The sequence below is a fragment of the Hordeum vulgare genome, chromosome 5H, assembly GCF_904849725.1.
Source record: "Hordeum vulgare subsp. vulgare chromosome 5H, MorexV3_pseudomolecules_assembly, whole genome shotgun sequence".
NCBI classification, from domain to species: domain Eukaryota; kingdom Viridiplantae; phylum Streptophyta; class Magnoliopsida; order Poales; family Poaceae; genus Hordeum; species Hordeum vulgare.
In genome coordinates, this window is record NC_058522.1 from 530,883,957 (window position 1) to 530,955,812 (window position 71,856).

The 71,856-nt window shown below is 49.5% G+C and overlaps 2 protein-coding genes and 1 pseudogene across 2 annotated transcripts; 1 reads left to right on the forward strand and 2 right to left on the reverse strand.

The window, feature by feature from the left end:
- Nucleotides 1-5,789: 5,789 nt before the first annotated feature.
- Nucleotides 5,790-8,426, reverse strand: LOC123452343 (cytochrome P450 81Q32-like). Its single transcript, XM_045128982.1, has 2 exons — nt 7,174-8,426; nt 5,790-6,669 (listed from the first exon to the last, which is right to left on the reverse strand). The coding sequence occupies exons 1-2, from the start codon at nt 8,191-8,193 to the stop codon at nt 6,055-6,057; spliced, it is 1,635 nt and encodes a 544-aa protein (XP_044984917.1). The 5' UTR covers nt 8,194-8,426; the 3' UTR covers nt 5,790-6,054.
- Nucleotides 8,427-8,708: 282 nt separating this feature from the next.
- LOC123397164 lies at nt 8,709-14,413 on the reverse strand (annotated as a pseudogene).
- Nucleotides 14,414-31,684: 17,271 nt separating this feature from the next.
- LOC123452344 (cytochrome P450 81Q32-like) lies at nt 31,685-35,371 on the forward strand. The gene is made up of 2 exons (XM_045128983.1): nt 31,685-32,805; nt 34,543-35,371. Exons 1-2 carry the CDS (start codon nt 31,813-31,815, stop codon nt 35,155-35,157), a joined length of 1,608 nt encoding a protein of 535 aa, XP_044984918.1. The 5' UTR covers nt 31,685-31,812; the 3' UTR covers nt 35,158-35,371.
- Nucleotides 35,372-71,856: the final 36,485 nt, after the last annotated feature.

The window sequence follows — 71,856 nt, forward strand, 5'->3', positions numbered from 1 at the left end:
CAGCACCAGGGGCCATGGACGAGTTGCGGTGTCGCAGCACCAGGGGCCATGGATGAGTTGCGGTGTCACAGCACCATCGCTCGTGGAAAGATTTGTTGCATTGCAGCAGCGACCAGAGTCGACGGGCGTTGTAGCGCATCGCCGACATCACCTACGAGCGGTTGCCTCCCCGTGCATGTTGTGTGGCAGGAGTGCGCCTCTGTCACGCCCGCGGGGTTGCAGCAGCACATCGATGCGCGACCTGATGCAGCAGGTCATGGGCACCCTCGCTCTTGTTGGGTCATGGTAGGGTGGGCTAGCAGTCTGCGTTCCCATGGGAACATCCCTTCTCTCGAGCATGGCGAGCAGATATAGAGCAGCAAGGAAGATGTGTGGAGGAGAAAGGATTGTGCCGAATAGATAAGGATACAAAGGATAATCCTCCAAAAATCTTATGAAATCCCTTTGAATCAAAGAAGCCCTTACAGTTTCTTGTTACCAAATTCATGTGCTTTTTATTCCCGCGGTCGAGAAAAAGGTTAGGGAGTGGGCATTGTATACGAGTGCATTCTTTCCTGTATTTGCAAAATTAAAAATTCTCAACTGTTGTATTTGCAATTGACCATGCAAATAAGAGGAAAATCGACATAAGAGCAACTCCAACACGCTAACCCAAGCGGAAACGTCATATGTTCGCTTTTTTATTCATTTGGATCGTTTCGTCCGCCATCTTCTGCATTTTTGTCGGCCTCGCGCCCAACGCGCGGACCTGAATATCGCTCGCACATAATAATAAAAAGATCTGCGGTCATAGATTATGCGAACGGTCATGCCATCGCCCTGAGTTCATATATGCTGGCACACAAAAATATCATCACACAGTTCATGTGGCGCACTTGTGAGCGGCCGACATACTTGTAGGACCGAAAGTATGTGTAGAGGGGGTGATTATACCCCTCATTTGGTGAGTTAAATAGGTCGTAGGAGTTTGAGGAAACAAGTGCAATGTGAACAACACCTTCATCTTGACTATAGTCGGAGTTGGAGTGATAGTTTCTCTCGGAGTGGTGATCAGACTAGGAGCCAGAAACCCATTCACCAACATGAGCTTGATGTCTTCTTCTAGAGCTGCTCTTGGTGTATCTGTCCTTCTTCTCCAATTCCTTGCCTCTCCATGAGTGTCTTTGTTCATAACAATCTTCTCTACTCCTTCTCTCTCTGCAAGGTGACTCATCTCTTGAGCTTCGTCTTCGAGGTGACTCTTCTCTTCGTTTGTAGGCAGCTCAGCACTCATTGGAGTAGTGTCCAGGCTTCCCACAATTGTATCAGTTTCGGTCACAACTGGACGAACGTTTATCATCTTGCATTGAGCTTGAGCTCCTCTCTTTGTTTCTACTCTTGTAGAACTTGTTGAATTTTCTGACCATGAGGCTTATCTCTTCATCAATGGCAAGATTGTCCTTTGAAGTAGCGGGATCATCACATGAAGCTTTGTAAGCACCGCGTGACTTGTTTTGCAGCTCATCATTGTCCTTGAATGACATATCATGAGTGACAATCCTACCAATGACTTCAGTTGGCTTGAGATCTTTGTAGTTTGGCATCATTTGAATCAATGTGCACACCGTGTCATACTTTCCATCAAGAGCTCTAAGTATCTTCTTGATGATGGATTTGTCGGTCATCTCTTGACTTCCTAAGCTAGCAATCTCATTGGTGATGAGAGCTATCCTAGAGTACATTTCAGCGACACCTTCACCATCCTTCATCTTGAACTTGTCAAGCTGACTTTGAAGCACATCCACGTTCTCTGACAGAATCCGTACCTTCGTGCATATCGACCAAAGTATCCCAAATCTCTTTTGCATTCTCAAGGCGGTTGATTTTGTTGAATTCTTCGAGGCAGAGACAGTTCAAGATGATGTCGCACGCTTGTGCATTAAGTTGTAACATCTTCAGTTCATCAGCTGTCGCGTCACGATCTGGTTCACGCCCTTCTCACAAGAAATCACCTTGCATACCAACACGAATAACAGCCCACACATGAGGATTAAAGCTAAGCATATGCATTTTCATCTTATGCTTCCAACTAGCAAAATTAGTGACATCGCCTCTACGATGATAATTTCCTTCGCTAGATGCCATACTCTCCAAGGTTGTGAAATCAATGCAATGGAGACCAAAGCTCTGCTACCACTTGTAAGATCGAAAGTATGTCTAGAGGGGGTGATTAGACTGCATGACAAGACCGTAGGGTTGTTCATCAATAGGAATTCGCTCCATGTTTCACCACAAGTGCTACAACAGCGCATTGGCAAGTGCCTTGCAACTCCACCACGAGGTCCTGGGTTCGAATCCAATGCCTCCCCCCCCCCCCCCCCCCCCCGCATTTATATTTGTTTTGGTTGTCTCTGTTTTTACCAGCTTGCACGTATGGTTTTTATAGGACCAAATCCATCCTGTTTCGCATGTCTACTTTAGTGCAGTTGGTTGTCCCAATGAGCCATCATCCTCGAGGTCCAGGGATCAGATCCCCACAGCCTCTATTTTGTTTTCACCCATTCTATTTTTTGGCACACATGATGCATTCATGGCATAATATCTGTGTTGCTCGTATCTTTTAGACCGTAACTTCGTTGGAGATGAGCTATATACGTAAACCGACTAGAATGACGTGTAGTTTGTGCTTAACCTCGTGTCATGTTTAAACAACATTTAATATTGTCGTGTACTAAACGGGAGTGAACTAAATAATTCGTATGTGGAGTTTCGTCAATATGCAACTTGTTGCATATTTGGTTGTTGTGAATTGCCATGCCATGCCTTGCATAATTGAAATGGGCATGCATCATATTAGGTTGTGCGTCATATCGTGCATGTGCCGTGGTGAATATCGTGTGTTCATTCTTACTTCCGTTTTACTTCTTCTTGATAGAGTTCCGATCCTCTTCAGAGTGTGAGGATCTGTTCGACTACGTTGGTTCGCCTACTTCACGGATTCGTTCTTCTTCCAAGATGGATCACGTGCAAGATGACCATTTTTCTAGATACCATTACTATCAATGCCATGCTAGTTGTCTCGTTTCTTTCGTTATGTCTCGTTGCCTACCACCTGTTATATGTCATCCTCCCGACATTGCTATGAAAACTTGTAACCTTTACACAACCTAGCAAACCACGGTTTGACTATGTTACCGCTAGCTTAACCATTTGATAGCGTTGCTAGTTGCAGGTGCAGTTTCTTCCATGTCAAAACATGGGTTCCTTGTTATATCGCCATATTAATGCTATTTGATTTAATGCATATATATACTTGTTAAAAGGTGGAAGGATCGGCCTTTCTAGCCTGGTGTTTTGTTCCACCTTGTTGCCTTAGTTTCGGCTACCGATGTTAAGCTCCATATGAAGCGCTCCTAACATGCTTGGGTTTGTTATGGGGACCCTCTTGGTTTTCGTTTTGGTATAAAACTCGTCTGGAAAGGCCCAACATTGGTACTATTTGCTTAATAACAACTAAAATATGCATAGGGTTTGATCACCCCGTGGATAATTAATCACCCCCCCCCCCCCGGGCGAGTGCTCCTCCTGAGTGTTGGTCCACCCACCTAGCAGTCGGCGGTGCCACCTCGGGGTAACTCGAGGCATTTTCAGGCTATCGTTCACTTTGCATAGACGGATGACGCTCGTAGATAGAGAGCACGCGGATCTGGCTCACCGGGTGGCCTTGCTGGACTTGTTTTACTCTTCTCGAAAGTCTTGTGTGAGGTATACCAAAGATACTTTGGGCTATCTCGAGGTTGAGGTTTTTCAATAGGAACCCGAGGAGATCAAGGGTTTTCCCTGATCGAGGATATTCCGGTGCAGCGTGTGGTAGTTTGTGATGAACTAGTTGGAGCACCCCTGCAGAGTTAAATCTTTCGAAAAGCCGTGCCCGCAGTTAAGTGGCAACGTGGAAACTTCGTTTAACATCCGGTTTTAGATAACTTGAAGTAAGCTTAACTAAAAGATACCAACTGTGTGCGTAACCGTGACTGTCTCTTTCGTGAGTTCCTTCTCCGACTAAGTACATGGTGGGGTTATGTGTGACGTAAGTAAGTGTTCAGGATCATTCATTTGATCATCATTAATTCACGTCTGTTATGCATAGATCACCCCCCTCTTTTGTTCTTATACTCGTAAGTTAGCCACCTTAAATAAATGCTTAGTCATTTGCTGCAGCCTCACCACTTAACCATACCTCACACATTAAGCTTTGCTAGTCTTGGTACCTTTGAAAATGAGATTGTTAAGTCCCCTATGGCTCACAGATTACTACTACACCAGTTGCAGGTATAGCTAAAGTGATATTATGATATAAGCGCAATGAATGTGCTTTTGGAATTTATTCTTCTTCTTCTTCTTCGATCTAGGATGGGTTCCAGGGCGGCAGCGTGGGATAGCAAGGATGGACGGCGTTCTTTTATCGTTTGTTTTTGTTTGTAGTCGGACCCTGCTCTTCTTCATGATGACTTTATATTCCTGTATTGATGTGAACTTGATGTAGTTTGTGGCTAGTGTAAGCCAATTTCATATACTCATCTATTATGTACGTGTACTTGTAACGATATCCATTTTTGCAAAACGACGAGATGCGCTTCTATCCCTGTCGAGGTCTCGTTTCAAAATAAGGATATGATCGCATCTTGGGTGTTACAACGAGAGAAAGAGATATTAAACACATAGCTACTGGTACAAAACCTTAGCCCCGAGGGTGAACTACTCCCTCCTCGTCATGGCCTCCGCGGGGATGATGAAGATGGCCACCGAAGATGATTTTCCCTCTTCGGCAGGGTACTGGAATGTCTCGAGATTGGTTTTCGTTGATAGATAGAGTTGCGGCAGCGGAGCAAAAGTTCTCTCTTTATTTCTGGAGTTTCTAGTACATATAGGATTTTTTTTCAGCGTTGAAATCACGCCAAACAGAGCCACATGGGCCCCCACAAGCCATCACACCACGGCCTAGGGGGTGGGGTCGCGGCCTGTTGGCTTGTGGCCCACTCGTGGCTCCCCTCCGATGGTTCTTCGCTCCAATGTTGCTTATTTCTTCCAAAAAAAATGTTTCGAACAATTCTGAGAACTTTCAGTTTTTGCATAAAAAACAACATCACGGTAATTCTGCTGAAAAAAGCGTCAGTCCAGGTTAGTTTTAAGTAAATCATATGAAGTGTGTCAAAACCATATAAAAATATTGTAAACATAGACAATTATGACATTAATACTTCATAAATTGTCGATACGTTGAAGATGTATGAACATCTTCAAGCATAATTCCTACTCGTCCTCTGGTATTTAAATCATAAAATAAATAATTTATAAAATGTGAATGCTAGCATAGTATATAAGTTTGATGAATGATAATTTCAATCATTTTTTTAACATCATAACCAGCAACTTTTTTATAAAAATAATCATGATTGAACAGCAATTAATTTACATGTTTATCATGAAGCCCTTGCGACTCACGAGCGATGGCATGCCGTTGTAGCCTGTGCTTGTGAACTTGATAGATCAGTTTCAGCAATCATCATGTACGACTGAATAATATGCTTACAGGCTAAAGTTCATTTTACCATTGTTCACCATTGTACTAGTAAACTGGTAAAAGTAACACGATAGTGCTAGATAAGCTAGAATCCACAGGCCAAACAAGAAGAAATTTCATAGGTGGGTCCTGCATCCATCCTCTTATTTGCAAATACGGAAGAAAAAAATGATTATAATATCTCAGATTCTACGTGAAGCTACCCTCCTCCCACGTGCCCAGATGGATGTAAGCTCAAATCAAGAGTACTCGCTCCCTAGTTTTTTATTTCCATTTTGCAATTACAATAATAGTTACTCACATTCTGGATACAAGCTGAATCATACAAATTGCTGGTTTAGTACCACTACAAGCTAGCTACCTAGATAGCTTAGCTACTCGTTCTTACAAAACCCTGATACGTACGTGTGATTTATTTTACTACGAGACCACACCAGCACGGCGCCATCAGGCCATGCATTATGATGCTATAACAAGGAAGTCGGATCATCAGATCAGAGGCTCTGGAGCACGTCGCGCATGGCCGGGCGCGGCCTGCAGACGGCCTCGAGCGGCACGGCCTTGGGGATGGTGAGCCCGCCGCTCTCCGTCATGTCCACCTCCTTGCCATCGACGCGGTCCCAGTCGAAGCACTGCACCAGCGTGGCCAGCACCATGCCGATGGTCCGCAGCGCCAGCGTCTCCCCGGGGCACCGCCGGCGGCCCATCCCGAACGGGATCATGAACCGCCCCTCGGCCTTGCCGTCCTCGAACCGCTCCGGGACGAACTCCAGCGGCCGCTCCCACGCCGCCGGGTCGCGGTGGATGGCGTACGCGTTCACCATCAGCATCGTGCCGCTCGGCACGTTGTAGCCGCCAACCTTGCAGTCCGCCGACGACTGGTGCGGCAGCAGCATCGGCGCCGCCGGGTACAGCCGCAGCGTCTCGCTCACGATGCACTGCAGGTAGGCGAGCCGGGGCACGTCGTCGGCGGTCACCAGCCGGGAGGTGCCCACGGCCACGTCGATCTCGGCCTGCGCCTTCCTCAGCGCCGCCGGGTGGTTCAGCAGCAACGACATGGCCCACTCCGTCGTCGACGACGTGGTCTCCGTGCCGGCCCCAAATAAATTCTGCACATAGTTCATTCAGAAAACGAGTGTTATTGGTGAGGTCGTGACACGAGTATGATTGCCTCCACGAGTTTTAGTTTATCGGGTTGGTGAGAATCGACAGAATCGTCGGTGTATACTGTCATAAACCACAAGAGCCAACCAAAGTCTGTGCTCACTTGCGTACTGACATGACATGTTCGGATTCATCCAACCAAGTGATATGGCGTTATTATCTACCGTGCAGGCTAGCTAGTGAGCACTCAATACTGACTGAACCCATATACACCACGATAGTATTCGGTCCCATCTCCTCCTGCAGTCCCTACGTCGTGTGGCATCTATTCCACGACGCATGATAAAAAAAACATTAGAGTTATGGCTACACTGACTCTCGTCGTGCTGCTGTCTGTCAGTTTGAAACATTAGAGTTGCCACTGACTTAAACGAGGATGCAGCTAATTTTCTTAGTGGAGATTTTTATAATTTGCTAATAAACATGGAGGTGGAAAAAGCTTGACTCACCGCGCAGAGAGCCGTGATCATGGTATCGGTGTACACCTCCGGCTCCGTCTTCTGCAGAGTGAGCAGCACGGCGATCATGCTCTTCTTGTCGGCTTCGGCGCCGCCGCCGTCCAGCCTCCTCCGCTCGGCGTCGATGAGACGATGGAGGAAGGCGTCCCTCCTGCTCACGGCGGCCAGGATCTTGTTCCTCACGCCGAACACGTCGAACCACCGCATCACCGGCAGGTAGTCCCACGTGTTGGCGGCGCCGAGGTACGGGATGATCTCGTCCACCACCTTCTTGAACTCTTGGGCCTCCACGGACATGTCCGTGTCGGCGTCGGCCTCCGACCGGGTCCCCTTGGTCTGAGCGATGGTCTCCATGAGCACGCTCAATGAGAGCTCGAACAGCCTCCGCTTCAGCTGGACCCGCGCGGCGCCACCGCCGCCGGGGGACGCCTCGGCGGCGCGGAAGAGCCTTCGGGCCATGGCGCGCACCTCGCCGGCGATGACGCCGGACATGCAGGCGACGCGGTGCGCGGAGAGCAGCTGCACGGCGGCGACGCGGCGGAGGTTGCGCCAGTGCGGGCCGTAGCTGGACGTGGCGAGCGCGGCGCCGTTGAAGGACACGAGCAGCTGTGACGGGAACCGGGGCCGGTTAGCGAAGGTCACGTCGTGCTCCGTGAAGCACTCCCTGGCGCACTCCGCCGAGGACACCACCACCGCGCGGCGCGAGCCGAGGCGCAGCGAGAAGACCGGGCCGAGGCGCGCGGCGAGGCGGCCCAGCGCCGCGTGGAACGGCTTCTCCAGGAGGTGGAGGTGGCCGAGGAAGGGGACGGCCGGTGGGCTCGGCGGCAGCTGCACGGCGCCCTTGCCGCGCCTGCCATTGCTGACCCTGCGTAGAATGTAGTGGAGCAGGAAGAGAAAAACGATGGTGAGGATGGCAATGTACGCCTTATCCATGGGAAGTGATGTGTCTCGAGTCTTGACACTTGAGGTCTGAGGCTGATTGGATGTATGTTGTGTCTTGTGTGGCACCATCCTGCATGGCGGCCTATATATCGGGCGCGGGCTTCACCTTCTTCTAGACCGCGCGGTACAGTTTGCATACGCCATGCCTGACGTCCATGGCCATGAGGTGGGCTCAATCAGAGTTTTTAGGGCTCGTGTCACGATGGTTCGTAGATGGAGGGCGTGGCTTCGTCTTATTGCTCGTGCGTCGCTGGCTGGCTCCTTATCCCTCTTCCTCCCCCGGTTGCAAAGGCCAACTCCAACTGGATCTGGTGGGATTTTCCTTTGGACGCAAGCAACTCTCAACCGGAAGCATGTCAAGGAGGTGGACTCAATCAGAGTTTTTACTGCTCATGTGAGTGCATCTCCTCACCTTCTTATCGCCCGCGAGTTCGGATTACGCGGTCCGGATGAGTTTTGTTGTTTAAGTTGATTTTGTACCGGTTCGACGAACTGTTCAAGCATGTATTTTTCCGTAATCCGGAAACAAAACGAGAGGTTGTGCTTTGCGGACGTAATCAGGCAAGAACCGTTAGCTCATCCGCTTATGACTTGTCGTGGCCCATCTTTAATCTTTCTCCTTGCCCGTCCGCTTCTTGCCTGAAGTGGTCATTGTTTTAACGCGTCAGTGTCGCATTCATGTCCGTTCAGAACGTATGCGATCTTACATTGTTGTCGACATTCTCGAGTCCTATCGTTTTGCCCGCGAAATACGCCTCAAGATAGTGGTACCATCAACATCAGGCGGAGTTAGAAACCACCCGCAGGGAGTTCGACGAGGCGACAAATGAGGTGTGCAACAAGAGCGACGATAAGGAGGCCAATGCCAGCTCTGCCACGATCTTGACGGCCGCCGCCGACTACGAGGAAGAGTAGTGCATGATAAGTCGTCTCCACCGATTGGGTCCCAAGAAGGCCACCTATACTTCCCTTCCATTAAAACTAAGCTTGAAGAGATGATCATCGTCGGTCGATTACCCGCTCAGGTTGCAACCATGGAGGTCGTTGAAGGAGAGCTGGAGAACGCCAAGGCGGAACCGGAGAAGACAAAGGTAAAAGTTGGAACTTCAGTTCTCGTCAGTCATGGCGAGATATGAAAAACGGACACTAGTGATCATTTATACTGGGTTTAGTTAAAAATTATAAATATAATAAACTTTATTCGATTTATGTGAAAACTTTTCAAAATATAAATGAATTCCATGAAAATTCATCTTGTTTACATGAATAATTGCAACCAATTTGTTTAAATTTATTTTATAATATATGCGGACAACATTTAATGACCGATTTCTGCATCCATGTGCGTGAAATTACAGCAAGTATAATAAGGTACAGTTAACAGACTGTAAAATTAAACTGTTGTATTTTTATTGAGTTGGATAAAAGATAAAAGAAAAGAGAAGGAAAGCAGGTTGTAGATTAACATACGGCTTTAGCACGGGTTCCAAGAAATATGTAAGGATGTAAAGTGAATCATGTATTAATAAAATAGTAATTTTTAACAATTTATTATTATACTTGTTGGTTATTAGGTTGATTATATGTGAAACGATAACTTTTTATAATCGACAGTTAGTTATTATTAACCATGCTCTTACCCTGTTCCGCAGAGAGATGCGCGAGATGCCCCTTACAATGGTTCGATCGAGGAATTGTTGTCAAAGCAAGTAAAACTGTCGGTTCATACTTGGAGGGGGGCAAGTGGATCTGGTGGGATTTTACTTTGGAGACAAGGAACTCTCAACGAGAACCATGTCAATGAAACAAAGCACGTGCATCATGTGCACATGCACCTAATTTTGCTCTGTTGCTCACGTCCGCACACAAGGCAAACCAGGTTAAAAGCGAAGTGTGAATTGCATTTTTCGTTCCCAGCTGTGCACCTATGAGTTCCGACACAACTTTTCCCGTTTAGTAAACGGGCCTGCTACGCATCCACCGATCTACACATTGTCGTTGTATCTGCTCCGGTCAGGCATCCCATAATTTCTGAAACGATGGTTGAGTTGTAGAAACTTTTGCTTTGTTGCAAGAAATAAATTTTGGACCTGTTAATTCGTGAAACAACGGTCGAGTTTTAGAAACAATTTGCTTGTTGCAGGATTTTTTTTCTTCGTCTTTCTGCAACATAGGTATTTTTGCGGAAGAATTTTTTACAACAAAGGTCATGTTTCAGGAATTTTTACAACAAAGGTCAAGTTGCGGAAATTTTTTGCAACGTTCATGGGCGGCTGGCGGCGGCCGGATGGTCAGAACATAAATCTATAGTAGACCACTGCAACATCGTATATGTTTCAGAAACATAGTCTTTGTTGCAGAACCGCATAGTCACTTGGACGCGTGTCTTACGGGGAAGGTGGCTGATGCGGCCATTATAATCCGCCGGCTGATGGTTAGCTTTTCCCTTTAGTAAAATATTCTCTAAAATCTTTACCTAATCTATACCTAATAATAAAGCGGCTATTGCTTCCTTCGGAAAATTCATCACGGTTTTTTTTAAAAGCCCCTGTAATTTTTGTTATTCAACACGCGCTTCATCATTTATCTGCAGCGCAAAAGGAAAAAATGATTCGCTGCAAAAATTATACCTATACGCATCGCCTCCTCTCGTCGACCCTGGGCCACCCTGGCCTGTGCCCACGCCACCGCCACACCACTCGCCGCCGCGGCCGACCTCAACCGCCACCGCTGCTGATCTCAACCCATCCGCCTCCGCGGCTGTACCTCTCCCCGCTCACTGCCCCCGTCGTGGCGCTCGAGCGCATCGCGTCGACCCTGGTCCACCCTGGCCTGTGCCCAGGCCGCTGCCACACCACTCGCCGCCGCGGCTGACCTCAACCACCACTGCTGTCGATCTCAACCCACCCGTCTCCGCGGTCGTACCTCTGCCCGCTTGATGCCCCTGTTTCGGCGCTTGAGCACAACTTCTGGATCAAATCAACACGACAGCTACAGCGACTTGGGATGATGTGTCTGCTCAATGCAGAACGGCGGCGGCGCGCGAATAAGGCGCGGCGGAGCGAAGTACTTGCAGGTGGAGGCGGGCCTCCATGGCTCACACGGGGAACTCCGAGGTTATGGCGCGGCAACGGCGACTCCTTATGGCCAGATAAAGGCGCCTAACCCTTGCTCCCCTCATCGTATCCCCTCCTCCGGCAGGAACTCATCATCTGGTGAGATCCCCTCCCCATGCCTCCAACCGTGTGCCAAGCACCGGCAAGAAATTTTGTTTTGTGGGAATTTGTTTGTTGATGAATGAATGTATTGAATGTAAGATTGCATTGTTGTAGAGAGAGAGAATGGAACACCACCTTCAGTTTGTCATCTGATCCCACATTCTCTACCCCATGAGTGAAATAAGATAACAGTCCATTGATCAATTCACGTAGCCTCTTTGTTTTGCTTTGCTTGTCCCGCTCAATTTCTCATCATGGTGGAATTAACAATGGACTGGTTGATATCTCAATAAAATAGGATAGCACTGACTACATTAGTTAGTTAGTTTATTATTTTCATAAATCAAAATGATTATGAAAAGATTAAAAACGTGTGGTATTTTTTCTCCTGTTGCAACGCACGGGTCCTTTTGCTAGTAATAATAAAGAGGCTATTGCTTCCGTTGGAAAACCCGCTGCGGTCATTTTTTTTAAAAAGCCCCTGTCTTTTAGGTAATTAAACCCAAACGACATGAACCCGTCCGACACGATGCTCCCGCAGCAGTCGTCCCCATCGCTGCACTCCAGGCTGTTGTCGGTCAGGCTCGCCCCGCATGGCGCGCAGCGTCTTGCTCACCATCTCGCGCCGGACGTCGCCGGGAGTCCCCTCCTCGGCCACGCAGCGGAGGGCCTTGTCCACGCCGGCCGCGCGCGCCAGGCCGCGGAACCGGAGGCTGCCGCGGCTCAGCTCGTAGATCGCCGCCACGCACCACTCCTCCATCTCGGCGACGTCGTGGGAGGACAGGAGGATGCCGGACGCGGCCGCGACGGCGCCCGCGTTCATCAGAGAGGCGCGGCCCTCCGAGAAGCCGCCCACGTTGTAGATCACCATGAGGGCTAGCCTGCGGATGGTCGTGGGCTCGGCGGCGCTGGACGCGACGCTGAGCAGCGGCTTGGATGCCCCCAGGAAGCGGGCGACCTTGGACTGGTTGACGGCAGCCAGCGAGAGGTGGTAGATGGCCATCCCGGCGTCGCGGCGCGCGCGGGGGTGGTGGGCGGGGGAGGTCAGGAGGTCCAACAGGGGAGGCACCGCGCCCAGCACGCCGATGGCGGCGAGGTTCTCCTCGTTGAGCACCCGGCCGAAGAGCGCGCCGGCCGCGTGCTCGCGCGCCTCTGGCGCCGAGCCACTCGAGCGGAGCACCTCGACGAGCGCCGGCACGGCGCCCGCGCAGACGATGCGTACCTTGTTCGCCAGCTCAAACGAGAGGTTGACCAGCGCCGTCGTCGCGTCGACCCGCGCGGAGGCGTGCCGCGGGATTAGGAGCACGCACCGGAGGGCAACGAGCAGCCGTGGCGGGCAGAGCGCAAGCCGACGCTCAGCGCTCTCCCGGGTGGCGTCCCGGAGGGCGGCCAACACCGCCGCCACCTCTCCATCTTTGTCCGCGTCCATCACCATCGCGACCGCCTCATCCTCCAACGGGTCCCTGTATTTTAGGTAATTAAACCCGCAATACCTTTTTATGTTTTACGAACAGGAAAACGTTTCATTTTTGCAGAGAGCCCCCTATGGCATTGGATAAGAGAAACGGATCCGGACTGACACAAAACGCACGAGAGGGCTATCGTTTCTGCCCTCATAATCCCACATCGATACTTCACAGATAATTTCATCACTTTGTATACATGCGCCTTGGTGATTTTACAAGAGGCAACGGAATTCAATAGAGGAACAAATTCGAGAAGAATAAATTGGATGACGCGGACAAAGGTGGAGCCGCCAGACAGAGGGGGCTCGGGGCGAAGGAAAGGGGCTGGCGCCGGCGATGCATACGTGGAGGTGAGGGCGTCGGGGTTAGAGGATTCAGGCAACCGGCGGGGTAAGTCTTGCCGGAGACTAGCCCCGTAGGCCGACCTCGCAGCAGCACACCATGGGAGGTGGTCGCGAGGTGGGAGGCGGTGGAGGAGCAGAGGAGGAGGGGAGTGCGGGCGCCATTAGAAGGGGGAGTCGGGGAGATTGGGGATCCTGTGGGGCTCTCTCCCCTAGCGGTGCGAGGTGGAGGAGAGGAGGGGGGCTGGGGATCGGACTAGGTTAGGGGATTTAGGAGTGGGTAAGGCTGGGCCTTGGCATGCCTAATGGGTTGTGCACTACTACTCTCTCTCTTTCCTTTAATTTCTTTTTCTATATTCTTTAATTAAAAATGAGTGGTATTATGTTTTCTCGTTGCAACGCACGGGTCCTTTTGCTACTACTATCCAATATAAATAAACCTTTTCCTTTTACACCGGTTTTGCTATTCCTCCGACAACTTTTTAATGTCTCACTTAGTTTCAGTGGAGAAAAAGCACATACTTCCTCTCTTCCTAAATACTCCCTCTGTAAACTAATCTAAGAGTGTTTAGATAACTAAAATAGTGATCTAAACGCTCTTATATTAGTTTACGGAGGGAGTACTTGTTATTTTTTTTGCGATGCTTAAATACTTGTTGTTGGGAGAACTAGATTAATTCTCCCCAACAACACATATTATGATACAGAGGGAGTAGTTGATAAGTTTTGCGTTAGGAGTGTGGGGTCACCGACCACAAATTACCAAAGAAAAAGGTTGGAAGAAAATCAATTGACACGGTTTTTTTAGGCAACTGCTACATTGTCGGTCCAATTTTTAGCACATTTGACCAATCTTCCTTTTCTAGATGGTGGATGCCATGTGTCGCATTGACATGACAAGGTGACTAGGTGGGTGTATTGGAGGCTTATTGCTACGGGGTCTTCTAAGAATAACTCTAGCAGACCCCGCATCCCCTGGCCTAAAAATAACCGTCAAAGTGCGGGTCGGGGCTAGAAAACCTGCCTGATCAGACCCCGCATCCCGTCCCGGCCCGCAAATATTTTTGCGGGGCGCGGCAAAACTTCTCCCCCAACCTCTAGTTTCACGGGCTGGGAGGCCGACCCGAGCTCATCCCCTATCCGCAACGAGATTTGGTGGGAGGGACATTTCCGCGCGTCCTTTCCCACTCGCCCCACCTGCCGCCACCATTGCCTCGCCACCGCACGCTCCGGTGCATCCTACGCGGGCGTCCCTCGCCGCCATGGACGCCTCCTTGCTGTCCCCCATCACCGTCGAGATCGCGCACGCTCCTTCCCCTTGGGCGGATCTCATCGCCGGCCATGTTGGCCCCGCCGTCGCTCAAGCTAGCGTCGCGCCTGCCTGCAAGCGGCAGGGCAACGTGGTCGTGCAGGGTGGAAATCCGGCAGCTCCCGCCGTGAAGGCTCGCGCTCCGGGCGCCAACGCTGTTGCGCGATCTCGGCCGGCGGCGGAGAAGGTCACCAAGGCCACGGGCGTCACGAGGAATAGGATTCCGGCTACAAACAAGCCGCATCCTTCATCCTCTCACTCCATCCCGAAAAGAGATGCCCCAGCGATGTCGTTCAACGGTGTCGCTCCCCCCGTGAGCGAGGTCTTCGACGAAATGGCCGGAAAGTATGCGTCTTCGGTCATGTCCATTTCCTTTCGTTTTCGCCATTTGTTGCGATAACTCGTGACTTGTGAATCGTTCAATATAGCGGTGGTTCAAACAATCCAACTTCCGAGTTTGCGAACTTGTTGAACTCGAAGAACTACACGATCCTGGAAGATCAAGCTTTGATCCAAGCATCGAGTGCGGTGTCTCTTGATGCATGCACGGGTACTTCTCAAACTACCAAGAGATATTGGCAAAGGATCGAATATCAATACTTCCGCATTATGGCAAAGAATCCCAATAGGACTCCACGCACATTTCGGTCGCTTCAAGGGCGTTGGGAGTGATGGGGTTATAGTCCCAGGGTAGGGTCATAGGCCTGCCCTATAGGTCCTACCCAATGACTACCCTTCATAGAGGGCAAGGCCCTTAAACAGTTCCAACTGAACTAAGGACCCCCCATCATCCAGTCGGTGACGAGCATTCGGAACGTATTTATCGTACCGACTGAATTCCACTCTGTACATCGTAACCTCCCAGGAGGGCAACGGTCATACGTTTTCATACACCATTATTAGCATTTAAGGCATACGTTACCTGTAACATAGGCATTTATTCGCCACTATTCCACCCCTGTCCACCGGGCCGTTGTGGAGGGCAGCGCACTCTATATAAGCCGCCCTTCCCCACTGGTGCAGGGGTTAGCATTTACTGTAACCCTATATTCCACTCGACACTAAGCTCCCAAGAGCACTGAGATGTAGGGCTTTTACCTCCACCGTAGAGGGGCCTGAACTCATACAACCTCGCCGTAGCTAAGGCTCTGCCCATCCTTTCGTACCCTACACATCTACTGTCAGACTTATACCCACGACAGTTGGCGCCCACCGTGGGGCAGGCGTCTAAGCGACTTCCGGCGAGTTTGCAACTTCATCTTTTCATCATGTCGTCCGGCGGAGATTTATGCATGGGTCGTGAGATCCTCTTCGGCGCACTCTCCTTCATCTTCGACGATTCGGCATGGCTTCGGGATGCGTCTCTCGACGTCGAGGCGCTCCCCAGTCGTGGTGCTACGCAATTCCGTGTCGGTGCCCGCGGCGTCCTTCTTCTCCAGCAATCGGCCCTAGTGTCGATCTTCGCCCCCGTCACGCGCCGCAACAAGCGGTCCCGCCGTCCGCGGCTTCAGCGTTGGGTGAGACACGCCCAGGCGCGACAGAGCGCGTCTTCTCAAGTGGCGGTCCTCGAGTCGGTTGTGGTCGCGCCACCGTCCCAATGCTTGGACTCAGTTCCGAATGAGTTACCTTCCGAGTACGTGGGTCGCGGGCCTGCAGCCGAAGTTCTCATGGCCAATTCCCATGAAAGTCCCCACCGGACTGGTTGGAACGAGCACGAGGTCGGCGAATCATCCGGCGCTCGCCGTCAACACCACCGTTCTGCCAGTCGACGCACTCGTTAGAGCAACGTCGAGGTGTTCCGTACACCCGTCCTCAACCTGGCTGCCGCTGCCAAGATAGCCGATTCCCTCCAACTGACTGATTCAGAGGCTGGTAGAGGGATCGAGCAGATCCGTGCTGTGTTGCACACGGCGCAGCAGCAGAATTCGGCGGTCTCCCAGTCGCACAACAGGATCCACAACAGTTCTGTTCACGCGAACACGCATTGGTCGGTTTTCAGCCCCGACTCTCATCAGCGACGCAGAGGGGGCAGCCGTTCCATGAATCCCGAAGATCGTCGCCGTTCACGCACCCCTCCGTGGGGTGGGCCTTACGGGCCCCGACATCACGATGATCGGTGTTCAGTCGATGACACGTATGATCCAAGGCCCGACGCGAGAGGGTACATCACCCAGAGGAAGGTCGACAGGAGTCGAGCCCACCGTGATGGTCACGATAGAGACCGTCCGAGTGGAAGCAGGACCATCGTCTCTGGCCCCGAGTGCTTCGGTCGGGCCATCCGTTCAGCTGACATCCCTCCCAACTTCCGATTGGCGACGGGGATTAGCAAGTTCACAGGAGAATCCAAGCCAGAACACATGGCTGGACGACTACCGAGTGGCGGTCCAGATCGGTGGCGGAGATGACCAGGTCGCCATGAAACATCTCCCCCTGAAGCTCGACGGCTCGGCACGAGCATGGCTGAACCAATTGGCTCCATCAAGCATCTATAGCTGGGCAGATCTGTCCCGAGTCTTCATCAGGACCTTCGAGGGCACGTGCAAACGCCCTGCTGGTCTTGTGGAGCTACAGCACTATGTCCAGAAGCAGAATGAGCCCCTGCGCGATTTCATCCAGCGCTGGACGACCCTCTACCACACGGTGGAGAACGTCACAGAGCACCAAGCAGTCTGCGCCTTCAAGGCAGGCGTGCGGTACAGAGATCTATACCTGAAGTTCGGTCGGACAGGCGACATCTCCATGAGCAAGATGATGGAGATAGCCGCACGCTATGCAAATGGCGAAGAAGAGGACCGCATACGTAGCGGCAAGCATAAGGCAGTCGCCGACGGAGATGGGAAAAGCAATCGGAAGCAAAAGTAGAAAGCTCCGTCCACTCCGCAGGCAGAGGCAGCAGCCGTTACCAATGCCAAGTTCAAGGGAAAGGGGAAAGCTCAGTACACCCCCAAGAAGAAATAGATCAGGAATTCCATCCTGGATCAGCCATGTCCAATCCACACGAAGATGGATGAAGAAGGCAACGCCATATTCCCGAAGCACACCACTCGGCAATGTCGCCTCCTGATCCAAGGGTTCGGCGAAGGGCAGCCGAGTGAAAAGGACAACGAGCAGGATTATGAGGACAAGGAGGATCCGTTCCCCCAAGTCCATGCAACATTGATGATTTTTGCTGACGTGGAAAGCAAGAGTCGACTGAAGCTGGTGAACAGGGAGGTGAACATGGCCACCCAGACCAACCCCACGTTCCTCAAATGGTCTCAGACTGCGATCACCTTTGATCAGTCGGACCATCCAGCACACGTACCCACCCCAGGGAGGCAGGCCCTAGTCGTCGACCCGGTGGTGGAAGGAGTCCGACTGCGCAAAGTCCTCATGGACGGCGGCAGCGGCTTGAACATCATGTACGCCGACACTCTCAAGGGGATGGGCATTCCGATGTCCAAACTTAGCGAGAGCAGCATGCAGTTTCACGGAGTCGTCCCAGGATGAAAGGCCAAGTCACTCGGCCAGATCACGTTGGACGTCGTTTTCGGCTCCGACAAGAACTTCCGCAAGGAAAAGCTGACATTCGAGGTGGTGGATTTCCAGCGTGCATACCATGCAATTCTGGGCCGTCCGGCATATGCACGTTTCATGTCCCGTCCATGTTACGTGTATTTAAAGCTGAAGATGCCGGGTCCCAAAGGTGTGATCACGGTCACGGGCAATGGGCAGCGGGCCGAGGAGTGTCTGCAGCACGGGTCGAGGATTGCCGATCAGCAGATGGCTATCCTCGAGCTGGATGAGTACAAGAAGACAGCCGACCCCGCTGACTTGATGCGTTCGAAGAAGCCAACTTCGGAGTCCGCATTCCAATCGGCGGGCGACACGAAGAAAGTCAGCATCCACCCAACGGACGACACCGCCGCCCCGACGAACATCTCCACCACCCTCGATCCAAAATAGGAAGCCGAGCTCATCCAATTCCTCCGTGAGAACTGGGGCCTTTTCGCATGGAAGCCTGCTGACATGGCAGGTGTACCCAGGGAGTTGGCTGAGCACCGACTGCATGTGGATCCTGCTGCTCGGCCCGTCCGAGAACGCATGCGTCGGTCCGCCGCGCACAAAAGGAAGGCAATCGGAGAGGAGGTGGCTAAACTTTTGGCAGCCAACTTCATTCGCGAGGTACACCACTCCGAGTGGCTCGCCAATGTTGTCATGGTGCCCAAGAAGGACAAGTCTCTCCGTATGTGCATCGACTTCAAGCATCTCAATAAGGTCTGCCCGAAAGATCATTTCCCGCTCCCCCGCATTGATCAAATTGTTGATTCGACTGCGGGCAGTGAGTGTTTATCATTCCTTGATGCCTATTCGGGCTATCATCAGATCCGTCTGTATGGTCCGGATGAATTAAAAACAGCCTTCATCACCCCATTCAGGTGTTTCTGCTACATCACTATGCCATTCGGTTTTAAGAATGCAGGAGCAACTTTCATGTGCATGATCCAAAAATGCTTCCTTGACCAGATCGGTCGAAATGTGGAGGCATATATGGATAATATCATAGTCAAGTCACGCAAAGGTTCCGACCTGCTGACTGACTTGGCAGAAACATTCACCAACCTTCGTAGGTACGATATCAAGCTCAACCCTGCCAAGTGTTCATTCGGTGTTCCCAGCGGAAAGTTACTCGGTTTCTTCGTTTCCGAACAAGGGATCGATGTCAACCCCGAAAAGATCGGGACCATCGTCCGAATGGAGCGACCGGTCAGAATACATGATGTTCAAAGGCTCACAGGTTGCCTAGCGGCTTTGAGCAGGTTTATCGCTCGACTCGGCGAGAAGGCGTTACCTCTGTACCGACTCATGAAGAAATCAGATACTTTCGAGTGGACAGACGAAGCCCAAATTGCATTCGACGACCTCAAAGCCCTGCTTTCCACCCAGCCCGTTCTTACTGCCCCGCTCAGTAAAGAACCCCTTCTTCTGTACATCGTGGCTACAAATCAAGTCGTCAGCACTGTTCTCACAGTCGAACGTGAAGAAGAAGGCAAAGCGTACAAGGTTCAGCGGCCAGTATATTATGTCTCCGAAGTCCTGACTCCTTCCAAGCAGAGGTATCCCCATTATCAAAAGCTTATTTGCGGGATCTACATGACTGCGAAGAAGGTGGCTCATTATTTCCAAGACCACTCGGTGTCTGTCATTTCTGATGCTCCGTTGTCGGAAATCCTCCACAATCGAGACGCATCAGGCCGAGTGGCGAAGTGGGCTATGGAGATGTTATACTGCGACATCAAGTTCAAAGCCAAGAAGGCTATAAAGTCTCAAGCTCTGGCTGACTTCATAGCAGAATGGGTAGAACAACAGCAACCGACTCACATCTACTCGGCTCATCGGACTATGTTGTTCGATGGGTCCAAGATGTTGAATGGCTCCGGCGCTGGCGTAGTGATCATATCGCCAAAAGGTGATAAACTTAAGTATGTGTTGCACATACATTTCGATTCTTCCAACAATGAGGCAGAGTATGAAGCTCTCCTTTATGGATTGCGCATGGCCGTCACACTCGGCGTCCGTCGCCTGATGGTCTATGGAGATTCAGATTTGGTGGTTAATCAAGTGATGAAGGAGTGGGATGTCAGGAACCCCACCATGACTACATACTGCAACGCAGTAAGGAAGCTCGAGAAGAAGTTTGAAGGTCTGGAACTCCACCATGTGTCCGTGACTGAAAAACCAAGCAGGTGATGAATTGGCGAAACTTGGATCCACTCGGAGACCGGTCCCAAGTGATGTCTGCCTCGAGCACCTGCACCTTCCCTCAGTAAAAGAAGATCCTTTCACAGAGGAACCAGTACAACCGAAGAGCTCAACATATCCGACTGAAGTCGAGGTCCCCGCTGTGGTTGATTTGATCATGGAGATTCTTGCTCTCATCCCCGATTGGACTGTGTCCTTCATTGCGTACATCCTGAGGCAAGAATTACCAAAAGACGAAGTCCAAGCGAGGCAGATCGTCCGCAGGTCGAAGTCCTTCACCGTCATTGATGGCCAGTTGTACAAGAAAAGTGTTTCAGGCGTCCTTCAGCAATGCATCTCCCCTGAGGAGGGACAGTTAATCCTGGAAGAAATTCACTCAGGAACCTGCGGCCATCATGCCTCCTCAAGAGCAATCGTCGCCAAAGCATTCAGAGATGGTTTCTTCTGGTTGCAGGCGAATGAAATGGCAAAAGATATGGTCGACCGATGCGAAGGCTGTCAGTTCTATTCGAACAAGTCCCACAAGCCAACATCTGCGCTGAAGACAATCCCTCTTGTTTGGCCGTTCGCCGTGTGGGGATTGGATACAGTCGGTCCATTCAGAACATGCCAAGGGGGATTCACTCACATGTTGGTAGCAGTCGACAAGTTCACCAAGTGGATTGAAGCCAAGCCCATCAAGAAGCTTGACGCCCTTACGGCCATCAAGTTTGTCAGAGACATCATCGCCAGATTCGGGGTTCCGCACAGCATAATCACTGACAATGGCACAAACTTTGACTCGGACAGATTCAAAGGTTTTTGCACAGGCCAAGGTATCCGAGTGGATTTTGCATCTGTGGCGCACCCCCAAACAAACGGGCAAGTAGAGCGGGCGAATGGACTTATTCTTCAAGGGTTGAAGCCTCGACTTCTGCGAGAAGTTGGACATGCCGCCGGCGCATGGGTCACCGAGCTGCCTTCGGTGTTGTGGGGCCTCTGCACAACTCCGAATAGATCTACAGGGCGATCCCCGTTCTTCCTCGTTTACGGAGCCGAGGCAGTCCTTCCGAGTGACTTGCTTCACAACTCTCCACGAGTCGAACTCTTCTCCGAAGCCGAAGCAGAGCAAGCCAGGCAAGACGGAGTGGATCTACTAGAAGAAGAGCGCGAGATGGCACTGACTCGCTCAACAATTTATCAACAAGATCTGCGGCGATTTCACGCGCGACACGTCAGGAGTCGCACATTCCAAGCAGGCGACCTGGTGCTCCGAGTGGACCAGCAGAGGCCTCACAAGTTGGCTCCCGCCTGGGAAGGACCCTTCATCATCTCTAAGGTGCTGAACAACGGAGCATATCGACTCTACAACCTCGACAGAGAAACGGACGAGCCGCGAGAATGGAACGGAGATCTCCTGAAGCGCTTCTACACGTGACCGCCGACGGGGGGCAATGTAAAGAACAAGTATCATTGAAGTAATACAAAGCAGATTGATTTCTTGCAGGTTCAAAATTCTTCCGCATTCACAAACTCCGGTCTAAAAAACTCGCTCCGAGTGAGCACGAAAGGCCGCACTCGGGGACTTAGCTGCAACCCAGAATCGCCTAAGTACAAACTTGCTCCGAGTGCGCACTAAAAGCCGCACTCGGGGACTTAGCTGCGACCCAGAATCGCCTAAGTACAAACTCGCTCCGAGTGCGCACGAAAAGCCACACTCGGAGACTTAGCTGCGACCCAGAATCACCTAAGTACAAACTCACTCCGAGTGCGCACGAAAAGCCGCACTCGGGGACTTAGCTGCGACCCAGAATCGCCTAAGTACAAACTCACTCCGAGTGCGCACGAAAAGCCGCACTCGGGGACTTAGTTGCGACCCAGAATCGCCTAAGTACAAACTCGCTCCGAGTGCACATGAAAAGCTGCACTCGGGGACTTAGCTGTGACCCAGAATCGCCTAAGTACAAACTTGCTCCGAGTGCGCACTAAAAGCCGCACTCGGGGACTTAGCTGCGACCCAGAATCGCCTAAGTACAAACTCACTTCGAGTGTGCACGAAAAGCCGCACTCGGAGACTTAGCTGCGACCCAGAATCGCCTAAGTACAAACTTGCTCCGAGTGCGCACTAAAAGCCGCACTCGGGGACTTAGCTGCGACCCAGAATCGCCTAAGTACAAACTTGCTCCGAGTGCGCACTAAAAGCCGCACTCGGGGACTTAGCTGCGACCCAGAATCGCCTAAGTACAAACTCACTCCGAGTGTGCACTAAAAGCCGCACTCGGGGACTTAGCTGTGACCCAGAATCGCCTAAGTATCAACTCACTCCGAGTGCGCACGAAAAGACACACTCGGAGACTTAGCTGCGATCCAGAATCGCCTAAGTAAAAAGCTTCCTTCGAGTGTATCCTCGAGATCCACTCGAAGGCTTAGCAGACCCTCATTGAGGCTCATGTGGATGTGAAGACAACTGATAACTACATGAGTATCAACTCACTCGGAGTGCGCACGAGATGCCGCACTCGGGGACTTAGCTGTGATCCAGAATTGCCTAAGTAAAAAAGCTTCCTTCGAGTGTATCCTCGAGATCCACTCGGAGGCTTAGCAGACCCTCATTGAGGCTCATGTGGATGTGAAGACAACTGGCAAATACATGCTCCGCATGTTTCCCATTGGTTTCACCAAGAAACGCCAAACAAAAACCACGAGCCAAAATCGTGTCAAAAAAAACTTGGCGAAAGAAGAGCAAAATATTCGATTCGAATTCAAGGTTGGATCGGCTCGGTGTGGATCAAGCTTATCCACACCGAACCACAAATGTGACGGCCAACAGCAGTGGCCAAAGTTTGATACAGATAACACTCGGCATTCCGAGGCAAAAGTGCACTCACCATAAAGTTTTACAAGCGTCACCGGGATTGGCAGGCTCCACAAAGGTGTCAAGGTCGATCCCGTCTGCGATGCGAGTCGCTGTGTCGATGAAGGTCTCCATGAAATCTTCGAATTGAAGCTTCTTGGTATTGGCGACCTACAACGCCTTCAGCTTTTCTTTGCGAGCTTCTTTGCAGTGCACGCGGACCAGAGATAACGCCACGTCCGCACCACAGCGAGCGGCAGACTTCTTCCATGCCTGCACTCGGTTCGGGACGTCCTCTAGCCGAGTCATCAACCCTTCAATTTCTTGCCGGGAATCGTCTTCGGGCCACAACTCCTTGTCGATCCGGTCGATGACTTCTCTCAGGCGGCCAATGAAAGGTCCCACTCTGCCAAGGCGAATATGCGCTCGGAGCATGTCATGGTTGGCTTCGTCGCCGAGTGGAACGTTCGGAACAACCGACCGTTCAATGTCGGTTGCTTCAGCCTCAGCATCGAGACAAAAATCTGCCAAGAAAAGACAAGCAGAAAGTAAGCGCAGAATAAACTCCAAAGACAAGAAGCACTTGGCAAAAAACTTACCACCAAGCAGTGCAATCATCTTCCTTGCCCAGTCGCTGACGTACTTCTCCTGCGAAATACACCGATTGTTCATCAACTTCATCTGACCCATCAGTTCAGTTCTTTGCTTGCCCATTTCCTCAATTTCGGCCACCAATGCCTTGTTGGTCTCCCAGGACTCCTCCAAAGACTTCTCTCGGTCAGCAAGAGCCCTCTTCACACCAGCTAAGTCGTTCACAGCCGCCTCCAATTCCGCAGCAAGCTGAATCTTTTCAGCCTTCAGAGCATTGTACACGGATCCCATTTCGCAAGTCTTCTGCCAAATCAGTGCAAAGGGAAGATCAGACACATTCAGCAAGGAAAACAAACAAAGCTCAAAGTTCTTCAGACCCCTGCCGATGCAAGCAATCGACAACGGTCTCGGGGACTACACCCAGTGGGTTCACTAAGAGTGACCCCACTGGCATGAAGCTCGAACAGGCCGACCCTATTGAGCTACATGACAAACAGACAAGCCTATGAGACTACTATTACCCGACCTGAGTAACACTACTCTCGGGGACTACACCCAGTGGGTGCACTCGGAGTGCCCCCACTGGTACCATTCGGGCAGATCATCTATGATCTGATCAGGTCACGGAAAATGCATATAAAGATAATTGCCGGTGCAAGCACTCGACAGAAGTCTCGGGGACTACACCCACTGGGTTCACTCGGAGTGAACCCACTGCAAACTAATCCTACCGTATCCGAGTATATCACTTAAACCCCCAGTGGGTAACAAGAGGAAAGTAAACACTTACTAGTGCACTTACTCGGATATCGTCCCGGAGTTCCAAGCTTCTCTTGTACAAAGACGTGATGGAGTCATACGCTCCCTTGGCGTCACCCACCATCAGCTCCACCTGCACCATGGCCTCCTTGGCGGTCCCCACTTGGTCTTCCGGGAGGTGTCGGGCATCGTACTGGACGATCGACGGACCCGGCATGATAGAAGACTCCTTGGGCATCCCAAGTGGCGCTCCAGTCGGTTCCACCGCGAGGGGCACCGTCTCAGTCGGCGGCATCGTCTCGGTCGGCGGCACGTCCATGGTGGGAGCAGCAGCAGATGGGACAACCTCAAGGACAGGCGCCAAAGCTGGCCCTGACCCCTTTTGGTCGTCGTCCTCCAGGTGAATCACATCCGAAGGAACCCCGACTGAACAACGTGAAATTGCAGAAAAAGGGCAAGATTAAAGACAGCGCTCGCGAAACAATAATACAAACTCTCACAGTCGCGATGACGTACCTTGCTGGGATGTGGCAGCGTTATCCGTGTCCATGGGATCATCGTTTTGGCGCGACAGAGATGTGGCTGAGGTAGCAGCTCTGTCGAGTAAAATCCACTCGACGGATAAGCATGAGTTCAACTAGAGACTGAAGCAAGATGGGAGAACAAGACACTTACGCTGAGGCGACTGGAACAACGATCCTCATCCGAGGCAAAGCTTTCCGAGGCTTGGGCCCGCTAGGCTTTGCCACCTTGGACGGCTGATTCGTGGGCTCGTCAGCAGCGTCCCTAGTCCTCTTCACGCTCCGAGCACTCGGAGCCACGGGAGAGGCTCGCGGAGCACTCGGGGCCGCTGGAGGAGCCGGCGGAGCCGCAGGTTTGTCACGGCGCTTGGTTCGAGGCTCTGATGGTGGAGGTGGCGAGCTCTGCTCCCCAACCTCCCCCTCCTCCTCTTCAGTCTCCTCCTCCGTCTCCCCACTGTCGGAGACGTACTAAGCGCTATCCACGCTACCCTCCTGGCTGCCCTCCTCTTCCTCAGCGGGATTCCCGTTCGATACGGGAGAATGCTAGTTGGTCCACTCCTGCACAAAATACAGTCGACAACGTCAGACATCAGGCGGTGACACAAGAAAAGCGATAAATCTAAGGAGATTGAAAGCACTCGACAAGAGGTGCTCACCTCACTCGGAGGACGATTATCGGCGCGGAAGGGCTTCACCCGACAGGCTCCTCTGGGGTTGTCGCATGCGCCTGTGATGGCGCGGACCCACGCTGTCACAACCTCCCCGGTCACGCATTCTGGATGAGTCCGAGTGGAATCCTCAGGACCCGCGTAGTGCCACATGGCGTGATGTCGGGCTTGCAGCGGCTGGATGCGCCGACCAAGAAAAGTCTCCAACAAATCTATGCCGGTGACTCCCTTGCGGACGACAGCTATCAGCGCGTCGACCAGAGGTTGGATCTGAATCTTTTCTACCTTTGAGAGCGCAAGCTGCCTGGGAGGGGCCGGACGGTCTAGGCTAAAGGGTGGCAACCCAGTTGCGGCATTCGGACAAGCGATGTCCTGGCAATAGAACCAGGTCGACTGCCAGTTCCTAACCGACTCGAACAACTGGAGAGGAGGGTAGCTTCTCTTCGTTTTCTTCTGGAAGCCTAAGCCCCCGCAGAGCTGGAGGAGATGGGTTTTATCGTCCGACTGGCTAAGTTTTTTGACAATCTGGGACCTAGCGGAGAAGATGTACTTAAAGAGCCCCCAGTGGGGGGGGGGGACATCCGATAAAGCACTCGCAAAGGGTGACGAATGCGGCAAGATGGGCTATCGCGTTCGGAGGGAAATGATGGAGCTGCGCCCTGAAGTGATTCATAATACCTCTGAAGAAGGGGTGGGGAGGCAAGGAAAAGCCCCTGAACACGTGGCTGAGCAGCAGGACGCGCTCTCCCTCCTGTGGCGCCAGCTCCGTCTCGCCCTCCGCCGGTAGCCTCCACGACTTGTTGGCGATCATGTCGTGCTCCACCAGCTCCAGCAAGTCGTCCGCCGTCATCGTGGAGGGGAGGAAATCCCCCTCGATCCAACCCGCCGGCAGTGCCCGCTGTCGCCGCTGAGCAGGGGCCGCCCCCTTCTTCTTCTTCTGCGACTCGAGCTTGCTCATCTGCCCCTTCGTCATGGTGAAGGTAGCAGATCCGCAGAGGAGGAGAGGACGGAGGAAGCTTGGAGCGCGCAGGGAGCTACGGGAGGAGCGGGGTGAATGCGAGTAACAAGGGCAGCGCAACAAGAAACCCCCGCCGGAGAGGCTTAAATAAGCTTTCGACTGGGTCACTAACAGGTGGCCCCGAAATCTTATCCCCCGACCGGCTGCTGCGATGTTAGTGGAGAAGATAACGACGCGGTAATCGAGGCGGCAGAAACTACTCGATGGCGATGTCGACATCCCCGCTGAGCGCGCGGCAACCGAAATTTGAGGATCCCAGAAAATCCGCCGCTGTCAGTTTGACCGGTCACATCGAAAGATTCCGCAGAAGCACTCGGTCCCTGACGGTTCGTTTCACTGGTATTTTCACTCGGATCACTGGTCGAAAGGATAAAATGGATCGAGGCAAACAACGCCAAAGTCACATCCATACCAGTCGAATCCGTACTCCACGCATCACTTCGTCATTCCAACCCTGATCCATCCGGGGACTAATGATGGGGTTATAGTCCCAGGGTAGGGTCATAGGCCTGCCCTATAGGTCCTACCCAAGGACTACCCTTCATAGAGGGCAAGGCCCTTAGACAGTTCCGGTTGAACTAAGGACCCCCCATCATCCAGTCGGTGACGAGCATTCGGAGCGTATTTATCGTACCGACTGAATTCCACTCTGTACATCGTAACCTCCCAGGAGGGCAACGGTCATACGTTTTCATACACCATTATTAGCATTTAAGGCATACATTACCTGTAACGTAGGCATTTATTCGCCACTATTCCACCCCTGTCCACCGGGCCGTTGTGGAGGGCAGCGCACTCTATATAAGCCGCCCTTCCCCACTGGTGCAGGGGTTGACATTTACTGTAATCCTATATTCCACTCGACACTAAGCTCCCAAGAGCACTGAGACGTAGGGCTTTTACCTCCACCGTAGAGGAGCCTGAACTCATACAACCTCGCCGTAGCTAAGGCTCTGCCCATCCTTTCGTACCCTACACATCTACTGTCAGACTTATACCCACGACAGGGAGAATATCAAGCCTATGTACAGCCGTTGGGAAGCTTGTTTGGAGCAAGTACGCAATGCACCTCTAAGTGGGACCGTGGAATCCAACTATGTGAGTTTGTTTTGCCTTTGTTCAAGTTGTGTGTAATCATATTTGCGTCATGAGAATTGATTACATCACTTTGTTCACATTGTGTAGGACAAGATTGACCAATATAGTTACAAAGAAATGGAAGCTTCGGAAGACAAATTCTTCAAACTAGAGCATTGTTGGGAGTTGCTCCAAAAGTGCGAGAAGTGGAAGTTGATCGACAAAGAATCCTTGTTGCTCGCTGAAGAGAACAAGATCATGTCAATGAACCGCGATGACATCGACAACCTCACCAAAACATGGCATGATATGGCAAGGAGAGAGATCTTGAAGAGGAGAATGGTCGCGTCGGCCGGCCCGTGTTACAGTTCCGGAGATGTTTTCTCTGCTCCATATGGTGCAATGTCGACGGCGCGGAGTGAAGATCGACCAAGATGATGCAAGGCCCTCTTTTGCGTTTGTCGTACTGAACTTGGCTTTTATTTGCGTGTAAAACTGCGTTATGTTTCTTTGAATTTGAACTTATTTGTGGGAACTTATGTCAAATGCGAGAATTGAGCGTTTTTTGTTTTCGGGTCGACGCGGCGGTGTCCGAAACAGACCCCACAAAAGCCGACATGTATAAAAGCATATTCAGCGAATGTACTTTTATACGGGTCTGTTTGGGGGGTCTGCATCTGCGGCCGTCCGAGCCAGCCCAGAAAAGCGGTTTCCCCCAAACTGCAAACGCATTTTGCGGGCCTACGGGATGCGGGTCTGCTAGAGTTTCTCTAACATGGCAAGATGCATGGTGCCGAGCAAGTGAAGCCACACCCACTTCCTTCATTCAATGTGTGGAAGGAGTGGGCAAAACATAGTTTGGTTATCTAAGGGCTCTACTGTGAGATCGGATGTTCTGGTCTAAACCTTAATCGTAATGAGCTTAATGTGTCCTATGAGCTATGGCCCTCTGGTTTATATATATGCCAGGGGTGCTAGGGTTTACACAATGTCGGTTACAATAGAGAAGGAATATGTTGATTACTACATCGTCTTGGATTTTACGCCAAGTCTTCGGAAGAGTCCATCTTAAGTTTTATGCTTCTACCGACAGTCGGATGGCCCGGGAGTCCGACCCATGAGAATAGGCAGGCGGCCCAAGGACCACTTAATCCCGGACTCCCTTAGTAGCCCCCGAACTGGCCTCCAACGCCGAAATCTTCTTCCTTTGATGATGTCATAGGAGCTCTTGCTTGCGAGGCGAGTTCCTCTCTTCCTATAACCGATGATAGTTCGGTTACCGATGACTCCTTCTCCTTGAAATGCATAGACAAAGATGTATATATATATATTTCGATTTCCAGGCCGACCGTTTGACAATGAGCAATTTCCCTATTCGAAAGGTCGTGGTTGGTCAAGGCTTGTAACCTTTCCTGAAAGAGCGGTTCGAGACCTTTTTACTTACATGTTCCATCATGGAGATCGTGCCCCTATTTTCCAGGGATATGGTTTATGGTTTGGGTTTATCAAACACGCTCATAATCGCACGACTTTATTGGGAAGTGGTGGAGTTTACGACGCAGTGGCGGGGCCTTCAGCATTCTGGCGAGCCATAAAAGGTAAAAAAAAGTCACCTCGGCCTCCTCACGCACCTCAGATCTCGCACACCATCGCCATTCCATGCTCCCAAAGCTCCAGCGCCCTGGCTCCGCTTCTCCTCCGAGCCTTTCAAATCCCTTCACTGATCCAGCAATGGCAAGTGCCGGTTCCAAGGGCAAGTGGGAGGTCTCCTCTGTCACCGAGAAAGACATTTTGGAGATGAAGAGTTGCGGCTATCTTCCGGAGAACGGAGCCCACCCTGCACCAGAGAAGGACCACGTCATCCCCATACCTAAAGATGGGGCAAGATTAGTTTTTGTTCCTCATTTCATTCGAGGATTAAGCTTTCCCCTTCACCCATTTGTTCGAGGGTTCATGTTCTATTATGGGCTTGACTTCCACGATCTCCCCCGAACTCCATAACCCATCTTTCTGCCTTCATCACGGTCTGCGAGGCCTTCTTGCAGGCCTAACCCCACTTCGGCGTCTGGTTGAAGGTTCTCAATGTCAAGCCCAAGGTCTTTAATGGCAAGCAGGCTAATTGCGAAGGGGCGATGATCGGCAAGCTCAACGGTGCAACAGGGCCGAAGGGTACATTCATCAACACCATCAAGTTGTGGCAGAAGGAGTGGTTTTATATCATTGAGCCATGCAACACAGGCGAGGTATCTCCTCTCGGATGTTGTGGTCTAAACCCTAATCGTAATGAGCTTAATGTGTTCTACGAGTTATGGCCCTCTGGCTTATATAGATGCCAGGGGTGCTAGGGTTTACACAAGGTCGGTTGCAATAGAGAAGGAATATGTCAATTACTACCTCGCCTTGGATTGCACGCCAAGTCTTCTAAAGAGTTCATCTTGAGTTCGATGCTTCTATTGACGGTCGAACAGGCCCGGGAGTCCGGTCCATGAGAATAGGCACGTGGTCCAAGGACCCCTTAATCCCGGACTCCTCACTTAGCTTGCAAGATATGAGGGTCAGAGGATAGTGAGAATAAAGAGATATACAAAGATGTTCACATGAGCTTGAGGACTGATCCAAATAGCTTATATTCTGATCCAGGTTCTCGGAGTGACCATGTACTCCCTCCTACTAACACATATGCAAGAAGGAAGAACTTTGATGAGGAGGATAATTACTTTGTTCTAGAAGATATCACCTCCAGGAAGACTATTGTGAGAAAAGAATATGCAAGTCTAGATAAAGTGAAGAGTCTTGCAAGGCCACAAGTTGAGGGCAACTTAGCTCCAAGACAATCTTAGCCCAATAAGCAATGGAAGAGGATAGTTCGTGTTCCTTCCAGGAGGGCCACTATGTATGCGGATCCTCATGCAGATGCTACTGATGAGGAGGAGGAGATAGAGGTGGGAGTGCAAGTGACGACTAATGACCCACAAGTATAGGGGATTGCAACAGTCTTAGAGATAATTATTTTATCCAAATTTATTGTTTCTACACAAGGGACCTAAAGAGTATATATAAGCCTTAGCAGTTAAGTTGTCAATTCAACCACACGTGAAAAGCAAACTTCTGGTAGCAATTTATTAGTAGCAAAGTGATGTGATAGTTTTGATAGTAACGGTAGCAATAGTAACAATGATAAAAGTAGCAGTAGTAGTAGTTTTGTAATGATCGCAACAACAACGGTAACAATGATTCAAGCAAGACAATATTGCGAGAAAGCGTATACATGAAGTAGAGATAGATATTTGAATGAAATTCATAATGTAACAGTCACAACCTAGAGCCACACAAAACTAGCTCCAGTTTAGGTGAGTCCTCTACTCCTTTTCATCCAAGCTTAGAAGCCCATTAATATCTAATCTCGGATTTTGGGTCCTCTAAAATTTGAAGGCCATGTGCAACTGCTCCGGTTGCACATGGCTATTGATGTGGCGAATTCGTTATCTTCTTTTGTATTGTTATATGTGGTTTGGTTTTGTTTCTCCAACCCTTTGAATTGGTGGTGAAGGGTTGCAAGCCTATTCCATGTAGGGTGATGCTCCTGTTATGTTGCTTCAACGATCGATAGATCTTGTCCCAAGGGGCGAGTGACTATTACGGTTGAAACCCTTAGCGAGTATGGCGAAGGCATTTGCATATGTTGCTTTTCCTTGTTGTTGGTTTAGTATAATTTCAATCTCAGAAAGATTAGTATGTTTTTAATATAATTTTACTTTTTACTGGTTGTTCTACGTCAAAACGGGCCTTTATTTTCTTGATTCATATTAATCAGATGTATAATGACGTGTCATTATTTGAAGAAAACGGAGCAAATATGCCTGGATCTGCATCTGCACATGGTGGACATGCTTACTTTTATTGACGTGGTAGTCCTCGGGAGTTGCTTTGTTTCCAAAGCAAAAGGCCTGGAGATACTTCATGCGTACGGATCCGAATCTCCGGTTTGATTTTGCCTTTGCAACCGGAAGCAAGATGGATCTCGATCCAGCGCCGCACGGACAACAAGGCAAGCCACGACCTTTTCCACGATCCACGGATCGCCATGGACGTCACACGTCAGGCATGGCGTATGCAAATTAAGCCTTGTAGTAGTATAGGCCGCCATGCAATCCAATCAAACGCACGCACATCACTTCCACTTACCACAGTTAACCATGGATAAGGCATACATTGCCATCCTCTCCTTCACTTTCCTCTTCCTGCTCCACTACATTCTAGGCAAGGTCAGCAATGGCAGGCGCAGCAAGGGTGACGTCCAGCTGCCGCCGAGCCCCAGGCCCATCCCGTTCCTCGGCCACCTCCACCTCCTGGAGAAGCCGTTCCACGTCGCTCTGTGCCGCCTCGCCGCGCGCCTCGGCCCGGTCTTCTCGCTGCGGCTCGGCTCGCGCCGCGCCGTGGTGGTGTCCTCGGCGGACTGCGCCAGGGAGTGCTTCACGGAGCACGACGTGATCTTCGCCGACAGGCCCCAGTTCCCCTCGCAGCTGCTCGTGTCCTTCGACGGCACCGCGCTCTCCACGTCCAGCTACGGCCCGCACTGGCGCAACCTCCGTCGCGTCGCCGCCGTGCAGCTGCTCTCCGCGCACCGCGTCGCCTGCATGTCCGGCGTCATCGCCGGCGAGGTGCGCGCCATGGCCCGCCGGCTCTTCCGCTCCGCCGAGGCGTCCCCCGGCGGCGGTGGCGCCGCGCGGGTCCAGCTGAAGCGGAGGCTGTTCGAGCTCTCATTGAGCGTGCTCATGGAGACCATCGCTCAGACCAAAGGGACCCGGTCGGAGGCCGACGCCGACACGGACATGTCCGTGGAGGCCCAGGAGTTCAAGAAGGTGGTGGACGAGATCATCCCGTACCTCGGCGCCGCCAACACGTGGGACTACCTGCCGGTGATGCGGTGGTTCGACGTGTTCGGCGTCAGGAACAAGATCCTGGCCGCCGTGAGCAGGAGGGACGCCTTCCTCCATCGTCTCATCGACGCCGAGCGGAGGAGGCTGGACAGCGGCGGCGCCGAAGCCGACAAGAAGAGCATGATCGCCGTGCTGCTCACTATGCAGAAGACGGAGCCGGAGGTGTACACCGATACTATGATCACGGCCCTCTGCGCGGTGAGTCAAGATTTTTTAGCTCCTTGCTTGGTCTCTATCTAACTCTAACTCTATTCCAAATTAATTAGCATTTTTTTAGTTTTTCTTCGCACAGAAAATTAGCTGCATCCTCAAGATTAAGTCAGTGGCAACTCGTTTAAGTCACCAGACAGACAGCAGCACTGTTAGAGTTAAAAAATAAAAATCGTTAGAGTTAATTAATTATGTTAATTATGAGGTAAATCTCCCTTCTAACCGATTGGCCGTTAATAAGGGATGATTTACCCCATAATTAACACAATTAATAAACTCTAACACTCCTCTTAATCTACCCTTGTTCATTTAGTATCATCATTTTGAAGAGCTCCTTAGAAATCCTGTAAGAAAAATGTAAGGAGATATGTGTTCGATATGTTGTCAAAACTCTCTCAAAACCGTTGAAAAAATAAGAAGAAAATGTTGTAAAATATACTCCCTCCGTCCCAAAATAACTGTCTTAACTTTTTACTAGCTCTAGTACAAAATTGTGCTAAGCTCAAGACACTTATTTTAAGACGAAGGAAGTAATAGTTATTGTCTTCCTTAACTCAATAGGTGAGAACCACAGAGTTTAGAGCACAATAAATATGTCGTATATACTTTTCTAAAATCCTGATAAAAAATTAAAAATATATGATATATGATTCCATGTTGATATTATCTCATTTTTTATAAAAACCTATATAATAAACTCATAAAGAAAAAAGTATAATATGATGCATTAAACATGAACAGTTTAGGAAAATACTCCTCTTGATTCTTGCAAATTTCAAATCAGTCACATACCCATTTCATGAGATATTTTTGAAACGTAAAAGTTGATAAAGACTTTATGAGAAAATCAGTCACAGAATTTGATTTGTAAGATATACGTACAATATAGCGATATCGGCGTAAACTGTTTGCATTTGGACAACACGGAAATATTGTCTTTAAGATAATGATTTAATTAGCACTTATTTAGTTTTTCTTTGCCAAGAAAATTAGCTGCATCTTGAGTGGCAACTCGTTTAAGTCACCAGACAGACAGCAGCGCGACGAGAGTCAGTGTAGCCATCACTCTAATGTTTTTTTACTCCCTGCGTTCTTAAATATAAGAGCTTTTATAAATTACATACAGATGTACATAGATATATTTTAAAATGTAATTCACTTATTTCGTTTTGTATATACTCCCTCTGCTTTTAAATATAAGCCTTTTAATAAATTTTACTAGGACTACATATAGAGCAAAATAAATGAATCTGCACTCTAAAATATGTCTACATATATCCGTATGTAATTCGTAATGAAATGTCTTAACAAAATTATACTCTCTCCGTTCTTAAATATAAGTCTTTCTAAAGGTTTTATTAGTGGACTACATACGGATGTATATACACATATTTTAAAGTATAGATTCATTTATTTCGTTAGGACTGCAAGAGGAGATGGGACCAAAATAGTCACTAGCTAGTCTGCACGGTAGATAACGCCATGTCACTTGGTTGGATTTGGATGGATCCAACATGTCATGTCAGTACGCAAGTGAGCACAGACTTGGATTGGTTCTTGTGGTTTATGACAGTACACCGACGATTCTGTCGATTCTCACCAACCCGATAAACTAAAACTCGTGGAGGCAATCATACTCGTGTCACGATCTCACTGTACCCATTTTCTCAGTGATATCTCTGCAGAATAATTACTCATGTCACGATCTCACTGAACTCCGTGCAGAATTTATTTGGGGCCGGAACGGAGACCACGTCGACGACGACGGAGTGGGCTATGTCGCTGCTTCTGAACCACCCGGCGGCGCTGAGGAAGGCGCAGGCCGAGATCGACGCGGCCGTGGGCACCTCCCGGCTGGTGACCGCCGACGACGTGCCCCGGCTGGCCTACCTGCAGTGCATCGTGAGCGAGACGCTGCGGCTGTACCCGGCGGCGCCGATGCTGCTGCCGCACCAGTCGTCGGCGGACTGCAAGGTGGGCGGCTACAACGTGCCGAGCGGCACGATGCTGATGGTGAACGCGTATGCCATCCACCGCGACCCGGCGGCGTGGGAGCGGCCGCTGGAGTTCGTCCCGGAGCGGTTCGAGGACGGCAAGGCCGAGGGGCGGTTCATGATCCCGTTCGGGATGGGCCGCCGGCGGTGCCCCGGGGAGACGCTGGCGCTGCGGACCATCGGCATGGTGCTGGCCACGCTGGTGCAGTGCTTCGACTGGGACCGCGTCGACGGCAAGGAGGTGGACATGACGGAGAGCGGCGGGCTCACCATCCCCAAGGCCGTGCCGCTCGAGGCCGTCTGCAGGCCGCGCCCGGCCATGCGCGACGTGCTCCAGAGCCTCTGATGGCCGAAAAATACTTGCAGTGCATCGTGAGGGAGACGCTCCGGCTGATGGCGTGCTGATATCGTAGTAGTAGCAAATAAACTTGTGACTCTGCGAACAGAGTCAGGCTAGCCATCGTCTGTAAATTACATGTTCCTCAGGGTTTTGGAATAACGACTAGCTAAGCTACCTATGTACGTAGCCATATCTATATCAATACTCCATATATCGGAAATTGCTTTTGGCTCCCCAACTCCATGGAGGTCTTTAAATTCAAACTTCAAATTTCGTGAAAATTTGTATTTTAATATTTCAAAAAATTCTGAAAAAAATACATAGATAGATGAAGGTATAATACACAAGTGTGTAAATTTTCAGAACAAAATATGTTGAAATAAGGGCTGTGCGAAAAAGACAAATCTGGAACTTTTTAACACATGAATTTGTCTTTTTTGTACAGGTTGCGTTTCAAAGTATTTCGACCTGAAATTTTACACACACACGGATCACATTCTTGTTTAGTTGTATGTTTTTTTTCAGATTTTTTAGAACTAATTTTTTCGAATTTCGAATTTTTCAAAAAATTCGGCCTCCATGGCTCCGGGAGCCAAACGTCCGTTCTCCTCTATATATATACTATTACTTTTATTATTGTTGTTATTATACTATACTATTTTTAATTTTTTATTAGTAAAGAAAATAAATATTCTTAATCCATCAAGCATTATTATAGAAAAACCCTTGGCCTTTTCAGTAACTAACCCACACTACAACTTCTATTTTAAGGGTAACATACATCTGGTGAGGACCGACCACGACTCGATAACCGCTTGATTCAGAAGAAAGGAGGTGAGCAGGGCAGGGCTTCCCTTCGTGCCGTCAGCGCTGCAGCCAGTTCCCTCTCCCTCCGTCGGCCGCTTCGGTGGCGGGAGGAAGGGGGAACCTCGGCTCTGTGTGGTGCGTTCGTTGTAGGGGTAGGATTGAGGGAGACGTCGTTGAGGCCGTTGCGACAACGTCTTGCGTGAATAATTTTTCTCGGGCTAGGGGCTAGCGAGATGGGGATCCCCGGATCTCGTGGAGTTTAGAGGCTATGGTGTGTGGATGCCAACTAGCACTGGCCGGTTGGGTCCTCGGATGGGAAGGGGTTGTGTGGAGATGGAGATTCTTCATCCTCTTCGTCGGTATGATTTTTCGTTGTTGTTCTTCCTCTTTCTTTGTGATGTTGTTGGAGGGATGTCCTGCTTTGCCTGGGCGAGTGGCCCGGCCATGGCGCTGGAATCGGATCCTAGTTCTCTTCCATCTGGAAGGGACACATATAGCGGTGCGGTACTCAAAGCCAAATATGGTGAAGGCTGGTGCAGGAGTGTTGGATGCACTTGTGTGTCCTTGCCCTTTCGGCGTCAGTGCGAAGGAATGGGAAGAAACGCGGCAGCGATTTTGCCGTGGTTGATGATGATGACCTGCTTAGATCTGGTTGTAGATTGTTGTGTTACGGGGGTCTTCTCGTAAGGTTTGGGAATGATGGGACAGAGCTTCGAAGATCTTCATGTTTCGTTGCTTGTTTTAGGACGCTCTTGTGTTTTTCTAGTTTTTTATGCGTGTGTTAGGGTGTGTTTGTACAGGTCAAAAACTTTGTATTATTTCGTGATTTGAATGCGAGCATACTTTCTCAAAAAAAAACTACTAAGCTGAATAACGATTGAACGAATTCAGCCCACTGCGGGCCAGGCTCATGCTGGCTCAAAGAACTAAAAGCAAGAAAAAAAAGGAAGAGTTCGCCATGACCACAACAACGCGCTACGAACCAATAGGGATCAGAGATGATGGAAAGGGCCGACTACGGCACACGTGTCTCGCCACCCTGACTTACCAGGAGCGGACAAACCCTTTTTGCTAACTTTAGTCCGATCTAACGATGTTTATGAAAAAAATCGGATCTGATCCTTTTTCCTACCGCCACCAGCTATGCCGTTAGGCATACACATCCTATCACCACACGCAGTGGCAGTATGGGTCGGGTCAATGCGGATGGTTCCTTCGGATCAACGGAGTCAAACAACCTTATCACCACTGTCTCTGGCGGTAGGATGTGTATGCCTACCGCCACGGCGGGTGGCGGTAGGAAAAACGGTCCGAAAAAAATTACAAATCGGGTCAAATCAGGCTAAACTATGTAAAAAGGGTCAAAATAGTGAAATCGTCCATCTGGGGCCACCTCGAAAGCGTGGCCGCTCTTGAGTATATTGATTATTAAGAAATATGAGATAGATTAGGGTTTGTCCTATCTTGTCTTGTATTCCAAATTGATCATTGTACTTCTATATATATGTCTATGAGACTCAAACAATAAAACAACTATTTCATCAATCCCTTTCTTTCCTTTCTAACATGGTATCTTCCACAATTTTTTAGACCTAGCCCCGCCCATCGTTTCGTCCCGCGCGCCACCCTCGAGGCGGTTGGCCTCCATGACCGCCGCCGGGGGCCGCGCCGCCCAAACCTAGGGTTCGTCCTGCGGTCGTGCTGACCGGCTGCCTTAGAGAGTCTTTTTTCCGGTCGCTTGATCTGGATTTTCCCTCTTTCACCGGTCGCTTTGATCAGCGGTTCCTTTTTTGGTTTTCCGACCAAGATCGGGTTGTGTCGCCCGTCATCGTCGTCGACACCTGCGCGCTTCTACTCCGACAACGGCGTGACATCGGTCTCTTCTTCGACCCAGCGGCCTTGCACACCACGTCGGGTCGTCGCACTGCGCCGGCCGTCACCACCAATGATGCGACCCCAGCCACTTCTGCGATGCGGCGACCTTGTGTGACGCGGTGGCCCGTGCCGGTTGTCGTTTGTGGGTCTGCTCGTCGTCGCTCTGCGCCGGTCGCCGCCGCCAATGGCACGACCCCGGCCACTTCTGCGACCCGGTGGCATCGCACGACGTGGCGGCCCATCCCGACTGTCATTCGCACGTCTGCCCGCCCGTCGCTCTATGTCGGTCGTCGTCGCCCGCGTCCAATCAAGATCGTGCATCACCTACCGTCTCATCCGCCCCTTGTCAGCTCTCTCGGGCACGCCGTCCCCTTGATCTGCTCGACCACCCCGATTCACCGTCCATACCACCGTCATCATCATCGAGTAGCGCCCCTGACCTCGCATTCGATCGGATTGATCACCCGCCTACCGCCATCAATTCCATCCGCACCGTGCAACTAACCTGATTAGTCGATTGCAAGCGCCTCTGCAGGTCGTGTGAAGGATGTCCCGAGTACAGCGTGTGTTGGGGAATGTCGCATGGGAAACAAAAAATTTCCTACGCGCACGAAGACCTATCATGGTGATGTCCATCTACGAGAGGGGATGAGTGATCTACGTACCCTTGTAGACCGTACAGCAGAAGCGTTAGTGAACGCGGTTGATGTAGTGGAACGTCCTCACGTCCCTCGATCCGCCCCGCGAACTATCCCGCGATCAGTCCCACGATCTAGTGTCGAACGGACGGCACCTCCGCGTTCAGCACACGTACAGCTCGACGATGATCTCGGCCTTCTTGATCCAGCAAGAGAGACGGAGAGGTAGAAGAGTTCTCTGGCAGCGTGACAACGCTCCGGAGGTTGGTGATGATCTCGTCTCAGCAGGGCTCCGCCCGAGCTCCGCAGAAACGCGATCTAGAGGAAAAACCGTGGAGGTATGTGGTCGGGCTGCCGTGGAAAAGTCGTCTCAAATCAGCCCTAAAACCTCCGTATATATAGGTGGGAGAGGGGGAGCCTTGCCTTGGGGCTCAAGGAGTCCCAAGGGGGTCGGCCGAACCAAGGGGGAAGGTCTCCCCCTCCCAAACCGAGTCCTACTTGGTTTGGAAGGTGGAGTCCTTCTTCCCTTTCCCACCTCCTCCTTTTTTTTCTTTTTCTCTTTGATTTTTCTTCCAATGTGCATAGGGACCTTTTGGGCTGTCCCACCAGCCCACTAAGGGCTGGTGTGCCACCCCCAAGGCCTATGGGCTTCCCCGGGGTGGGTTGCCCCCCCCGGTGAACTCCCGGAACCCATTCGTCATTCCCGGTACATTCCCGGTAACTCCGAAAACCTTCCGATAATCAAATGACGTCATCCTATATATCAATCTTCGTTTCTGGACCATTCCGGAAACCCTCGTGACGTCCGTGATCTCATCCGAGACTCCGAACAACATTCGGTAACCAACCATATAACTCAAATACGCATAAAACAACGTCGAACCTTAAGTGTGCAGACCCTGTGGGTTCGAGAACTAGGTAGACATGACCCGAGAGACTCCTCGGTCAATATCCAATAGCGGGACCTGGATGCCCATATTGGATCCTACATATTCTACGAAGATCTTATCGTTTGAACCTCAGTGCCAAGGATTCATATAATCCCGTATGTCATTCCCTTTGGCCTTCTGTATGTTACTTGCCCGAGATTCGATCGTCAGTATCCGCATACCTATTTCAATCTCGTTTACCGGCAAGTCTCTTTACTCGTTCCGTAATACAAGATCCTGCAACTTACACTAAATCACATTGCTTGCAAGGCTTGTGTGTGATGTTGTATTACCGAGTGGGCCCCGAGATACCTCTCCGTCACACGGAGTGACAAATCCCAGTCTCGATCCATACTAACTCAACGAACACCTTCGGAGATACCTGTAGAGCATCTTTATAGTCACCCAGTTACGTTGCGACGTTTGATACACACAAAGCATTCCTCCGGTGTCCGTGAGTTATATGATCTCATGGTCATAGGAACAAATACTTGACACGCAGAAAACAGTAGCAACAAAATGACACGATCAACATGCTACGTCTATTAGTTTGGGTCTAGTCCATCACATGATTCTCCTAATGTTGTGATCCCGTTATCAAGTGACAACACTTGCCCATGGCCAGGAAACCTTGACCATCTTTGATCAACGAGCTAGTCAACTAGAGGCTAACTAGGGACAGTGGTTTGTCTATGTATCCACACAAGTATTGTGTTTCCAATCAATACAATTATAGCATGGATAATAAACGATTATCATGAACTAAGAAATATAATAATAACTAATTTATTATTGCCTCTAGGGCATATTTCCAACAGTCTCCCACTTGCACTAGAGTCAATAATCTAGTTCACATTACCATGTGATTCCAACGAATCCAACACCCATATAGTTATGGGGTCTGATCACGTCTTGCTCGTGAGAGAGGTTTTAGTCAACGGTTCTGAAACTTTCAGATCCGTGCGTTCTTTACAAATCTTTATGTCATCTTATAGATGCTGCTACTACGTGCTATTCGAAAATGCTCCAAATATCTACTCTACTATACGAATCTGTTTCACTACTCATAGTTATTCGGATTAGTGTCAAAGCTCGCATCAACGTAACCCTTTACGACGAACTCTTTATCCACCTCCATAATCGAGAAAAATTCCTTAGTCCATTAGTTACTAAGGATAAATTTTGACCGCTGCTAGTGATTCAATCATGGATCACTCTGTGTACCTCTCAATAGACTTTGAGTCAAGGCACACATCAGGTGCGGCACACAACATGGCATACTTTAGATTCTACGGCTAAGGCATAGAAGACGACCTTCGTCTATTCTCTTTATTCTGCCGTGGTCGGGTTTTGAGTCTTACTCAAATTCACACCTTACAACGCAACCAAGAACTCCTTCTTTGCTGATCTACTTTGAACTTCTTCAAAAACATGTCAAGGCATGCATCTTATTGAAACTTTCATCAAGCGCTTTTGATCTATCTCCATAGATCTTTGATGCTCAACGTTCAAGTAACGCAATCCAGGTATTCCTTTGAAAACTCCTTCCAAACAACCTTATATGCTTTACAGAAATTCTATATTACTTCTGATCAACAATATGTCTACCTTCGTCTATTCTCTTTATTCTGCCGTGGTCGGGTTTTGAGTCTTACTCAAATTCACACCTTACAACGCAACCAAGAACTCCTTCTTTGCTGATCTACTTTGAACTTCTTCAAAAACTTGTCAAGGCATGCATCTTGTTGAAACTTCTATCAAGCGCTTTCGATCTATCTCCATAGATCTTTGATTCTCAACGTTCAAGTAGCGCAATCCAGGTATTCCTTTGTAAACTCCTTTCAAACAACCTTGTATGTTTTACAGAAATTCTACATTACTTCTGATCCACAATATGTCAACCACATATACTTATCAGAAATTCTATAGTGCTCCCACTCACTTCTTTGGAAATACAAGTTTCTCATAAACCTTTTCCAAACCCAAAATCTTTGATCATCTCATCAAAGTGTATATTCCAACTCCGAGATGCTTGCACCAGTCCATTGAAGGATCACTGGAGCTTGCATACTTGCTAGTATCTTTAGGATCGACAAAACCTTCTGGTTGTATCACATACAATGTTTGCTCAAGGAAACTGTCGAGGAAACTATGTTTTGACATCCTACGTGCAATATTTCATAAATAGTGCATCAACAACTAACATAATTCTAATAGACCTTTAGCATCGCTACGAGTGAGAAAGTCTCATCATAGTCAACTGTTTGATCTTGTCGAAAACATCTTTGCGACAAGTCGAGCTTTTCTTAATAGTGACTTATCACCATCATCGTCTGTCTTCTTTTAAAGATCCATTTTTTACTCAATAGTCCTATGACCATCAAGTAATTCTTCCAAAGTCTACACTTTGTTTTCATACATGGATCCTCTCTCGGATTTCATGGCTTCCAGCCATTTGTCGGAATCTGGGCCCACCATCGCTTTCTCCATAACTCGTAGGTTCATTGTTGCTCAACAACATGACCTCCAAGACAGGGTTACCGTACCACTCTGTAGTAGTACGCGACCTTGTCAACCTACGAGGCTTGTAGTAACTTGATTCGATGCTTGATGATCACCATCATCAGCTTCCACTTCAATTGGTGTCGGCGCCACAGCAACAACTTCCTGCGCCCTGCTACACACTGGTTGAAGTGATGGTTCAATAACCTCATCGAGTTCTACCACCCTCCCACTCAATTCTTTCGAGAGAAACCTTTCCTCGAGAAAGGATCCGTTTCTAGAAACAAACACTTTGCTTTCGGATCTGAGATAGGAGATGTACCCAACTGTTTTGGATATCCTATGAAGATGCATTTATCCGCTTTGGGTTCGAGCTTATCAGACTGAAACCTTTTCACATAAGTGTCGAAGCCCCAAACTTTCAAGAAACGACAGTTTAGATTTCTCTAAACCTCAGTCTATACTGTGTCATATCAACGAAAATACGCGGTGCCCTATTTAAAGTGAATGCGGTTGTCTCTAATGCATAACCCATAAACGATAGTGGTAATTCGATAAGAGACATCATAGCATGCACCATACCAAATAGTGCGTGGCTATAATGTTCAGACACATCATCACACTATGATGTTCCAGGTGGCATGAACTGCGAAACAATTTCCACATTGTCTTAACTGCGTGCCAAAACTCGTAACTCAGATATTCATTTCTATGATCATATCGTAGACAGTTTATCCTTTTGTTATGACGAACTTCACTCTGAAACAGAATTGAACTTTTCAATATTTCAGATTTGTGATTCATTAAGTAAATACTCCTGTATCCACTCAAATCGTAAGTGGAGTAAGAACATAATGATATCCACTGCGTGCCTCAGCACCCATTGGACTGCATACATCAAAATGTATCACTTCCAACAAGTTACTATCTTGTTTCATCTCAATGAAAATAAGGCCTTGCTCATGTGGTATGATTTGCATGTCACTAGTGATTCAAAATCAAGTGAGTATAAAGATCCATCACCATGGAGCCTCTTCCTGCAATTTATACTAACATGACTCAAGCGGCAGTGCCACAAGTAAGTGGTACTATCATCATTACCTCGTATCTTTTGGCACCAATATCATGAACATGTGTAACACTACGATCGAGATTCAATAAACCATTGAAGGTGATTATTCAAGAAAATAGAGTAACCTTTATTCTCTTTAAATGAATAATCGCATTGCAATAAACATGATCCACTCATGTTCATGCTTAACGCAAGCACCAAATAACAATTATTTAGGTCTAACACCAATCCCGATGGTAGAGGGAGCGTGCGACGTTTGATCATATCAACCTTTTAAACACTTCCAACACGATCGTCACCTCACCTTTAGCTAGTCTCCGTTTATGTCGCAGCTTTCATTTCGTGTTACTAATCACTTAGCAACCGAACCGGTATCCAATACCCTCATGCTACTAGGAGTACTAGTAAAGTACACATCAACATCATGTATATCAAATATACTTCTTTCGACTTTTGCCAGCCTTCTTATCTACCAAGTATCTAGAGTTGCTCCGCCTTAGTGACTGTTCCCCTCATTACAGAAGCACTTAGTCTCGGGTTTGGGTTTAATCTTGGGTCTCTTCATTAGTGCAGCAACTGTTTTGCCGTTTCACGAAGTATCCCTTCTAGCCCTTGCCTTTCTTGAAACTTAGTGGTTTTACAAACCATCAACTATTGATGCTCCTTCTTGATTTCTACTTTCGCAGTGTCAAACTGTGACGCCCTCGGCTTAATCGTACGCTAACCATACACGCAAATGCGTACAATCAAACCCAAGGACTCACGGGAAGATATCACAACACAACTCTAGACACAAATAAAATAACATCAGCTTCATATTACAAGCCAGGGGCCTCGAGGGCTAGAATACGAAAGCTCGATAAACACACGAGTCAGCGGAAGCAACAAATATCTGAGTACAGACATAAAACATGGGGTGCCTTAGAGAAGGCTAGCACAAAAGATACAACGATCGAACGAGGCGAGGCCTCCTGCCTGGAACCTCCTAACTACTCCTGATCATCAGCGGCCTCCACGTAGTAGTAGGCACCGTCGGGGTAGCAGTCGTCGGCGGCGGGGACCTCCATCTCCTGGGCTTCATCATCTGGTCGCAGCAAACGGATCAAGGGAACAAGGGGGGAGCAAAGCAGCGGTGAGTACTCATCCAAAGTACTCGCAAGTCTTACATCAGAACTATTCTAATTATGCATCAGTATCAAAGAAGGGGGGGTTATATGTGGACTGACTACAGCAATGCGAGAATAGAGGGAGAAGGCCTAGTCCTATCGAAGACTAGCATCTTCAGGGTCTTGCAGCAATAGACGAGAGTAGAACACGGGTAAAACATTAATAGTCATATTGTTGCAGCAAAATTAAAGTGAGGTCACGCCTAAGGATCCTCCCTCGACTCCCTGCGAGGAAGCAATCCCGAGGCAAACTAATTCCAGTTAAGTAACAATTGTAGTTGTATAAGATTCGGGGCACAACTCCAAGTCGTCCTGTAACCGTGGACACGGCTATCCGAATAGTTAATTTTCATCCCTGCAGGGGTGCACCACATGTCCCGTCACGCTCGATAACACTCTGGCCGGACATACTTTTCTGGGTCCTGCCCGGCCTCGGAATATCGACACGTCGCAGCCCCACCTAAGACTAATCAGAGAGGCCAGCCCGCCGGTCTAAATCCTAAGCACAAAGGGTTCGTGGGCCCAGTTCCCCTTCACGCTCCTGCACGTGGCGTGGGCGGCCGACGTCAGTCCTAGCATCCCTTAATCACAAGCGCGATGCATCTCGGGACCACTCGGGCGCGCGCCGCTACACTGCTGGCATCTGAAAAGCTTCGGCTGATACCGCGACGCCGAGTACCCATAATTCTTCCCGCGTAGCCGATTAGTGCGAAAAGGTCTCCGACCAACCCAGATCAAATACCCAAATCCATTAGCATTTTAATTAGGCCAGCAACACCGTCTCGCGGGAATCCACCCGGCTTACAACTAATCACCAATGCTCCCAGTAACATGGTCGAGTAACTGTGTGGTCGTAACATCGGGGGGAATCCGAGGTATCACCCTCGTTGGATCCCGAACGATGTACCCGTCAAGGTGGGCTTAGAGGAATCACCCTCGGGGGTCCCACACTCGCGGGGTTGCACGACAAAGGCGTCATCGGGAATGGTGAAAGAGGAATCACCCTCGATAACCACGACCGACTAGCTATACTACAGAGATATCATCAGGAGTACTTAGCGAGGTGTCACCCTCGGTACCCGATAGTATCTCTGTAGCGTCGTACAACGAAGGGGGGTGAATGTGCTGTGTCGGGTCTGGCTCGTCGATCAAAGATCGAGATTTGAAAACAAGCGGGGCAACTGAGCTACGGGGTCAGAGGGGATGACTGCTCCACCTATACTAAGCAGGTTAAAGGTACAGGACTGAAAGTAGCAGTTCATCAAAAACAGGCTATGCATCAGATATAGGAGCTAACTACAACAGTAGCAAAATACTAATGCAAGCAGTAGGAAGAAAGACATAGGCGATATAGGAATGATCAAGGGGAATTTGCTTGCCTTGCTGCTCTGCGGCAAAGGACTGATCGGCAGGGTCGTAGATGTACCCGGCAGCAGCGTCAGTCTCGGGGTCTACCGGTAAGAAGAGGGGGAAGAAACAATAAATAATAGCACCGATGCAACACAAAGCATGACATGGAAATATGCAGGCTAGACATGAGCTAACGCAGCAACATCCGTCATAGACGGGTCGGAAGAATATCTGACGATATTTTCCGGGTCTCGGGCTACTACCGGTTATACTGAAAACGATGGAAAAGGTCCATGTTTGCTATGCTAGGGACGCGTGACAGACGAACGGGCCGTGTATCCGGGTTCGTCTCGCTTAGCTGATCAACTTTCATGTTGAAATTATTTCGATCCGACTTACGGATTATTTTATATTAATTTTCAAAGTTTTATTAATTATTTAGGAATTAAAAACAGATTTAAAAGATTTAATAAAATCCTATTATGACATCATCGCGATGTCAGGCTGACATCAACGTTTGACCGGTCAACTGACGAGCGGGTCCCGAACGTCATAGGCACAAGTTTTCATTAAGATTAATTATTTATTAATCAGATTAATTCAACGAGGGACCCACGTGTCATACTCTAATTATGTTAATTAATTATTTTAACTAATATATCTATTTATTTATTTATTTTAAGAAAACATTATTTTTATATTTTTATTTCAACTAACGCGTGGGGCCTCCCTGTCATAGACCCGGGTGCAATGGCCCCACCGGTAAGTGACCTAAGGCCAAATACACATTTTAAATCACAAATAAATAAACATACAAATGTCGTATCTCTCCACATGCCTATATACGCAAATACATACATAATACGGGTATCGAATACATACATACATACATACGGCATCTAATACAACAATTGTTTTTATTTCTTTTCTCAACACTCAACTCTCTCTGTTAACAGAGACACAACTTTCTCTAACACCACCTAGAGGAACCAAAAACTCAAATCTTCCTACCGGAGTCTACCCTCGACGGATCGAGGCCCCGTTTGCCGGAACGGAACCGTGACGTCGAGGAGAACGACAAGGTGGGAGGAGCCCGAGGAGGGGCTCACCGACGGTGACGTGACGGCCCGGTGAAGCCGGAGTTCGCACGTAGTTGACGGTGGAGACGGGCGTGGAGGCGGTGACGGTGCCGATGGTGGTGATGTGCCGGCGAGGAGGAGCCGGTGAGGAGGGCCCCCCGGAGATGGAGCCGCCGATGATGAGGGGCTCGGCCGGCGGGGCTCCCGGGGTCGGCCGACGGGATGGGGAGGGCCCCGGCCGCCGGACCTGGAGGGGGGGGGGGGGCGAGGTGGCCGGCGTGGTGGTGCTGCCCGGCGTGGTGAAGGTGGCGCGCCGGCCGGGGAGGGGGGGCTCGCCGTGAGGTGGGGGGGCCGCCGGGGAAGGGATAGGCCGGTGGAGGAGGTGGCCGTGAGAGGGGGGGACCGCCGGGGTAGGAGGAGGCGGTGGAGAGGATGGAGGGAAGGGGGCCGGCGGGGGAGAGGGCTGCCGGCAGGGAGGGGAGGCGCGCCGGCCAGGGAGGGGCGCCGGCCGAGGCGGGCGAGGTGGAGAGGAGGGAGGCGACGGGAGCAGAGAGAGAGATCTGCGGGAGGGAGAGGGGGCGAGATGGGGGGGAGTGTCGGTGGGGTGGGGAGGGTCACGAGAGGGAGTGGGGGAGGTGGCGCGTGGGGGTGGGGCCCCCCACGAGGGGGGGGGGGCTGGCGGCGGCGCCCAGGGGGGGAGGGAGTTGGCGTGGGGGTGGCTTGACCGCCAGGGGGGCTAGGGTTTGGCCGGTTGGGCCCTTTTCGGCCCAGCTGGGCCGGTTGGGGGGGGGGGGGGGGGGGGGGTTGTTCCCTTTTTTTTTGATTTGTTTTGTTTTATTTTACCTTTTTATTTTTTATTATTTCTTTCTTTCAGTTTTCTTTCTTTCTTTTATCATTATTATTTCTTTAATACTTTCCTTTTACATATACATCCTTTTAATACTTGTAATGAACCGATAAAGTGCTTCCCTTTGCTTTCAAATCATCGATCCGGACAGACGCGAATCCACGCAGGTCTGTGATGGGAATCCGATGACGTGGCATCGTTAGCGGTTGATCACTGTAGCTTAATTACAATAATCACTGTAGCAAAAGTCGAGGATGTCACAATTCTCCCCTACTAACAAGAATTCTCGTCCCGAGAATTAAGAGGTAGAGGGAAAGAGCCCGGGGTATTCATCACGAAGATGATCCTCGCGTTCCCAAGTGGCTTCATCTTCAGAGTGATTTGACCACTGCACCTTAAGGAACTTGGTGACCTTGCGACGAGTTTTACGTTCAGCTTGGTCGAGAATGCGGACCGGATGCTCTTTATAAGAGAGGTCTTGTTGTAGCTCAAGCATATCGTGATCCACTGCTCGAATAGGATCCTTGAAGCAGCGACGGAGTTGAGAAACATGGAAGACATCGTGAACCTGAGAAAGGTTCGCCGGCAGTTCCAATCGATAAGCCACTCTTCCACGCCTTTCGAGAACAGTGAAAGGACCAATATAACGAGGAGCTAACTTGCCCTTGATTCCGAAACGGTGTGCACCTCTCATTGGTGTAACACGAAGATAAGCCTTTTCGCCAGGTTGATAGACCATATCTTGATGATGACGGTCATACTGACTTTTCTGACGAGACTGAGCAGCCTTCAGATTCTCATGAATAATGCGGACTTGATCTTCGGCATGTTGAATAATATCCGGACCGAAGAGTGATCGTTCCCCAGTTTCTGACCAATTCAGAGGAGTTCGACACGTTCGCCCATACAATACTTCGAAAGGGGCCATCTTCAGACTAGCTTGATAGCTATTGTTGTAAGAGAACTCGGCATACGGGAGAGATTCCTCCCATTTCTTACCGAAAGAAATGACACAAGCTCGAAGCATGTCCTCGAGAATTTGGTTGACTCGTTCAACTTGTCCCTGGGATTGAGGATGAAATGCAGTGCTGAAGGACAGATGAGTCCCCATAGCCTTCTGAAAACTTTCCCAGAATTTTGAAGTGAACAAGATGCCACGGTCCGAACTGATTACCAATGGAATACCGTGAAGTGAAACAACTCTTGACATATAAAGGTCTGCCAGCTGACTAGCATTAATCGTTTCTTTGACGGCCAGGAAATGTGCAACTTTGGACAGTCGATCAATGACGACAAGAATAGCATCATTACCTTTATGAGATCTGGGAAAACCAGTGACGAAGTCCATTTCAACGTGGTCCCATTTCCACTCGGGAATAGAGATAGGCTGCAGAGTTCCAGTAGGCTTTTGATGTTCTGCCTTGATACGCCGGCATATATCACATTCTGCCACATAGCGTGCAATGTCTTGCTTCATATTGGGCCACCAGAATCTTTGCCGGATGTCTTGGTACATCTTGGTACTACCCGGGTGAATAGACAATGGTGTGTCATGAGCTTCTTCCATCACCTTCCCAGTCATCCTGAGATTTTCCTTCTTATTTGGGACGAATAGGCGACCCTTGAAATACAAGGCGCCACCTTCATCAACAGTGAAAAAGGAGGGTTTACCCTTTGCAATATAGCTCTTAATCCTGTCGACATCATCGTCAAAGTTCTGTATATTCTTTATGGAGCTCACAAGATCTGGTTCAACCACTAGGTTACTGAGGGAACCCTGATTAACAACACGAAGGTTCATCTTTTGATACTCTTCAGGAGGCGGAACAAGGTAACCCTGAGGAACAATGTGGAGGTTCAGCTTACGGAATTCCTCTTGTAAACGATCGTGAACCTGATGAACCTGGAGGTGGTTGCAGTATGACTTGCGACTTAAGGCATCAGCCATTACATTAGCCTTGCCAGGGGTATATGATATACTACAGTCAAAATCTGCTATACGCTCCATCCATCTTTGTTGACGCAGGTTCAGCTCCGGTTGAGTGAACAAGTACTTCAGACTTTGATGCTCGGTGTAGATTTCACAGCGATTACCGACAAGGTATTGTCGCCATTCCTTCAATGCATGAATGACTGCGGCAAGCTCGAGATCATGAACTGGGTAGTTCTCTTCATGCGCACGCAGTTGACGTGAAGCATAAGCGATCACCTTGCGATCCTGCATTAGGACACAACCTATTCCTTGACGAGAAGCATCACAGTATATGACGAAATCCCTTTTCGAATCTGGAGGAGCAAGTACTGGAGCGGACGTCAGTTTGTCCTTGAGTGCCTGGAAACTTTCCTGACATTTATCAGTCCATTCATACTTAACACCTTTGTGAAGCAGGTTGGTTAAGGGCTTCGCAATCTTAGAGAAGTTCTCGACGAATCGACGGCAATAGCTGGCGAGTCCGAGAAAACTTCTGACTTGCTTGACATTCTTCGGAGGAGTCCAGTCAAGAATAGCTTGAATTCGTTCGGGGTTGACCGCAATACCATCCTTGGAAATCACATGACCAAGGTAAGTCACTTCGTCTAGCCAAAACTCACATTTGGAATACTTCGCATAGAGTTTATGCTCCCGAAGCTTATCCAGTACAAGACGAAGATGTTCAGCATGCTCTTCTTTGTTCTTCGAAAACACCAGAATATCATCCAGATATACCACGACAAATTTGTCGAGGTAGTCCATGAATATATAATTCATCAGTCGAGAGAAGGTTGCCGGTGCATTGGTTAAGCCGAAGGACATGACGGTGTACTCGTATGATCCATATCGAGTAACAAAGGCGGTCTTTGGAATATCCTCCTTGTGAACACGGATCTGGTGGTATCCCAATCTCAAGTCGAGCTTAGAGAAAACGGTGGAACCAGCAAGTTGATCATACAAATCATTTATCCGAGGGAGAGGATATTTGTTTTGAATAGTGGCCTGGTTGATAGGACGATAGTCTTGAACCAATCGATTTGTCCCATCCTTCTTCTTAACAAAGAGAGAAGGTGCTCCCCAAGCAGAGGAACTCGGACGGATGAAACCCAGACGGAGCGAGTTGTCAATTTCTTGCTTAAGTTCAAGGAGTTCATGTGGTGGCATTTTATAAGGGCGCTTGGCAATAGGAGTGGTACCGGGTACCAAGTCAATGACAAACTCGACAGCTCGAGCAGGGGGAATCCCCGGAAGTTCTTCTGGAAAGACATCTTGGAACTCTCGGACCACTGGAATGTTTTCAATCCCTTCAAGAGGCGACGCATTTAATGCATTCAAGGCATACAGTCGTGCCTCAGCATTACGGACGAGATGAGCATGGTAGCTTACTAGTTCATCTGAAGGGTGTAGGAGGTGGACGGTTTTGGTGGCACAAACGATCGATGCCGTATGAGCTTTCAACCAGTCCATCCCCAATATGAGATCAATGTTGGATGACTTTAGTAGGATGGGGTTGGCAAGGAATTCTAATCCTTCAATTTCAACTGGAACATGGGGGCAAACCACAGAGGTTCGGCATTCGCCCCCAGGGGTGTTTACCACTATCGGGATGTTCATCTCTTCGCTCCTAATGTCATGCATGTATGCAAAATTTTCCGACATAAAGGAATGCGATGCTCCTGTATCAAACAATACAGAAGCAGGTACTGAGTTAACGAGAAGTGTACCCATCACGGTAGCAGGCTGGTCTTGAGCTTGACCCATATCAATGTTGTTGGCCTGACCACGAACATAAGCAGGCTTAGCGTTGAAGTTGCGGTTCTGGTTGTTGCCACGGCCAGTTGCGGGAAGTGCCAGCTGATTCTGATTCTGCCTGCAGTCTCTAGCACGGTGACCTGGACGGCCACACTTGAAGCACAGCCCGTCCTCAGGACGGGAAGGAGGAACTCGAGGCGGTGGAGCTGGAAGCCTTGGCTGCCTAGGTGGTGGAGGAGGCAGGCGAGGTGCAGCATAGGACGGCCTCGGAGTAGGAGCAGGTGCATGGTACATGTTGTTGGGAATCCAGATCTTCCGCTTCTGTGCAGATGAGCCCGAAGATGAGCCCATGTCACGGTTGCGCTTGCTGCTATCTTTATATTCCTGCAGATCAGTCTCAACCTGAATAGCCTTGTTCACGAGGGTGGCGAAGTCAGCATAGTCCTGAACGAGGAGTGTCAGCTTGATATCAGGGTGGAGGCCTTCACGGAACTTCTCCTGCCTGCGTGCATCAGTCGCAATGTCTTCTTCAGCATAGCGAGATAATTCCAGAAATTCCCGCTGATAAGCATCCACAGTCTTGTTGCCCTGGACTAAGTTGCGGAACTCACGCTTCTTCCGGTCCATGATTCCCTGGGGAATGTATCGAGCACGGAAAGCAGCCTTGAACTCTGCCCAAGTTATGATAGTTCCATCGGGCTGAGAGCGCCTGTGGCTGTCCCACCATTGAGCAGCGGGACCCTTCAGAAAGTAGGCGGCAAAGTTGACATAGCTCGCCAGGGGCACATTGGCAGACTCTAGCTCATAAGAAATGTCACGGAGCCAGTCATCAGCATCAAGAGGCTGAGTTGAGCTGCGGTAGATCGCAGGGTTGAGACGGCAGAAGTCTTGCAGTTTCACGCCTTGTGGTTGGTTCATGTTCGGCCTTTGGAACTGATCCATGAGCCCTTGCATAAACTGGCGGTTCAGCTCAAACTGTTGGATCATCCCCGCCATATACTCAGGAGGCGGGGGTGGTGCATCGTTGGCACGGCCACGCGGGCGGCCAGCTGGTCTAACCATCCTGTTAAATATTTAGCAGGGGTAGTTTAGCTTAAAGTAATCGAAAGGCATCGCACGCATTCATGAAGTAATCAAGCATAATGAAAGGGAAATGCGATAGATACTCCATAGTAGTTGAGTTCGACATACAGACCCATACATAAGTTCGATTACAGACTAACGATTAAAAACTCAAAATTTGGCGATAGCCCGGACGCATTTGACGATACCCTGGACTCACTAGGCGGCGCGCAGGCACGCGGTGGAAGAGTACCACAACGAGATGTAGCGATAAGGCTACATCAACGTCGGAGAGGACGATCGAATCCTGGTAGCTGGTGGTGATAGAAGGTAGGGACAGGACCCTGTGTCCCGTTGTGACTCTGATGAGGGTACCGCATCCAGTCGAGCAGCTGAGGTCCAAGTGCAGGGGTTCTACCCCCAACATTAGTCCACTCGAGAGCTGATGGTAGCTCTGTCCTGCTCGGCTCGCGGATGCGCATAGGTGGAACCCTCGGACAGTGTGATGGCTGCAGCTCTGTCAACGCGTCGTAAAGACGAGCGCGCGTAGCATACAACTCCACAGTCAGAGCTCGGAAAGCACGATCCATTGCCTCAGTGTACTGCACCAGAATCCGCGCGTCGTACCGACGCGTCACGTAGGGGGCGCAGACAGCGACGTAGGAACGGTCGCTGCGCTCCCGAACGTCAGAAGCGTAGGCAGTGAGATCAGACCCAGTCTCATCCCCAGCAGGAGCATGCGGGATGTATCTGAAAGGGCTCTCCTCCAGGTGAGGGTACGCTCCACGGAGTCGGGTGATGGCGATGTAGGCCGCATCGTGGACGGCCATCTCGACCGACACTCCAATACCACAGAACACGTGGCGCTCGAGGGTCTCACCGCCCCTCTGGTCGAAGATGCGAACCTCAGCCTGGTACTGGTACTGGTTGTACTCGCGGAAATCCTCGAACACAGTGTACTCGGGGTACCAGCGATATCCCAGCCTGGTCAGGAGATCGACCAAAATGGCCGGGAACCCAGTCGTCTCGGTGGCCTGTGTCAGGCGCACGTGCTGTCTTGCGGGACGCATCTGAAAATAAGATTGACGAATTTCAATGACAGTGTGTGTAATACATATTCAGGAGAAAAAGAGTAGATAGTCCAGCGCTCCGGATTGATGTGATTCGAGAACCTAATGTTAGAGTTAGTAAAATATTTGACCCGAAAGAGAAGAGAAAGTAGAGCCCAGAGTATAGAAAAGGAGTAAAAGATACTAATACCACCCAATTGAGATGTGGGCCCGTAAGCCACAACATCAGTGTTAGTAAAGTTTTTCAAACACTAGACTCAACTTCGGCCAAGGAGTTGGAAAGGGGGCTACCTACAGGCAGTTGGCTCTGATACCAACTTGTGACGCCCTCGGCTTAATCGTACGCTAACCATACACGCAAATGCGTACGATCAAACCCAAGGACTCACGAGAAGATATCACAACACAACTCTAGACACAAATAAAATAACATCAGCTTCATATTACAAGCCAGGGGCCTCGAGGGCTAGAATACGAAAGCTCGATAAACACACGAGTCAGCGGAAGCAACAAATATCTAAGTACAGACATAAAACATGGGGTGCCTTAGAGAAGGCTAGCACAAAAGATACAACGATCGAACGAGGCGAGGCCTCCTGCCTGGAACCTCCTAACTACTCCTGATCATCAGCGGCCTCCACGTAGTAGTAGGCACCGTCGGGGTAGCAGTCGTCGGCGGCGGGGACCTCCATCTCCTGGGCTTCATCATCTGGTCGCAGCAAACGGATCAAGGGAACAAGGGGGGAGCAAAGCAGCGGTGAGTACTCATCCAAAGTACTCGCAAGTCTTACATCAGAACTATTCTAATTATGCATCAGTATCAAAGAAGGGGGGGTTATATGTGGACTGACTACAGCAATGCGAGAATAGAGGGAGAAGGCCTAGTCCTATCGAAGACTAGCATCTTCAGGGTCTTGCAGCAATAGACGAGAGTAGAACACGGGTAAAACATTAATAGTCATATTGTTGCAGCAAAATTAAAGTGAGGTCACGCCTAAGGATCCTCCCTCGACTCCCTGCGAGGAAGCAATCCCGAGGCAAACTAATTCCAGTTAAGTAACAATTGTAGTTGTATAAGATTCGGGGCACAACTCCAAGTCGTCCTGTAACCGTGGACACGGCTATCCGAATAGTTAATTTTCATCCCTGCAGGGGTGCACCACATGTCCCGTCACGCTCGATAACACTCTGGCCGGACATACTTTTCTGGGTCCTGCCCGGCCTCGGAATATCGACACGTCGCAGCCCCACCTAAGACTAATCAGAGAGGCCAGCCCGCCGGTCTAAATCCTAAGCACAAAGGGTTCGTGGGCCCAGTTCCCCTTCACGCTCCTGCACGTGGCGTGGGCGGCCGACGTCAGTCCTAGCATCCCTTAATCACAAGCGCGATGCATCTCGGGACCACTCGGGCGCGCGCCGCTACACTGCTGGCATCTGAAAAGCTTCGGCTGATACCGCGATGCCGAGTACCCATAATTCTTCCCGCGTAGCCGATTAGTGCGAAAAGGTCTCCGACCAACCCAGATCAAATACCCAAATCCATTAGCATTTTAATTAGGCCAGCAACACCGTCTCGCGGGAATCCACCCGGCTTACAACTAATCACCAATGCTCCCAGTAACATGGTCGAGTAACTGTGTGGTCGTAACATCGGGGGGAATCCGAGGTATCACCCTCGTTGGATCCCGAACGATGTACCCGTCAAGGTGGGCTTAGAGGAATCACCCTCGGGGGTCCCACACTCGCGGGGTTGCACGACAGAGGCGTCATCGGGAATGGTGAAAGAGGAATCACCCTCGATAACCACGACCGACTAGCTATACTACAGAGATATCATTAGGAGTACTTAGCGAGGTGTCACCCTCGGTACCCGATAGTATCTCTGTAGCGTCGTACAACGAAGGGGGGTGAATGTGCTGTGTCGGGTCTGGCTCGTCGATCAAAGATCGAGATTTGAAAACAAGCGGGGCAACTGAGCTACGGGGTCAGAGGGGATGACTGCTCCACCTATACTAAGCAGGTTAAAGGTACAGGACTGAAAGTAGCAGTTCATCAAAAACAGGCTATGCATCAGATATAGGAGCTAACTACAACAGTAGCAAAATACTAATGCAAGCAGTAGGAAGAAAGACATAGGCGATATAGGAATGATCAAGGGGAATTTGCTTGCCTTGCTGCTCTGCGGCAAAGGACTGATCGGCAGGGTCGTAGATGTACCCGGCAGCAGCGTCAGTCTCGGGGTCTACCGGTAAGAAGAGGGGGAAGAAACAATAAATAATAGCACCGATGCAACACAAAGCATGACATGGAAATATGCAGGCTAGACATGAGCTAACGCAGCAACATCCGTCATAGACGGGTCGGAAGAATATCTGACGATATTTTCCGGGTCTCGGGCTACTACCGGTTATACTGAAAATGATGGAAAAGTTCCATGTTTGCTATGCTAGGGACGCGTGACAGACGAACGGGCCGTGTATCCGGGTTCGTCTCGCTTAGCTGATCAACTTTCATGTTGAAATTATTTCGATCTGACTTACGGATTATTTTATATTAATTTTCAAAGTTTTATTAATTATTTAGGAATTAAAAACAGATTTAAAAGATTTAATAAAATCCTATTATGACATCATCGCGATGTCAGGCTGACATCAGCGTTTGACCGGTCAACTGACGAGCGGGTCCCGAACGTCATAGGCACAAGTTTTCATTAAGATTAATTATTTATTAATCAGATTAATTCAACGAGGGACCCACGTGTCATACTCTAATTATGTTAATTAATTATTTTAACTAATATATCTATTTATTTATTTATTTTAAGAAAACATTATTTTTATATTTTTATTTCAACTAACGCGTGGGGCCTCCCTGTCATAGACCCGGGTGCAATGGCCCCACCGGTAAGTGACCTAAGGCCAAATACACATTTTAAATCACAAATAAATAAACATACAAATGTCGTATCTCTCCACATGCCTATATACGCAAATACATACATAATACGGGTATCGAATACATACATACATACATACGGCATCTAATACAACAATTGTTTTTATTTCTTTTCTCAACACTCAACTCTCTTTGTTAACAAAGACACAACTTTCTCTAACACCACCTAGAGGAACCAAAAACTCAAATCTTCCTACCGGAGTCTACCCTCGACGGATCGAGGCCCCGTTTGCCGGAACGGAACTGTGACGTCGAGGAGAACGACAAGGTGGGAGGAGCCCGAGGAGGGGCTCACCGACGGTGACGTGACGGCCCGGTGAAGCCGGAGTTCGCACGTAGTTGACGGTGGAGACGGGCGTGGAGGCGGTGACGGTGCCGATGGTGGTGATGTGCCGGCGAGGAGGAGCCGGTGAGGAGGGCCCCCCGGAGATGGAGCCGCCGATGATGAGGGGCTCGGCCGGCGGGGCTCCCGGGGTCGGCCGACGGGATGGGGAGGGCCCCGGCCGCCGGACCTGGAGGGGGGGGGCCGAGGTGGCCGGCGTGGTGGTGCTGCCCGGCGTGGTGAAGGTGGCGCGCCGGCCGGGGAGGGGGGGGCTCGCCGTGAGGTGGGGAGCCGCCGGGGAAGGGATAGGCCGGTGGAGGAGGTGGCCGTGAGAGGGGGGACCGCCGGGGTAGGAGGAGGCGGTGGAGAGGATGGAGGGAAGGGGGCCGGCGGGGGAGAGGGCTGCCGGCGGGGAGGGGAGGCGCGCCGGCCAGGGAGGGGCGCCGGCCGAGGCGGGCGAGGTGGAGAGGAGGGAGGCGACGGGAGCAGAGAGAGAGATCTGCGGGAGGGAGAGGGGGCGAGATGGGGGGAGTGTCGGTGGGGTGGGAAGGGTCACGAGAGGGAGTGGGGGAGGTGGCGCGTGGGGGTGGGGCCCCCCACGAGGGGGGGGGGGGCTGGCGGCGGCGCCCAGGGGGGGAGGGAGTTGGCGTGGGGGTGGCTTGACCGCCAGGGGGGCTAGGGTTTGGCCGGTTGGGCCCTTTTCGGCCCAGCTGGGCCGGTTGGGGGGGGGGGTTGTTCCCTTTTTTTTTGATTTGTTTTGTTTTATTTTACCTTTTTCTTTTTTATTATTTCTTTCTTTCAGATTTCTTTCTTTCTTTTATCATTATTATTTCTTTAATACTTTCGTTTTACATATACATCCTTTTAATACTTGTAATGAACCGATAAAGTGCTTCCCTTTGCTTTCAAATCATCGATCCGGACAGACGCGAATCCACGCAGGTCTGTGATGGGAATCCGATGACGTGGCATCGTTAGCGGTTGATCACTGTAGCTTAATTACAATAATCACTGTAGAAAAAGTCGAGGATGTCACAGAAACATCAAGAATCGCTCAAGGATCATTGTATCTATCCTTGATATGTTATAGTTCATCACGATGCTCTCACAGCTTGGTGGCAGTGACTTTGGAGAACCATCACTATCTCATCTGGAAGATTAACTCCCACTTGATTCAGGTGATTGTCATACTCAGACAATCTGAGCACACGCTCAATGATTGAGCTTTTCTCATTTACTTTGTGGACAAAGAATCTTGTCGGGGGTCTCGTACCTCTTAACAAGGGCACAAGCATGAAATCACAATTTCATCTTCTTTAAAACATCACTTATGTTCCGCGACGTTTCAAAATGTCTTAGACGCCTTGCTTCTAAGCCATTAAGTATTTTGCACTGAACTATCGTGTAGTCATCAGAAACGTGTATATCGGATGTTCACAGCATCCACAGACGACGCTCGAGGTGCAGCACACCGAGTGGTGCATTAAGGACATAAGCCTTCTGCGCAGCAACGAGGACAATCCTCGGTTTTACAGACTCAGTCTGCAAAGTTTGCTACTATCAACTTTCAACTAAATTTTCTCTAGGAACATATAAAAACAGTAGAGCTATAGCGCAAGCTACATCGTAATTCGCAAGGAACATTAGACTATGTTCACGACAATTAGTTCAATTAATCATATTATTTAAGAACTCCCACTCAAAAAGTACATCTCTCTAGTCATTTGAGTGGTACATGATCCAAATCCACTATCTCAAGTCCGATCATCACGTGAGTCAAGAATAGTTTCAGTGGTAAGCATCTCTATGCTAATCATATCAACTATACGATTCATACTCGACCTTTCGGTCTCATGTGTTCCGAGGCCATGTCTGCACATGCTAGGCTCGTCAAGCTTAACCCGAGTGTTTCGCGTGTGCAACTTTTTTGCACCCGTTGTATGTGAACGTTGAGTCTATCACACCCGATCATCACGTGGTGTCTCGAAACGACGAACTGTAGCAACGGTGCACAGTCAGGGAGAACACAATTTCGTCTTGAAATTTTAGTGAGAGATGACCTCATAATGCTACCGTCGTTCTGTAATGCCCCAAGTGTAGGTATTTCCCTTTTTGTAACCTTCCTTGTGGGGCCACCTTGTCAGAGATTGTGATGTTATTATTTTGTGCCATGATTTCATGTGTGTTCCCTAGTGCTTACTTCACTTGCATGCATGCACTACATATCATCCCTTGCCATGCCTTATGTTTGTATGTCAGGATCATGCTTGCATATGCTCTTACTAGGGGTGAGTAGTGGGGTGTTATATTTCATGTGATCATGTGATGTGTGCCTTGTGTGGAGTGTAGCATGTGTTAGCAAGTGCTCATTTATTTTTTCCTTTCAAAACTAACCACCTTATCCCCCCTCTATTTTCCCCTATGAAAAAAATTCTCCTCTTTCTTTCCTTTAAAAATAATGCCCATGTTTTAGCTAGAATTGTGGTGGATGAGAATGTAAGTTGCTGGTTTTGTATGGGTGTTCATAGGGGCATATATAATCACAAAACAGACCAAAATATTGCTGCTTTGTCAAATATCTAATTGCTCCTAAATTCTTGTTCTGATTTTTATAAAGTAAGGTTTGGTTTTCCAAGTCCACGGAGGTTCTTGTGTTTTTTTTGTCATGTGTTTACAACCATGGGCATTTCTTTCTTCTCTTGTATTCCTGTTAAAAGGAAACTGCTTAGGGGGGAGTTCATTCATTATATATCGTCAAGTTGGGTTGGTTCCCGCGCAAGGAGTGGCCCATCTACTCCCTCCCCCGCGAGTAGAGGCCCAGACCCGACGCTCCTTCCTCCTCTCACGCCGTGGCTTTCCCCTGCATTATTCCCCTCACTCTGTGAAGGCGCCAACGTCGAGGGGGGCCCTTATAACCCGGGCGTCCGTGCCTCCCCCCTCCTCCTAGGGTTCCTCCTCTCCCCAGTCCACCGCCGCCACCTCTTCTCCTTCCCATCTCTCACCTCCCGTCGACAGAAGGGTTCCTGTAGGGGTAGACCGAGTGGTGCAGCTCCTCGCCGGCGGACGCCTCGCTCCCGCCTCCGATCGCCGCCGTCGCCATGTCCAGGAGCTCGGGGTGGATCCCCGCGATCCATTCCCGGCACTTGGAGCCCCGGGGACCGACTACTCCGCCGGATCCGTCCACGTCTACGGCGAGTTCCCGGTGCTCCTTCCCCTGCAGCGGTTCTTCGGTTCAGGAACAACTACGCCGACGTCCTTCTTCCTCTCCGGCGCTCTCCCGTCGCAGATCGGCGCCCCCTCTTCCAGTACTAGGTGACGACGCCCCTCCTCCCTTCTCCATGGTTTAGATGGTGTGGTAGAGGGTGCTTCTCTGTTCCCAGGAGAGGGCGACAGAGATTGTGTGTGTTTGTGGTGAGTTAGCAGGGGTAGTTCGCTCGATGGGGGGAGGATCAGAGTAGTAACGCAGGGGATTTTCCCTCCCCCGCACGCGTGGTAGAGGCCGGGACAGAGATGCATCTCCGGTGACCTCCCTGTCACTGGATCGCAGGTGCAGGCCAGCGAGCAGAAGCGAGGCCATGTCAGGTTGCATTAGCTCCTTCCTCTGTCAGTCGATGCGTCGTAGCACAGTGGTAGGTAGTGCGTTGTTCCTTCGTCAGGTGCAGGGATCGAATCCCAGTAGGATCATCCCCCTTTTTGTTTTCCTTTTCCTGTTTCTTCAGCAGGGCAGAGCAGTTAGTAGTTCCTCTGCTTGGGTCCTCCTTTGCCGAGTACTTGGAGCCCAGCAGAGTGGTAGGAATGCGGTTTGCACTCCAGCAGGTCTGGGGTTCGACCCCAACACCTCACCCTTTTGTCTGAACATTGTTTTCTTTCTAAATTTTTTTTCCTTCCTTGCTAGTTGGTAGCTAAACTTCCCTGTTATTTTGTATGTGGTATTTTTTTTCTTCCTTGGCATTTAGTTTTCTCCTTTCCTGCATAGTGTGTGCTTGTGATAGGCTTGGTGTAGGTTGGTGATGGAGTGTGTGTATGGTGGCACACACACAAGGGGTGTTTTGTGCATAAGAGATTGTGTTTGTGAATGATCTTGCTATACTTTTGATGACTATGGTGGGTGCACCTTAGTGAAGTGGAGCTAACCTTGTTAAGTGGGTGATGTTAGATGCCTTGACATTTGTGTGTGTTGTGCTTTGAGGTGATAAGAGGCACTAGCTACTCTTGTATAGCCCCAAACTTTTGGACTTTGGTGTGGGCTAAGGGATCTTGTAGTCTTAGTTGTTTGCATTGGTTTAGTGGGGTGTGGGTGCCTCCCCCTCATCACATATTTTGGTGTGGAGCGATGTTCTAGTTGGCCAACTAAGATAGCATGTGAAGGTGGAGCTTACTAGATAAGATAGAGTAGAATGTTGTGGGGCTTGATCCTTGAGTATGACATGGTTACTAGGGTGAGCCTAGTAGTGCATGTGAGGGTGTGCACCATCACATGCCCATATGTGGGGGGTGCATACTCTCTTGATAGCCTAGGTTTCCATTGTGTTGTGCTTGATCTAATAATATTGTGATATGGGTGTGGGTGTTGTTGGTGTGCATGACACAAACATGGGGTTCAAACCCCCATGTCACTTTGTCATTGTGCACATAAGATTCACCTATGTATTAGTCATCTTAGAGGCATACCTTGTGGAATTGCATTTGCACTTTGTTGGAAGTTTGGGCCTTGTTCCCATGGTATAGAAGGAGCCCAAGGGCATGGATTTTGTGTGTTAGTAGTAGGGGTTTGTGCTCAACACCATAGTGGTGTAAATCACCTCTTGGTGACATGTGTGTGCAAACTATGCCTAGACAAAGTGGGCATGTGGCTGGAAAATTCCAGATTTTTGAACTCTGAAAATTTCACTAAGTCTGGAATGGTGAAAACATTTTCTTCCCCTGTAGATAAGGTTGTTCTGGTCATTATGTTGAGAACTGGACTTAGTTCAGTGCTAGTGTTTTGAACCTGGGATGTTTGTGAAGCTTCCTGTCAATTTTAAAGTCATTTGGAGTCCAGTAGATTGTGTTTTGATTGCTGTCAAAAAGCTTCAGAACAGAAACAGAAACTCAGGTGCAGGAATTTTCACTAAGTCCCTGAGAACTGATGGTTTTGGGAAAGTTTGTGGCCTTGTATCTTCTAGAGTTTAATTCCTTTTGCTGTGATTCTTGCTGGAGCTTGTAGTGTTCTTGGTTGGCAACAGCCACATATATTAGTTGTCATATTTGAAGACCTGTAGCTATGTTGCATGTGGCTCACAAACAGCTAAGATGCAGAAACTGGCAGATTACGTAGTTTTGCCATTTTGTTCTAAGTTTGTGTTTAATTGTTGTTGGGGTGTTCTACCTTGCTCCGTTTCATTCATGTTGGGTTAATATATGTATTGGCAACCTGGGAACACCAGATTTGTGCCAATTGTGTGTGTGGTGATGAATCTTTCACGTAGGGCTTCATATCGTGTTTCGTTGATTCCCGTTGATCCGTAGCTCCGTTTGCAAAGTTCTTTACATGGTTTTGCACCATTTTTACGAGATGAATCTGTTCATATCATCCCCATGCATGTCCAAATAGTTTAGTGCAAAGTTCTGTCGAGGAACTTGTTGTAGTTATCTTGCTTGTGCTAGTGTTAGAAATAGTGGTGCATGCTCAACTTTCATTTCATGCATCATGTGATTGTTGCATTTTGTGGTGCCGCTGTTCATTGGCTGTTATTCTTGTGTTGGGTAGCACCGGGAGCGGAGATCGATTACGTGGAGTCAGGAGAGTACGTGCAGGACGATCCAGAACCATTCCAAGCTGAGGATATCACAGGCAAGATGACATGACCTTGATCCCATATCTAGACTTGTTATGTTAGTTTCGATTCCATGTTATTGCTCGCTGCCTACCACTGAAAATATATTGCCTCTTCATATGCCATGAGCCTAAACACCTTGCTCCTTCCTAGTAAACTTGCATAGCCAGGTAGGCTTGCTCAGCTACTAATGTTAGCATTGTTAGTTGCAGGTGATTATAACTCATGAGTTGTCATGAGCTTGATATCATTATATTAATTTCTGTTATTAAATTAATGTATCTATATACTTGGTGAATGACGGGAGGCCTAGCCTTTTGCCGGGTGTCTTGTTCCGTTATTGCCGCCTTAGTTGCCGGTTACCGGTGTTTGATTCCATAATGATCGCTCCTAACACGTTCGGGGTTGTTATGGGGACCCCCTTGATAAATCGCGTAGTGTTAAGGCTTGTCCGGCAGGACCCAACTTTGGTACTATTTGCTAATCACCTAATAATAATCTACATAGGGAATAGCTACCCCGAGGATTCTAATCAACAACCCGGGCCAGTGCTCCTCATGAGTGTTGGTCCAAACTGGTCTGCCTGTGGGGCCACCACAAGGAAACTTGAGGTTTGGCACCTGTAGCTAGTTCCATCCGGCGTGTCCTGAGACTGAGATACGCGGCTCTTATCGGGGTCGTCGACACGTCGGGAGGTCCTGCTAGTCTTGTCTTGCCTTAGCGGTATATCTTGCGTATAGGAATCCCGGTGAAGCTTTGGTTTTCCCCAGAGTTGAGGTTTTCTTCTAGGGAATCCGACGAGATCACGAGATTCGTGATAGAGGATGCCCTTGTGGCCTGTGTTCGTTTGTGATGGACTAGTTGGAGCACCCCTGCAGGGTTTAATCTTTCGGAAAGCCGTGCCCGCGGTTATGTGGCAACTTGGAATATTTTGTTAACATCCGGTATTAGAGAACTTGAACATAAACTATTAAATATGCCAACTGAGTGCGTAACCGTGACTGTCCCTTCGAAGATCTCTCTTCGATCGGGAACACGGAGGGGTTATGAATGACGTAGGTAGGTGTTCAGGATCACTTTCTGATCAAGTATTCTCGATCGTTAGCACATACCACTGTCATTTTCCCCTTTGTGTAAGCTAGCCACTTATTCAATCTTAGGATGCAGCAGCCGGAAACACTTCATCCCTTCCTTACCCATTAACCTGACTAGATCTGGCACCAAGGTCTTAGATTGCTGAGTCCCCATGGCTCACGGATTCCTCCGAAACTTCCAGCAGGTACAGGTACCCCAGAGTCAGATGATCCCGACGGCACCCAGCTGGCGTGGCAGTACGACGAGGAGACAGATCGCCTTTACGTGAACTATCCAGAGCACTGAGCCGTGGTCGTGATCGTGGGCCTGCAGCAGGTAGCATAGCATTTTCCTTGTTTTGTAGTCCGTACCGGAACTACATTGGTTGTATTTGCGTTGTACTCTGTATCTTTAATAAGAAGACAGTTGAATCCCAGATTGTCTACTATATTTATTATTATGTGTTATGTATACTTGCTTGCAAAACACTTAGATGCGCTTCTTTCCTATTCGTGGCCTCGACCCCCAGATCGGAAAGGACCGCATCTTGGTCGTTACAAGTCGGTAATCAGAGCCTTACGACCATAGGAGCCTTTGTGTGATCGTATTTGGCCGAGTCGAGTCTAGTAAATGTTTTGGGTCTTAGTTATATCGGAGAGTAGGTTTCATTTTTCTCCTCTTCTTTGCTCTGGTGAGGCTTCCGTCTTAGGAAATCTTTAATTCTACTCCTTTTCCCGCTCAAATTTTTTTTAGGATCACGCGGGTGTTTGCGAAATCTATATGATTTCGATGTGACGGAATCGTGTCCTGGTGCCTCCTATCTGCTCTATGTATCAGGGGAGTTGAGCTCCAGGGATTATCGCGCACATCGCCATCATTCAGATTTCTGAGTACCTAAGAACGGAGGGTGTTCGTTATTGCTTCAATACGGGTAGTGGTGAGATAACCCCGGCGTCCCCAGTACTGGTGTAGATGGTTCGGGGGTACTACCACACCTTGTATCGTTGTGATCACGAGGATCTGTTGTAGACGAAGGTCCGAGATGCTGGCCGTGTGTTGAAGGGTGTGATACAGGTGACGGGTTAGTTTAGGAGTTGTGTGAAATACTCCTTGTATCCGGGTGCCTGATTGCATGACCAGTTATTTCGGGAATTCATAGGTGGGATATCTGGTAGTATCTTATAGGGCTATCTTCCTACAGACGCTTGATTGAGGTTTGGAAAATCTTGATCATACGTTTGTTCCGAGCAGTACTAGCTCACACTTGTTTGCTGTGGCCTTATCGGAATTTTGTCGTCTGTTACTTTGAGAATGCACTCTTGCTATGTTGTTCGAGTGCAGTGCTAAGTTCTATTCAGATATTCTGTCTTTTGATTCAGCTTATCTTCAAATATTCTGTGGACTAATATGCTGTCCGTCTTCAGGATGGCTCCACCAACTCGTCAGACCCCAGCGCGTGAGGATATGCCGCCTCCACCTCCTCCTCCGCCACCGCCGCCGCCTCCTCCTGCAGAGGCCTGGCAGGCGATGATGGCAGCTACCAATGCAAATACTCAGATGCTGTTGCAGTTGATCCAGGAGAGAGCCAATCATCAGCAAGGCAATTTCCAGCAGGGTGGCAATCACTTCGCCAGTCTGAGTCAGTTCCTGTCAAACCAGCCTAGGACGTTCACTTCTTGCGACCAGCCGTTTGATGCGGAAGACTGGATCCATGATATGAACAAGCATTTCGAGTGTAGCAATGTGCATCCAGAGGATTATGTCAAGTTTGCAACATTCCAGTTGAAGGGACGGGCTTCTATTTGGTGGCAGCAGCTTAAGGACTCCAGAGGTGGCAGGGTGATGTCTTGGGACGAGTTCTGTCGTGACTTCAGGTCCCACTACATTCCTTCCAGTTTTGTTGAGGAGATGCGGGAGAAGTTCAGGCGCTTGAAGCAGGGCAGCAATTCTGTGTACAAGTACAATGTTGAGTTTCACGAGCTGGCCCGTTACGCATTGCAGGATGTTCCGGATCAGAAGAGTAAGATATACCAGTTCAGGGGTGGCTTGAAGGAGGATTTGCAGTTAGCACTCGCTTTGCACGATCCTGAGGAGTTTGACAAATTCTATAACTTAGCTCTCAGAGCAGAGGCAGCCTTGCTCAGGGTGGAGAACTCTAAGAAACGTTTCAGAGATTCCAGCTCTTCTTCGACTCAGGTGGTTCAGAAGCAACAGAGGTTTTGGGTTTCTCCTCCTCCTCCTCGGCACTCTCAGCAGCCGAAGCACTCAGGTGGACATGGTTCTTCCCGCCCACCCAACCCTGGATTCCAGCAGAGATATCAGCATCAGAAGCAAGGGCCTCCTCAGATTCAGTTCCGGCAGCCAACATAGGTCACTTGTCACAAATGTGGGCAGAAGGGTCACTATGCCAACAAATGCACTTCTCAGCTCCGTCTGCCGCCTCCTCCTCCAGGCAAACCTCCTAGCAATGCTCTTGTGAAGTTCAACCCCAGGTCAGCTCGAGTCAACATGGTGAATGCAGCTGAGGCAGAAAATTCATCGGATGTGATCATGGGTAATCTCTCAGTCAATGGTATTCCTGCTAAAGTCTTGTTTGATTCTGGTGCTTCGCATTCCTTCATGTCTTACCCCTTTGCATTTGATAATAATTTTGCGACCGAGTTCCTTCCCAAGCCATTGCAAGTTGTGTATCCCGGTATGCGGATGAGCTCTCAGTTGTTCGTCCCACACGTTTCTTTCAAGATGGACAATTACGCTTTTCTGGCGTCTCCTATTGTCTTGGGCAAGTCCGACATTGATTTGATCCTTGGTATGGACTGGTTGGCCATGAATAAGGCATCAATTGACTGTGCAGCTAAAGAAGTGAAGCTGACCCACTCTTCGGAGGATGTGATTATATTCGCGGCGCGCGATGACACAATCCGCTTGTTCTCCTTGAATGAAAAGGGTGAGATCAATCCCATTGAGCAAGTTCCGGTAGTCTGCGAATATCAGGACGTGTTTCCTGAGGAGTTGCCAGGGATGCCTCCGCACCGTCAAGTGGAGTTCGTCATTGAGCTTGAGCCAGGCACAGAGCCAGTGTGCAAGCGGCCGTACAAGCTGGGTCCAGAAGAGTTGAAGGAACTCAAGAGGCAACTCGATGAGCAGGAGCGTTTGGGTTTGATCAGACCAAGCTCGTCTCCGTGGGGATGTGGTGTTCTGTTTGTCAAGAAGAAGGATGGCACGGAACGACTGTGTGTCGATTACCGCCCATTGAACAAGAAGACAATCAAGAACAAATATCTGCTTCCGAACATAAATGAGTTGTTCGAGCAGCTGAAAGGTGCTAAAGTATTCTCCAAGCTTAATCTCAGGATGGGCTATCATCAGATTCGCATTCGTGCGGAAGACATTCCGAAGACGGCATTCAGGACCAGTTTTGGCTCATATGAGTATACGGTCATGTCTTTTGGTCTGGCTATGCTCCTCCGACTTTTTGCCGATTGATGAACTATATTTTCTCGCCATTCAAGAATGAGTTTGTCTTGCTTTATCTCGATGACATTCTGGTCTTTTCTGAGGATGAGGAAGAACATGAGAAACATCTCAGGTTGGTGCTTGATAAACTGAGAGAATACAAGCTGTATGCCAAGTTTTCCAAGTGCGAGTTCTGGCTGAAAGAAGTGGTGTATCTTGGGCATATTATCTCTGCCGAGGGCATTAAGGTTGACCCGTCCAAGGTTCAGGCCATTGTTGAATGGGAACCTCCGCAGAATGTGAAGCAGCTTCGAAGCTTTCTCGGTCTTGCCGGATATTGCAGAAGATTCGTTGAGAACTTCTCCAAAATCGCCAAGCCCCTCTCTAGTCTTCTTCAGAAGGGTGTCAAGTATGTGTGGTCTCCAGAGTGTCAACTAGCTTTTGATACACTCAAAGAGAAGCTTACCTCCACTCCGGTATTGGCTCCTCCGGATGATTCCAAGCCGTACCAGGTCTTTTGCGATGCTTCTCTTCAGGGTTTTGGTGCAGTCTTGATGCAAGATAGGAAGGTGGTTGCTTACACCTCCAGGCAGCTGAAGCCTGCGGAGAAGAACTATCCTGTGCACGATCTCGAGCTAGCAGCTGTTGTGCACGCCTTGATGACTTGGAGACATCTCTTGTTGGAACGTAAGGTTGAAGTTTTCACCGATCACAAGAGCCTCAAGTATATCTTCACTCAGCCTAACTTGAATCTTCGGCAAACACGTTGGGTGGAAATGCTCCAGGATTTTAATCCGAGTGTTGAGTATACGCCAGGCAAGGCAAATGTTGTGGCAGATGCATTGAGCAGGAAAGCATATTGCAACAGTCTGATTCTGCAACCTCTCCAGCCGGGTCTTTCTGAGTCTTTCAGGAAGCTCAATCTTCAGCTGGTTCCTCAGGGTTTTCTTGCGAACCTTCAGATCTCTCCTACCTTGGAAGATCAGGTCAGAGCAGCTCAGCTACTTGATACTATGGTGAAGAAGGTCAAGATTGGTGTGGGAAAGAGCCTTCCCAAGTATAAGTGTTTCACTGTGGATGCCAGGGACACGTTGTTTTTCGAGGACCGTCTTGTCGTCCCGAAAGGTGATCTCAGGAAGGTGATCATGGAAGAAGCTCATAATTCTCTGCTTTCTATTCATCCGGGAAGTTCTAAGATGTACCATGACTTGAAGCAGTCGTTCTGGTGGACCCGTATGAAGCGTGAAATTGCACAATTCGTCAATGAGTGTGATGTATGTCGAAGGGTGAAAGCAGAACATCAAAGACCAGCGGGCCTCTTGCAGCCTTTACCGATTCCCGAGTGGAAGTTCGATCACATTGAGATGGACTTCGTCACAGGGTTTCCGAAGTCCAAGAAGGGCAATGACGCTATCTTCGTCGTCATCGACAAATTGAGTAAAGTGGCGCATTTCCTTCCAGTCAAGGAGTCCATTTCAGCAGCTCAGCTGGCAGAGTTGTACACCTCGAGGGTTGTCTCGTTGCACGGTGTACCCATGATGATCTCATCAGATCGCGGGAGTATCTTCACTTCCAAGTTCTGGGACTCTTTTCAGTCTGCTATGGGCACGAAGATCCGCTTCAGCACAGCGTTCCATCCTCAGACTAGTGGTCAAGTGGAGAGGGTGAATCAAGTTCTTGAGGACATGCTGAGAGCCTGTGTTATCTCGTTTGGCATGAAGTGGGAGGATTGTATGCCTTTCGCGGAGTTCTCGTATAACAACAGTTATCAGGCTAGCTCTGGCAAGGCTCCGTTTGAGATTCTCTATGGCAGGAAGTGCCGTACTCCGCTCAACTGGTCCCAGACAGGCGAGCGTCAGATCCTTGGCAATGATATGATAGAAGAAGCTGAGGAGATGTGTCGGATCATTCGCGACAACCTCAGAGCAGCTCAGTCCTGTCAGAAGAGCTATTACGATAGCAAGCACCATGACATGTCATATGAGCTTGATGATTTTGTCTATCTCAAGGTGTCACCTATGAAGGGTATGCAGTGTTTTGGCATCAAAGGCAAGCTTGCGCCTCGTTTCGTTGGTCCGTTCAGAGTGGTTGGCAAGAGGGGCGACCTCGCGTACCAGCTCGAGCTGTCGTCAACCTTTGCAAATGTCCATGATGCGTTCCATGTCTCTCAGCTTCGGAGGTGTTTCAAGAACCCCGAGCGCACCGTGCATCTTCAGGATATCGATCTCCAGCCTGACCTCTCTTATCGCGAGCATCCAGTTGCGGTTCTCGAAGCGACTGAGCGCAAGACCCATAACAAGTCTGTCAAGTTTCTCAAAGTGCAGTGGTCACACCATTCCGATAAAGAGGCTACGTGGGAACGCGAGGATCACCTCCGTTCCGAATTTCCCGATTTCTTTCAGTCTTAGATCTCGGGGTCGAGATCTTCTTTGTAGTGTGGGAGAGTTTGTAATGCCCCAAGTGTAGGTCTTTCCCTTTTTGTAACCTTCCTTGTGGGGCCACCTTGTCAGAGATTGTGATGTTATTATTTTGTGCCATGATTTCATGTCTGTTCCCTAGTGCTTACTTCACTTGCATGCATGCACTACATATCATCCCTTGCCATGCCTTATGTTTGTATGTCAGGATCATGCTTGCATATGCTCTTACTAGGGGTGAGTAGTGGGGTGTTATATTTCATGTGATCATGTGATGTGTGCCTTGTGTGGAGTGTAGCATGTGTTAGCAAGTGCTCATTTATTTTTTCCATTCAAAACCAACCACCTTCTCCCCCCTCTATTTTCCCCTATGAAAAAAATTCACCTGTTTCTTTCCTTTAAAAATAATGCCCATGTTTTAGCTAGAATTGTGGTGGATGAGAATGTAAGTTGCTGGTTTTGTATGGGTGTTCATAGGGGCATATATAATCACAAAACAGACCAAAATATTGCTGTTTTGTAAAATATCTAATTGCTCCTAAATTCTTGTTCTGATTTTTATAAAGTAAGGTTTGGTTTTCCAAGTCCAGGGAGGTTCTTGTGTTTTTTTTGTCATGTGTTTACAACCATGGGCATTTCTTTCTTCTCTTGTATTCCTGTTAAAAGGAAACTGCTTAGGGGGGAGTTCATTCATTATATATCGCCAAGTTGGGCTTGTTCCCGCGCAAGGAGTGGCCCATCTACTCCCTCCCTCGTGAGTAGAGGCCCAGACCCGACGCTCCTTCCTCCTCTCACGCCGTGGCTTTCCCCTGCATTATTCCCGTCAGTCTGTGAGTGCGCCTGTTGACGCCGTGAGGGCGCCAACGTCGAGGGGGGCCCTTATAACCCGGGCGTCCGTGCCTCCCCCCTCCTCCTAGGGTTCCTCCTCTCCCCAGTCCGCCGCCGCCACCTCTTCTCCTTCCCATCTCTCACCTCCCGTCGACAGAAGGGTTCCTGTAGGGGTAGACCAAGTGGTGCAGCTCCTCGCCGACGGACTCCTCGCTCCCGCCTCCGATCGCCGCCGTCGCCATGTACAGGAGCTCGGGGTGGATCCCCGCGATCCATTCCCGGCACTAGGAGCCCCGGGGACCGACTACTCCGCCGGATCCGTCCACGTCTACGGCGAGTTCCCGGTGCTCCTTCCCCTGCAGCGGTTCTTCGGTTCAGGAACAGCTACGCCGACGTCCTTCTTCCTCTCCGGCGCTCTCCCGTCGCAGATCGGCGCCCCCTCTTCCGGTACTAGGTGACGACGCCCCTCCTCCCTTCTCCATGGTTTATATGGTGTGGTAGAGGGTGCTTCTCTGTTCCCAGGAGAGGGCGACAGAGATTGTGTGTGTTTGTGGTGAGTTAGCAGGGGTAGTTCGCTCGATGGGGGGAGGATCAGAGTAGTAACGCACGGGCTTTTCCCTCCCCCGCAAGCGTGGTAGAGGCCGGGACAGAGATGCATCTCCGGTGACCTCCCTGTCACTGGATCGCAGGTGCAGGCCAGCGAGCAGAAGCGAGGCCATGTCAGGTTGCATTAGCTCCTTCCTCTGTCAGTCGATGCGTCGTAGCACAGTGGTAGGTAGTGCGTTGTTCCTTCGTCAGGTGCAGGGATCGAATCCCAGTAGGATCATCCCCCTTTTTGTTTTCCTTTTCCTGTTTCTTCAGCAGGGCAGAGCAGTTAGTAGTTCCTCTGCTTGGGTCCTCCTTTGCCGAGTACTTGGAGCCCAGCAGAGTGGTAGGAATGCGGTTTGCACTCCAGCAGGTCTGGGGTTCGACCCCAGCACCTCACCCTTTTGTCTGAACATTGTTTTCTTTCTAAATTTTTTTTCCTTCCTTGCTAGTTGGTAGCTAAACTTCCCTGTTATTTTGTATGTGGTATTTTTTTTTCTTCCTTGGCATTTAGTTTTCTCCTTTCCTGCATAGTGTGTGCTTGTGATAGGCTTGGTGTAGGTTGGTGATGGAGTGTGTGTATGGTGGCACACACACAAGGGGTGTTTTGTGCATAAGGGATTGTGTTTGTGAATGATCTTGCTATACTTGTGATGACTATGGTGGGTGCACCTTAGTGAAGTGGAGCTCACCTTGTTAAGTGGGTGATATTAGATGCCTTGACATTTGTGTGTGTTGTGCTTTGAGGTGATAAGAGGCACTAGCTACTCTTGTATAGCACCAAACTTTTGGACTTTGGTGTGGGCTAAGGGATCTTGTAGTCTTAGTTGTTTGCATTGGTTTAGTGGGGTGTGGGTGCCTCCCCCTCATCACATATTTTGGTGTGGAGCGATGTTCTAGTTGGCCAACTAAGATAGCATGTGAAGGTGGAGCTTACTAGATAAGATAGAGTAGAATGTTGTGGGGCTTGCTCCTTGAGTATGACATGGTTACTAGGGTGAGCCTAGTAGTGCATGTGAGGGTGTGCACCATCACATGCCCATATGTGGGGGGTGCATACTCTCTTGATAGCCTAGGTTTCCATTGTGTTGTGCTTGATCTAATAATATTGTGATATGGGTGTGGGTGTTG

Bases quoted from the DNA above. Each gene is read 5' to 3' on its own strand.
- LOC123452343 (XM_045128982.1), bottom strand. From the start codon at position 8,193: ATGGTGCCACACAAGACACAACATACATCCAATCAGCCTCAGACCTCA. The intron at 6,670-7,173 runs GTGAGTCAAGCT...AACTATGTGCAG, and splicing joins TGATCACGGCTCTCTGCGCG to AATTTATTTGGGGCCGGCAC.
- LOC123452344 (XM_045128983.1), top strand. From the start codon at position 31,813: ATGCAATCCAATCAAACGCACGCACATCACTTCCACTTACCACAGTTA. The intron at 32,806-34,542 runs GTGAGTCAAGAT...AACTCCGTGCAG, and splicing joins TGATCACGGCCCTCTGCGCG to AATTTATTTGGGGCCGGAAC.